Source organism: Coregonus lavaretus (assembly GCF_964263955.1).
Source record: "Coregonus lavaretus genome assembly, chromosome: 10".
Lineage (NCBI taxonomy): Eukaryota > Metazoa > Chordata > Actinopteri > Salmoniformes > Salmonidae > Coregonus > Coregonus lavaretus.
Window position 1 is genome coordinate 17,495,091 of NC_139997.1, and position 72,089 is coordinate 17,567,179.

Below are 72,089 nucleotides of genomic sequence, written 5' to 3' on the forward strand. Positions count from 1 at the left end.
GGAACGGGCAGTCCTTCCCCGGGAGGAAGAGCAGCTCCGTCTTGCCAGGGTTCAGCTTGAGGTGGTGATCCGTCATCCATACTGATATGTCGGCCAGACATGCAGAGATGCGATTCGCCACCTGGTTATCAGAAGGGGGAAAGTGCCACGCTGATCTTCAACACGGGGGCCCCTCAGGGGTGCGCACTCAGTCCCCTCCTGTACTCCCTGTTCACTCATGACTGCATGGCCAGGCACGACTCCAATACCATCATGCAGTTTGCCGATGACACAACAGTGGTGGCCTGATCACCGACAACGATGAGACAGCCTATAGGGAGGAGGTCAGAGACCTGGCCGTGTGGTGCCAGGACAACAACCTTTCCCTCAACGTGATCAAGACAAAGGAGATGATTGTGGACTACAGGAAAAAGAAGAACGACCCCATGCTCATCGACGGGGCTGTAGTGGAGCAGGTTGAGCACTTCAAGTTCCTTGGTGTCCACATCGCCAACAAATTAACATGGTCCGAGCACACCAAGACAGTGGTGAAGAGGGCACGACAAAACCTATTCCCCCTAAGGAGACTGAAAAGATTTGGCATGGGTCCTCAGATCCTCAAAAGGTTCTACAGCTGCACCATCGAGAGCATCCTGACTGGTTGCATCACTGCCTGGTATGGCAACTGCTCAGCCTCCGACCGCAAGGCACTACAGAGGGTAGTACGTACGGCCCAGTACATCACTGGGGCCAAGCTTCCTGCCATCCAGGACCTCTATACCAGGCAGTGTCAGAAGAAGGCCCTAAAAATTGACACAGACTCCAGCCACCCTAGTCATAGACTGTTCACTCTGCTACCGCACGGCAAGTGGTACCGAATCGCCAAGTCTAGGTCCAAGAGGCTTCTAAACAGCTTCTACCCCCAAGCCATAAGACTCCTGAACATCTAATCAAATGGCTACCGAGACTATTTGCATTGCCCCCCCCCCCCCCCCCCCCTACCGAGACTAAAATTGCATTGTTGGTTAAGGGCTTGTAAGTAAGCATTTCACTGTAAGGTCTACACCTTTTGTATTCGGTGCATGTGACAAATAAAATTTGATTTGATTTCATTCCATGATTGGAGGGAAATAAGGTTTGGTTTCAATATTTTGCCTTTGCTTGTGTAGTCTTTCCTCCCTCATTTCCAGGATACCTCATTTGCTCTCTCCCTCACTTTCCCTCTCCCTTTCTGTGCCCACTCAAAGTCCCCCTCACCTCCCACCTACTACTTTACCCAAACACTGATCTCAGATTAAGTTGAACACTATCCCCGGTAAAGTTTGCACCTGCCTCTTTTAGTATTGTTCCTTCCAGAGCTTTGGCAGGGGCTTACACTTTCTCTGCTCCTCTCATCCAAGGAATCTCTTTCTCCCTGCTCCTTTCGATATCCACTGGATGCCCTAGGCAAGGATTTTGGCTGTTTTCTAGGACTCCCGTCATAACAGTACCGATAATCCTGCTGGAAGTGAACGAGAAGCGCCCCTCTGTTTGGACGTCCACCCCCCCTCCTCCCCTCCCATCATCACCACAACAACCGCCACCCCTCCGTCTTTCTCCAGTCCTCTCTTCACTTCTTTTAAACTGGATGGTTCCCAGTTGGATGGAACACATCTGTGTACTGGAGGAAACTTGGTTAGAGTGGTGAGGAGTTACATGTCAGTCTTCTGAAGGCAGGTGAGTGGTCCATCTATCTACCTCTTCCTCTAGCTCTCTCTTGCTCTCTTTCCCTCCAACACGTGCATCACCAATTGGTGGACAGGTGAGCTGCACCTGAATTTGACTCCTGGACAGGTGTGTGTTCATACTTGTTTATCCTTGGCATCTCATAGTTTTTTGAAGATCATACAGAATGGCCTAACATGGTGGAGAATCCCTGTTACTGGTAGCCATGGTGTATTTAAGGTTTCATGACAGTTTATAGCCTCACCCATTACAGCTCTTAGGAAATCAGGACATGAGAGCATTGAGGACTTCATACTGCTTTATGAACATGTGTATGGTGATGTCTCATAGGGAAGATGACAGTGCCATCCTTGGCATTTGGTTTTAGAAAAATGAAATCTCTGTGTTATTAGTTAATACTGTATTAGGATTATATGTTCCATGTTATAACAATGCCTACTGCTGAGCATCTGGCACTGTAGTTTTTGACTTGACAACATATATGTGCTAATGAAGATGTTGTGATTTAGAAGTGAATCAGTTTGTCATTTAGTATTTCAGTAGCATTAGCCAACAGTCCCTAATCTATTTATGTCTTGAGATACATGGCAATAATTATGCATTATTTGAATGTTCTGCTAGCTGTAATTGGCATGAATTGGATACTTTTCTACAATTGTTTTCTGTTCTTTTAGTTGTAGCTAGAGTAGACTCCTCTTGATACAGTCAGAGGTTTAGGGCACTGGAGTGTGACCCCAGAGGGGTTGTGTTTACACCATTAGAAGAGCCCTTTTTTGTTACAACCCTGAGTGCAGTCCCCAGGCGTTATCTCAATTGTTCTGTTGAAACATTATGGAGTAAATGCTTGTCAGATAACGTGTTGGGGAACTGAAGGAGTGAAAATAGGGGTTGTGGTAATCTCTGTGTTGACAAAGCATGATGACAGGGCGATGACTGAACAATGATCCCCTCTCACCAGGGTCCACTAACCTTGGCACACCTGAACACAATTTACCAACAGGCTGAATACTGTACACGCATTAAAGAGATGACAGTGTAGATTTGGGAGAGATACTTAATTCACATCACATTCCTCAGAGATCACTTTGAGGATAATGTTACACTATCTCCTAACGCTAAACCTAATTCTAACCCTAACACTAATTATATCTAAACCCTAAACCCCCTAGAAATAGCATTTGACCTTGCGGGGACTAACAAAATGTCCCCACAAGGTCACATTTTTATTAGATTACTATTCTTGTGGGGACTTCTGGTCCCCACAAGTATAGTTAAACTTGTCCACACACACACACACACACACAGACAGACAGACAGATTATTATAATAAATTACAACCATCACAAGAAATGTAGTAAGCTATCATACTGAAATTCACTCTTGCTGAAGGACCCTAGTCTCTCCTGTGAAATACATCTTTCTTGTCATTTAGAATATAACCGTGTTTGGTGTCCTTTTAACACAAATGTCTCCGGTTACAAATAAAATAACAATGATTGGCATAATTTAAATTCACATAATAAAACAACATTTTAAACTTAAAAAAGGTTTCTGAACAGACCACAACCCACCCATCAAACCGGTTATACCATGGCCCACCACCCCTCCTAACCAATCCACAAAACGAATCAAAGTCACAATAGGTATTTTGTACCCCAAATTGCAATGGCCATTTCCCCCAAGTCTCACAGACACACACACACACACACACACACACACACACACACACACACACACACACACACACACACACACACACACACACTTACAGATCAAAGTACTCAGATCAAAGGTGTTTACATACATCTCGCTTAAACGATTTAAGCTATAAACACAAAACCAACTTTACAAAATACAGACTGCCCCAACTCGGATTGCTTGTGAAAATATTTTTGAAAGCATTTTGAACTATAGCAATATTTAAATGAGCTCCCAATGCATTTCAATGGCAAAGAAAGGCCCATAGACTCGAATGGTAAAGAAAATACAAATTCCTTCTACACCGTTTAAGCTATCAACACCAAACCAACGTTGAGATGTTCAGACTAGCCCAACTTAGATTGCTTGTCAAAGGATGTTTGATTCTATGTATACTTTTTGAACTATAACCATTTTAATTAACATTAAATTAATATGGGTTTGAATGAGAACCATTGGATTACAGTGGTTATGTCACGACTTCCTCCGAAGCTGCCTCCTCTCCTGGTTCGGGTAGGCTTCGGCGTTCGTCGTCACCGGCCTTCTAGCCACTGCCGCTCCTCATCTCATCATTCCATTTGTTTTGTCTTGTTTATTACACACACGTGGTTCATATCCCCTCATCAGTACCTGTATAAGTGTTCCCTCTGCCCCCTTGTCTTTGTGTGTGATTGTTTATTGTGAGAAGAGTGAAGCTCGGTTGAGCTCCTTGTATTGCCGGGTTATTTTCCCTGTGTGCCTTGTTGGTTCCAGTGCGCCTGTTTTGCGCACTGGACTGTTTTGACGCATTACTGTGTAACTCTGTATTCCGGAATAAATCCTGTTATTCTGTGAATTACCGTCCTGCGCCTGACTCCTTCAAATCACCTATCACAGAATCACACACCCGAAATGGAGTCAGCGATCCGGAAGAGCGGAGGACGACAGCGCCAGTGTCACTCTAGTGGCACGAGAGGACATTTCACTGCACAATGTTGTCAGTGTTCTTTTGGGTCTGGAGGCGGCAGGCAGGGCACTCTCGCGTCACCCCAGGTATCGAACACCCACACTCGTTCGAGGCCTCTGCTGCGCACTGTACCCTATCCATCCACTTTCCTGATTACATTGTAGTTCCCCAGTGTAAGGCACTGGTCGATTCAGGCGCAGCAGGGAACTTTATGGACAGGTCATTTTCACATAGTCTAGGCATTACATTGGTTCCCCCATCCATTCCACTCCCCATCAGAGCAGTTGACAGTCGACCATAAGGGTCCGGGTTCGTTAGGGAGAGTACAGCACCAGTCACTATGGTTACACACGAGACTCATCGAGAGCAAGTCACTTTTTTTTATTATTGTGTCTCCTGATTTCCCTGTTGTGTTAGGTCTTCCCTGGTTAGCACTCCACAACCCCACCTTTTCATGGCCACAGAGGGTTCTCACGGGGTGGTCGCGAGAGTGTCAGGGAAGGTGTTTAGGTGTTTCCGTTGGTGCAACCATGGTGGAAAGACCAGACAGTACCTCCACCTTGCGCATTCCCCCCGAATACCTCGATTTGGCGCACGTGTTTTCCAAAACGCAGGCGACCAAATTACCACCTCAGCGGGCGGGGGATTGCGTGATAAACCTCCGGGTAGATGCTGTGCCTCCCATGAGTCATGTGTATCCCCTGTCACAGGCTGAAACATACGTCTCCAAGTCCCTGCGCCAGGGGTTTATACGTCCCTCCACTTCGCCCGCCTCCTCAAGTTTATTTTTTGTAAAGAAGAAAGACAAAGGTCTGTGCCCTTGCATTGATTACCGACCACTGAACAAGGGGACGATACGATTTAGTTATCCTCTACCCCTCGTTCCATCTGTGATCGAGTCAATGCATTGGGCGCGCTTCTTCACAAAATTAGCTCTCCGGAGTGCGTACAACCTGGTGCGTGTCCGAGAGGGGGACGAGTGGAAGACAGCATTCAGCACAACCACAGGGCATTACGAATACCTGGTGATGCCTTACGGTTTGATGAACGCTCCATTCGTCTTCCAGTCCTTTGTGAACAAGATGTTTCGGGTGTAGTGGTCTACATCGATGACATTCTGGTGTATTCTGCTACGCGCGCCGAGCATGTGCCCCTGGTTCGCAAAGTGCTGGCCCGACTGTTGGAAAATGACCTTTATGCCAAGGCAGAGAAGTGTCTGTTTTTCCAGCAGTCCGTCTCCTTCCTCGGATACCGCATTACCACCTCAGGTGTGGAGATGGAGGGAGATCGCATTTCAGCTGTGCGTAATTGGCCGACTCCAACCACGGTAAAGGAGGTGCAGCCCTTTATTGGCTTTGCCAACTACCATCGGAGGTTTATCCGGGGCTTTGGCAAGGTCGCAGCTCCCATCACATCTCTGTTGAAGGGTGGGCCGTCCCGGCTCCGCTGGTCTGCTGAAGATGACAGGGCCTTTAGTAACCTGAGGGGTCTGTTCACCTCAGCCCCGGTACTGGCCCACCCCAATCCATCACTACCGTTCGTAGTGGAGGTGGATGCGTCCGAGGTAGGGATAGGCGCGGTCCTATCTCAACGCTCGGGCACGCCACCCAAGCAGAACTACGACGTTGGTGATCGGGAGCTGTTGGCTGTTGTCCGAGCCCTGACCGTGTGGAGGCACTGGCTTGAGGGGGCGAAACACCCTTTCCTCGTCTGGACGGACCACCGTAACCTGGAGTACAGCCGAGCAGCGAGGAGGCTGAACCCTCGCCAGGCCAGGTGGGCCCTATTCTTCACCCAGTTTGATTTTACACTGTCTTACATCCCGGGTACGAAGAACGTGAAGGCAGACGCACTGTCACGGCTGTCCGACACAGAGGAGAGGCCCAGAGACAACACTCCCATACTCCCAGGCCTCCTGCAATGTGGCGGCGGTAGTATGGGTGATGGACACGGATATAGAACAGGCGTTTCGCACAGAGCCATCTCCACCTCATTGTCCAGCTGGGCTGCAGTACGTTCCTGCTCTTGTCCGTGACCATCTGATCTATTGGGCACACACGTCCCCCTCCTCTGGTCACCCAGGTATCAGTCGTACAGTGCGCTGCCTGACCGGAAAGTACTGGTGGCCTACCTTGGCTAAGGACGTGAGGGTATATGTCTCCTCCTGCTCGGTGTGCGCCCAGAGTAAGGCACCTAGGCACCTCCCAGCGGGTAAGTTACAGCCTTTACCAGTTCCACAATGGCCATGGTCCCACTTGAGTATTGATGTCCTTACTGATCTTCCCCTCTCTCAAGGTAACACCACCATCCTGGTCGTTGTGGACCGCTTTTCCAAAGCCTGCCGCCTCCTTCCTCTGCCCGGTCTCCCCACGGCCCTGCAGACTGCGGAGGCCCTGTTTACACATGTCTTCAGGCACTACAGGGTACCAGAGGACATGGTGTCTGACCGGGGTCCCCAGTTCACATCCAAGGTCTGGAAGGCGTTCATGGAACGTCTGGGGGTCTCGGTCAGCCTGACCTCTGGTTTTCACCCCGAGTCTAATGGGCAGGTGGAACGGGTGAATCAGGATGTGGGTAGGTTCCTGCGGTCCTACTGCCAGGACTGGCCGGGGCAGTGGTCGGTGTTCTTGCCATGGGCCGAATATGCCCAGAACTCTCTCCGTCACTCCTCCACTAACCTAACGCCATTCCAATGTGTTTTAGGTTATCAACTGGTTCTGGCACCGTGGCATCAGAGCCAGACCGAGGCTCCTGCGGTACCGGCCTTCTAGCCACTGCCGCTCCTCATCTCATCATTCCATTTGTTTTGTCTTGTTTATTACACACACCTGGTTCATATCCCCTCATCAGTACCTGTATAAGTGTTCCCTCTGCCCCCTTGTCTTTGTGTGTGGTTGTTTATTGTGAGGAGAGTGAAGCTTGGTTGAGCTCCTTGTATTGCCGGGTTATTTTGTGAATAACCCTCCTGCGCCTGACTCCTTCAATTCACCTATCACAGGTTCCTATTCAAAATGGTCCTGTTCCTTAGTCTATTAAGCTACAAGACCAACTTTAAAACGTTCAGGCTATCCTAACTTCAAATTCTCTAAAACCTTTATAAACTATTTTAATTAGCACACATTAGCATAAAACAACTCACCAACAGCAACTCTTGAACCGTTCAAGCTAAGAGACACCAAACTAACATTCACATGTTCAGGCTATCCTAACAACCCAACCCCCCCCCCCACCCCAAAAAAGTGTATTAATTATAACTATATAAATGTGTATAAATTAGCATAGATGAACTCACCAACAGTAACTTTTGAACTGTTCAAGCTAGAGGCACCAAACCAACTTTCTTATGTTCAGGCTCAACTAACTTCAAATTCTTAAAAACTTTTATCAACTATAACAAGCAATTTGGATAAAGTAGCATAATGAAACCCACTTACAGTAACTTTTGAACTGTTCAAGCTAGAGACACCAAACCAACTTTTACATGTTCAGGCTATCCTATCCAATCAATCAATCAGCCAATCAATCAATCAATAAATGTTTACATCTACCACATTTTTCAACTATAACCAGTCACTACCACTACTATAACTTATTTCAAAAACCATAAATACTTTAAAATACGCTAGAAAGCACACCGCCTTTCCTTCAGGAAATGTGCTTTTCTAGTTATAAATGTATGTGTAAGCCATCACAAGAAATGTGGTTGTTTATTTAAGTTTTTACAAGTAAGCTATCATCCTGAAATTCACTCATGCTGAAGGCCTAAAACTAGCTGTCTGATACAAGAGGTCAAGAGCCACATGAACTAATACTCACTGATGACTAATCTACATACATCTAGTTTTATAAATGAATGTCTTTTAAACTATATCTACAAACTTTTCATTTGGATTATGTAGAATAATGGGCATGGATATCAACTTACATTGTCCATTATGAATAAAAAATTACATTCTCTGTGATTATGCAAAGAAAATACCTTGAGTTTCAGTTCTCCAAATCAGTAATGGAGTAATCCCTTAACCATTGAAACCCTTTGGGACTCTCTCCAAGCATCTTACATACACAAATCAGAGAGGACCAGGGCTCTAAAGTGTGACCATTTTGGTGACATATGCTGCAACATATTTTGCAGTGCGACCTGACATTTTATTTTGGGAGCACCAGTGCGTTCAGGAAAAAGATCACCAGATAATAATTGTTGTGATGATAGGCTTCCCTGTGCAGTTGTTTCCGAGTGCCTTAGAGGAAAAAGTGAGCGCATGTAAAGAATATTAAAGAATGCATCAGTGATTTGTATTTCTTGCAACTTTCTGAAGACATAATGCATGGGAATGCCTTAGCCCAAGATGTGCTCTTATGGAGCCTAACGTTACTGTTACTCCTTATATGCTATTTTCATAGGTAGATTGGCTCTGGCAAACAAAACAGCCAAATACTCCATCTAAACGTGAATCGATTCTCAATTGCGTTACAGTTCTAGAAACATAAAGCCCTCTACTTTCATATCACAATCAAAATAATTTCACAAATGCAAAATACACACTTAATGTACACTGTTTTAACCGGCTTTATCACAGTTGCTGCCGATAGTATTTTTCAGTGACAACACCTTTCTGGCAGCCTTCTTCCGTTACACACAGGTGTTCGGAGCATGCTAGATAGCTAATTAGCAAAGGTGGTCCATCTGTCTCCCGTAAACACGCGCTGTAATATGGAAATATGGCCATGTGATGCCATGATGACTTGTATCAATCGGGTGAACTCTGCTATTGCGCATGCAGTACATAAACACCACCAGCCATACACCAGTCTCTTGAGGTGCACAATTGAAATTAAAGGGCAACTTATACCCTCCAAAATGAATTCACAGCCCTTTGCTATGACGCTCCAAATTGAGCTCATGTGTATCCAATTTTCTTTGATCATCATTGAGATGTCACTACAACTTGATTGGTGACCAATTCAATTGTTTGGACATGATTTAGAAAGAAACACACCTGTCTATATAAGGTCCCACATTTGACAGTGCATGTCAGAGCAGAAGGTATACCATGAAGTCCAAGGAACTGTCCGTAGATCTCCGAGATAGGATTGTGATGAGGCATACAGTACCACTAAAAAGTTTGGACACACCTACTCATTCAAGGGTTTTTCTTGATTTTTACTATTTTCTACATTGTAGAATAATAGTGAAGACATCAAAACTATTAAATAACACTTATGGAATCATGTAGTAAGCAAAAACAAATCAAAATATTATTACAGAAGGGGGTCGCAGTTCCGGAGCGACCCACTAGGTGTCCTCCTCCAACAACCTTAGGCACCTCCTCACTCACAGTCTGGACTAATCATGATCCTATTGGTGTCACCTGTGTCTACCTGTTCACCTGTGTATTTATGCCCTCACTTCCCTGTGTTCCCTTGCTTAATTTACTCTGCTAGTTTCTCGATGCCAAGCAGTACGAATCAGTGTCTGATTGTGAGACGTATGTAGAGGTACTTGAGAAGTGTTCTCCCTGTTTCATTGTTGTTTCAGTCGTAGTTAGTATTTCGTATTTTTGCTGTCAGCCTGTTTTTGGAGACCAATTTGCTCCTCCTTTATTTTATTGTGAGAAGTCCGTTATTTTGTATCCTGGCTTTGGGACCACCAGTAAAGATCCTTGTTTCACCATCTCTGCCTACTGCCTACTGTCTATCCCGCACCGCACCTGGGTTCCAGCTCACACCAACCCTTACAGAAAACTGAGCCAATATGGAACCAGCGGAGGCAGCACAGTATCGTAGCGCAATGGCAACGCAGGGAGCTACGCTGAACCAGCACGCCCGCAGCCTGCAGCAGATCACCGAGAATCTCTGCCAGCTGACAATCGCCATGCAGAGCCGGGTGGACACCTGACCAGCCCCAGCAGCCGGCTGAGCGGAATCTGCGGCAGCGGTGTTTCCAGTCTCGCCTGCGACATCGCGGGAACCCAGCCTACCACCTCCGGGGAGGCACGACAGACATCCAGAGGGCTGCAGGGAATTCCTCACCCAGTGTTCCCTGTTATTCAGCCTACAACCCTCTTCCTTCCCGAAGGAGCAGGGCCGGGTGGCCTACATTATCACTTTGTTGATGGGTCGGGCCCTTTCCTAGGCTACCGCAGAGTGGGAGAGCCAAACTCCAGCGTGCTCCGACTCCTACCAATTCACCCGGGAGCTACGCAAGGTGTTCGACACCTCTCAGCCTGTCGGCAGGGTGACCGTTCGGTGGCGGACTACTCCGTGGAGTTCCGGACCCGGGCTCGAGAGGCAGGATGGGAGGAGACCGCCCTGGTCGTCCTTTACGCGCAGGGGCTATCGGAGGGGATGAAGGACGAACTCTCCTACAGGGAGATGCCTGAGTGACTGGACGGCCTCGATGACCTCTCAGTGCGGGTAGACAATTGGCGTCGTGAAAGGGCGCAGGAAAGAGGGATGACGCAAGGCGCGCCTCTGCGTCCCCCTATCAGCCCGGAGACATTCCGCTGATTCAGGGAGGAGACGCCTCAGGAGGAGTCTATGCAGCTGGGTGTGGCGCGCTTGTCCAGGATGGAGAAGCAGAGGCGTCTGCGCCAGGGACATTGCCTGTATTGCGGCCAAGCAGGCCACCACTGCGACTCATGCCCGGAGTAGCCGGGAAACGGGAGGGCTCGCTAATATCGGGAGGGATGCGAAAACACATGCTTAAAGTACTTTGCTTCCTCCTTCAAAATATAATTTGGTGAATCATGGGTGACTCCGTCATTTGTAACCAGTTTCAGTAAATTATTTTTGGTCGCATTTCTATGTTGAAGATAAAAAAATTGCAAAAAAAGCTGCATTTTTCCCCATATTCCATTCAGTTTGTTTATTTTTATAATATATTACACTTGATCTTTCTTGACATTTCTTTTTGTTTTTCCTGTAATTTATTGACGTGTCTGTTACTTGAACTCTGTGAAGCATTTATTTGGGCTGCAATTTCTGAGGCTGGTAACTCTAATTAACTTATCCACTGCAGCAGAGGTAACTCTGGGTCTTCCATTCCTGTGGCGGTCCTCATGAGAGAAAGTTTCATCATAGCGCTTGATGAATTTTGCGACTGCACTTGAAGAAACTTTCAAAGTTCTTGAAATGTTCCATATTGACTGACCTTCATGTCATAAAGTAATGATGGACTGTTGTTTCTCTTTGCTTATTTGAGCTGTTCTTGCCATAATATGGACTTGGTCTTTTACCAAATAGGGCTATCTTATGTATACCCCCCCTACCTTGTCACAACACAACTGATTGGCTCAAACACATTAAGAAGGAAAGAAATTCCACAAATTAACTTTTAACAAGGCACACCTGTTAATTGAAATGCATTCCAGGCGACTATCTCATGAAGCTGGTTGAGAGAATGCCAAGAGTATGCAAAGGTGTCATCAAGGCGAGGGTGGCTATTTGAATAATTTGTTGAACACTTTTTTGGTTGCTACATGATTCCATATGTGTTTTTTCATAGTTTTGATGTCTTCCCTATTATTCTACAATGTAAAAAATAGTCAAAAATAAAGAAAAACCCTTGAATGAGTAGGTGTGTCCAAACTTTTGACTGGTAGTGTATATTTGGGGAAGGCTATAAAATAATTTCTAAAGTGTTGAAATGTTTCCAAGAGTGCAGTGGTCTCCATCATTGGGAAATGGAAAAAATATGGAACTACCCAGACTCTGCCTAGAGCTGGCCATCTAACCAAACTGAGCAACCGAGCAAGAAGGACCTTGGTCAGGGAGGTGACCCAATGACCACTCTGACAGAACTGCAGAGTTAATTGGCTGAGATGGGAGAACCTGCCAGAAGGACAACAGTCTCTACAGCACTTCACCAATCTGGGCTTTATGGGGGAGTGGCCAGATGGAAGCCACTCCTGAGAAAAAGGCACATGACAGCACACCTGGATTTTGCAAAAAGGCACGTGAAAGACTCTGAGAGCATAAGGCAAAAGATTCTGTCGTCTGATGAGACAAAAATTGAACCTCTTTGGCCTGAATGCAAAGCGCTATGTCAGGAGAAAACCAGGCACAGCTCATCACCCGTCTAACACCATCTCTACCGTGAAGCATGGTGGTGGCAGCATCATGCTACGGGGATGCTTTTCAGCGGCAGGGACTGGGAGACTGCTAAGGATAGAGGGAACAATGAATGAAGACAAATACAAGATGAGAACCTGCTTCAGAGTGCAAACAACCTTAGATTGGGGCAAATATTTACGTTCCAACAGGACAATGATCCCAAGCATACAGCCAAAGCAATGCTGGAATGGCTTCAGAACAAGAATGTGAAAGTCCTTGAGTGGCCCAGCCAAAGCCCAGACTGGAATCCCATTGAAAATCTGTGGAAAGACTTGAAGATTGCTGTTCACCGCCACTCCCCATCTAATTTAACAGAGTTTGAGACAATCTGCAAGGAAGAATGGGAGAAAATCCCCAAATCCAGATGTGCAAAGCTGATACAGACATATCCAAGACGACCCAAAGCTGTAAAAGTATTGACTTAGGGGTGTGAATACTTATGTAAATTAGATATATCTGTATTTCATTTCCAATACATTTGCAAAAACATTTTACAAATATTTTCACTTTGTCATTATGTGTAGATGGGTGAGAAAAAAATCAATTTAATCCATTTTTAATTCAGGCTGTAACACAACAAAATGTTGAAAAAGTCACGGGGTATGAATACTTTCTGAAGGTACTGTATCTAAACATTTGGGGCACAGAAATAAAAGAAAAGAGATAGCTTCTTTAGAAGATCAATGATCATAGCAATGGATGAATGACTTATCTCTTGCATGTGGTCACTCACAACTTGATGCTCTTAAAGAGACCGTGTAGAATTTTCAATGTAATTAATCTCAATAGGGATTGCTTTTACACAATGTAGAAACCTAATATTACACAAATGACTTTGTAATTTCAATGACAGGTTTTTGTATCAACATTTTAGCTTTTTATAATAAATACATGTCTTTACAGGGTTAAATATTAGTTAGAGAGCACAACATGTGCTTCAAAAGTAGCTAGAATTCATATAGGCTCAATATGCTACATCTCAATCAATAAAACATTTAAATTATTCTGGTGTTCCTAGATTTTATGTTGTGCTCCTAACTTTTTAAAGTTGGGAGCACCAGTGCCATCAATGTTTTTATTTATTTTAGAGCCCTGGAGAGGACGCAAATTTAAACTTTATTTTTTACTTTCAATTTATGACAACCATTAATTTAACATTCTACTACCATTCAATCAAATGCTGCTTTGAATTAGGTCAGGTCTTGTCCCTTGGATCGACTTGGCTGTGCATTCTACACTGAACAAATACAAAAATGCAACATGTAAAGTGTTGGTCCCATTTTTCATGAGCTGAAATAAAAGATTGCAGAAATTTTCCATACGCACAAAAAGCTTCTTCCTCTCACATTTGTGCACACATTTGTTTACATCCCTGTTAGTGAGCATTTCTCATTTTCCAAGATAATCCATCCACCTGACAGGTGTGGCATATCAAGAAGCTGATTAAACAGCATGATCATTACACAGGTGCACCTTGTGCTGGGGACAATAAAAGGCCACTCTAAAATGTGCAGTTTTGTCACACAACACAATGCCACAGATATCTCAAGTTTTGAGGAAGCATTCAACTGGCATGTTGACTGCAGGAATGTCCACCAGAGATGATGCCAGAGAATTGAATGTTCATTTCTCTACCATAAGCTGCCTCCAATGTTGTTTTAGAGAATTTGGGAGTACATCCAACCGGCCTCACAACTGCAGACCACGTGTATGGCGTCGTGTGGGCAAACGGTTTGCTGATGTCAATGATGTGAACAGAGTGTCCCATGATGGCGGTGGGGTTATGGAATGGGCAGGCATAAGCTACGGACAACAAACACAATTGCATTTTATCGATGGCATTTTGAATGCACAGAGATACCGTGATGAGATCCTGATGCCCATTGTCATGCCATTCATCCGCCGCTGTCACCTCATGTTTCAGCATGATAATGCAAGGTCCCATGTCGCAAGGATCTGTACACAGTTCCTGGAAGCTGAAAATGTCCCAGTTCTTCCATGGCCTGCATACTCAGCAGACATGTCACCCATTTGTATTTGTATTTGTATTTATTAGGGATCCCCATTAGCTGCTGCCAAGGATTTGGGGATTGTGAAGATACCTCTGGTGGCATGTCTTGTTGGGTATGCATGGGTGTCCGAGCTGTGTGCTAGTAGTTTAAACAGACAGCTTGGTACATTCAGCTTGTCAACACTTCTTACAAAAACAAGTAGGTATGAAGTCAATCTCTCCTCTACTTTGAGCCATGAGAGATTGACATGCATATTATTAATGTTAGCTCTACATGTACATTTAAGGGCCAGCGGTGCTGCCCTGTTTTGAGCCAGTTGTAATTTTCCCAAGTCCCTCTTTGTGGCACCTGACCACACTACTGAACAGTAGTCCAGGTGCAACAAAACTAGGGCCTGTAGTACCTGCCTTGTTGATAGTGTTGTTAAGAAGGCAGAGCAGTACTTTATTATGGACAGACTTCTCCCCATCTTAGCTACTGTTGTATTAATATGTTTTGACCATGACAGTTTACAATCCAGGGTTACTCCAAGCAATTTAGTCACCTCAATTTGCTCAATTTCCACATTATTCATTACAAGATTTAGTTGAGGTGTAGGGTTTAGTGAATGATTTGTCCCAAATACAATGCTTTTACTTTTTGAAATATTTAGGACTAACTTATTCCTTGCCACCCATTCTGAAACTAACTGCAGCTCTTTGTTAAGTGTTGCAGTCATTTCAGTCGCTGTAGTAGCTGACGTGTATAGTATTGAGTCATCCTCATACATAGACACACTGGCCAGTGGCATGTTGTTAGTAAAGATTGAAAAAAGTGAAGGGCCTAAACAGCTGCCCTGGGGAATTCCTGATTCTACCTAAATTATGTTGGAGAGGCTTCCATTAAAGAATACCCTCTGTGTTCTGTTAGACAGGTAACTCTTTATCCACAATATAGCAGGGGGTGTAAAGCCATGACACATAGGTTTTTCCAGCAGCAGACTATGATCGATAATGTCAAAAGCCGCACTGAAGTCTAACAGAACAGCCCCATTGAGCATGTTTGGGATGCTCTAGATCGAAGTGTACGACAGCGTGTTCCAGTTCCTGCCAATATCTAGGAACTTCACACAGCCATCGAAGAGGAGTGGGACAAAATTCCACAGGTCACAATCAACAGCCTGATCAACTCTATGCAAAGGAGATGTTGCGCTGCATGAGGAAAATGGTTGTCACATCAGATACTGACTTGTTTTCTGATCCACGCCCCTACCTTTTCTTTAAGGTATCTGTGACCAATAGATGCATATCTGTATTACCAGTCATGTGAAATCCATAGATTAGGGCCTAATGAATTTAAATTGACTGATTTCCTTATTTGTATTTGTATTTATTATGGATCCCCAAGGCAACAGCTACTCTTCCTGGGGTCCGGCAAAATTAAGGCAGTTGTACAATTTTAAAAACATTACAATACATTCATAACAGATTTCACGACACACTAAGTGTGTGCCCTCAGGACCCTACTCCACTACCACATATCTACAACACAAAATCCATGTGTACGTGTGTGTATAGTGCGTATTCTATCGTGTGTGTGTATGCATGTGTCTGTGCCTATGTTTGTATTGCTTCACAGTGCCCACTGTTCCATAAGGTGTATTTTTCTTATTTTTTAAAATCTGATTATTCTGCTTGCATCAGTTACCTGATGTGGAATAGAGTTCCATGTAGTCATTGCTCTATGTGGTACTGTGCATCTCCCATAGTCTGTGCTGGACTTGGGGACTGTGAAGAGACCTCTGGTGGCATGTCTTGTGGGGTATGCATGGGTGTCCGAGCTGTGTGCTAGTCGTTTAAACAGACAGCTCGGTGCTTTCAATATGTTAATACCTCTCACAAATACAAGTAGCGATGAAGTCAATATCTCCTCCACTTTGAGCCAGGAGAGATTGCCATGCATATTATTAATGTTTGCTCTCTGTGTTCACCTAAGGGCCAGTCCCTCTTTGTGGCACCTGACCACACGACTGAACAGTAGTCCAGGTGCGACAAAACTAGAGCCTGTAGGCCCTGCCTTGTTGACAGTGCTGTTTAGAAGGTAGAGCAGCGCTTTATTATGGACAGACTTCTCCCCATCTTAGCTACTGTTGTATCAATATGTTTTGACCATGACAGAGAATGTAACTCAGTAAAATCATAGAAATATTTGCACGTTACGTTTATATATTTTTCAGTATAGTTTGGCAGTAGAAAGCCTGCCAAGCCAGGCACCAACGCGACCGCCAACTCAATTAAAGCCATTAGTGCTCCACTGTTTACGCTCCCTTCTCTTTAGCCAACAAGGCATGGCTCCCAAACAGACGTGGTAATGAGGTCCCAGGCCTAGCTTCCTTACTCAGACAAGGAGACGCTGGAGCGGAGCAGGTCAGCTTGGGTTGGGCTGCAGGGTCCCTGGCTTGGTCCACTCACACGGGACCGCAAGGCGAACGTGATCCTGACACATTGTTCCTGAACCCATAATGGGGCCTTTTCAGGGCTCCTCTAATGGGCCACCGTGGCAGAGAGAAGGGGGCGGGGGGTACCCCCAAGGTAGACCTGGGAGACTGATCTTAAAGAAGTTACGTGTCATCGTCGACCGGCTGGCCGGTTGTCCCTTGCTCCCCAGTGCTCTTGTTAAATGCTTGTGTTTATGAGAAGGTGTCTCTATGAGTCACTCTTTACCCATCTTTGGTATCAGCCTCCTAAAAGTTTAATGGTTCAATTTGCTGGTGATGTGGTTCGTGAGGTTTTGGGGGTTATGGCTATGGAACAATCAGAAAACTTAATCAACACTGACTTCCTGAATCACTCTCATTAAATGCCTTGTCTCACTCTCATTGTCCCCAGTGGTCTTACTCCAATCCCTTCTCTGTCTATTTCCTCCATCTAGGATGATCAGACCAGGCACTCCAGTCATGCTCTTCCACCTCTTCAGCTTCTTTACTCAGAGAGAAGGTGAGTGACGTGGCTCCCATTCTGATTCACATGTTTTCTGTATCTTATCTAGAGATATCAGATCAGAGCAAATTACTCAAGGAACATTGTGTTATAGACCGTTACGAAAGAGGGAAAGTTGTGTATGTTTTCCCTTTCTTTCTGGTTAAATGCACAACTTTATTCTTATCTTGATTGAAATCACCAAAATGTCTCAGATTACATGAGTAGTCTCTCTATATGTCTATGAACAGTTGTTCCCCATTCTTTGCTAGATCTGTTACGACTATTGTCTCCACCCTTTTTCATTCAGCTCTTTCTGAGGAGATCATGTACCCCTATGGGCCTACCCACCAAGATCTGGAGACACCCAAGATGGATGATGGGAGTTCCACTGAAATAATTATACTCATGCCATTCATTTTTTTCAATAACCCCTACCGCTCCATCTATGTAAGCTCCCATTTACCCCTTATTTCCTTCAATACCAGCAAATATCCCCAACTCATAAGAGAGAAATGTTCACCATATCATCCATCTAACCATTAATTGTTCTATCAATCTGTTCATCAACAAATCAATTGGGACCGTGCCTCCCTTTCTCTCTCTATCTCTGCAGGTCAACAACAATGGTGTGATTTCCTTCAACGTACAAGTGAGCCAGTTCACCCCTGAGGCCTTCCCACTGAGTGATAGCAGATCCTTCATTGCCCCATTATGGGCAGACGTGCACAACGGCATCCGCGGAGACGTGTACTATCGTGAGAGCACAGACCCAGAGTTACTGGAGCAGGCCACACAAGACATCCGCAAGTACTTTAAGAACATGCCCACCTTCACAGCCACCTGGATCTTCATCACAACCTGGCACCAGGTCACCTTCTACGGAGGCAGTCAGACCACCCCGGTAAAATAACCACAATCACGAATCACAGGGATTACTATATGCTCCACACACAAAACACCTGAACGCACGCAGACGATGGCCACTGATGGTACCATTTATCCTACAATAAATTTTACAAATCATTTGTCTCTGTGTGATGCTTACGCAGAACTGAGAGTAACGTTTCATATGTAGTTGCCTCAAATTGAAATATCTTTGAACTTCTGGGTAAGTATTTGTTTAGTCTAATAGGGGTTGTTTGTTTAGGTTCAAAGGTCGATTCTGCCAGGTGGTGAATTTTGATTTTTTCTCACTCAGTGTTTTTCTTTTCTCTCTCTTTGATCTGTCTTTGATTTCATATTGAACTTAACATATGCTTGCACATTCTCACCTCTCTATAGGTGAACACATTTCAGGTTGTGTTGATATCAGATGGTCTGTCATGCTTTTCCATGTTCAACTATGGAGAGATCAACTGGAGCACAGGCACAGCCAGTGGAGGAGACCCTCTGACTGGTTTGGGTGGTACCACAGCACAGGTAGTCCAATCATGATAGCCTACATATAACGAACCCCTGGCACACACCAAACCAATGAAGGGATTTGATTAATGCCTCTGGCATGCCCCGGGTGAACCGGGTTAGCGTTGATTACATTTGATTTGGAACCGGACTGCCTCCCGGGCGTGAGCCAGGTGCCCCGTTCACAAAACAAAAGTGATGTAGGTTAAGCATGTGGAGTAATGAGTAGGATTCTGTGTTTTCACATGCAAAAGTGATTGCTTTTGATAAAAATGGTTTATCTACCTTCCCAATGATAACTAGTTTGAAAATTCAAATCTATATTTTATGCGAAATAGATGTTGGACAATGCACCATTCTCCATTGTTGACAGAGCGGCACCGGCCTCACCCCTAAAACACATCAGACCAATCACAACCTCCCAGATAAAGCTAAAATACAGCAGACCAATCTTGACGCCTCCCACCTCTATGAAAGTGATAACCTCCTCATTTGCCGTTTCCCCATCTCTCCCCTCTCCAGTCAGGTTTTAATGGAGGAGAAATCGGTAACTTCCTCAACCTGCCTGGGTCCCGTTCCAATGCCGTGGTTGAAATCGAGCAGACGACCAACGTAAACCTGCCTGGCCGCTGGGTCTTCCATATAGACACTGCCCTGATAGACCCTGCCAATGGCTGCAGTTACAATGGTGGGTAAAAGGTAGAACATAACAAAGACTTGGCACATTGGTCAAATGTCTAGGTTCGATACTAGTCAAGTACATGTAGACAGTTTCTGTAAACTTGAATTACTCTCCTCATAACACAGCATGAGTCCCCTTAATAAAAACATCATGGCTGAGGAGACCCATAGACATGAATGTCCATATCTTCTCCTAGGGCGGTTCTATCGGCGTGGTGAGATCTTCTGGCTGTCCAACCAGTGCTCCCAGCGGTGCCGCTGCCTGGACATGGACAATGAGGTGCTCTGCCAGGAGGCGCCTTGTAGCCAGCTGGAAACGTGTGAGCAGAAGGAGGGTGCCTTCTACTGCCAGTCCACGCGCACCAGCACCTGCGTGGTTTTCGGCGACCCTCACTACCACACCTTTGATGGCTTCCTCTACCACTTCCAAGGCACCTGCTCCTACCTGTTAGCCCGGCCCTGCTGGGAGGTGGCTGGCCTGCCCTTCTTCAGAGTGGAGGCCAAGAATGAGAACCGCGGCGTGGCCTCTGTGTCCTGGCTGAGGGATGTCACTGTGGAGGTGTACGACCACCGAGTCACCCTGCCTAAGGGCAGCCAGGGCAAAATACAGGTGAGCAGAGCAGCACTTCCAAGGAAGACAAATATGTAGGGATGTCTAGGTTTTAGCTCAGCGGGCTAACACAGTCTTGTCAATTTGCCATAGGTCAGATGGTTATCAGTCAGATGTCGTACCTTTGGGAGGCTAGGTACATAACAGTAGTCTGATCATGTAGTTTGACAGGTAAGACCAGCAGATGCTGTGTACCGCTCTCCCAGAGACTAATTAGGTCATTACCTAACGTTTTCATAGGAATATTCCATCAACGTCCCACCAAACATACACAGAACATGGTTGCCATGTTCTCAGAATATAAGACATTAATGTTCTAGACACTTTTCATGAACATTCCTGTGTATCAGTCGTCAGGACGTTGCTTGATGGTCCCAAAGAAACCCAATTGTTTCATTATTACACTGCACCCTTTGTTACTGTGGCCGAGCCAATCAAGGCTCTGATTGGTGAACCACTGATCCATTCAAAGCTCTTTGTCTGTTGACAATGTTCGGGACACACACAGTGCTTTCAACTTACATATTTGACACACTTTGAAAAACATGATTACATTGTGCATGTTCATTTATACATTAATGTTGTGACAAGGTAGGGGGGTATACAGAAGATTGCCCTATTTGGTAAAAGACCAAGTCCATATTATGACAAGAACAGCTCAAATAAGCAAAGAGAAACGACAGTCCATCATTACTTTAAGACATGAAGGTCAGTCAATCCAGAACATTTCAAGAACTTTGAAAGTTTCTTCAAGTGCAGTCGCAAAAACCATCAAGCGCTATGATGACACTGGCTCCCATAAGTTAATTAGAGTTACCAGCCTCAGAAATTGCAGCCCCAATAAAGACTTCACAGAGTTCAAGTAACAGACACATCTCAACATCAACTGTTCAGAGGGGACTATGTGAATCAGGCCTTCATGGTCGAATTGCTGCAAAGAAACCACTACTTAAGGACACTAATAATAAGAAGAGACCTGTTTGGGCCAACAAACACGAGCAATGGACATTAGACAGGTGGAAATGTGTCCTTCTGTCTGGAGTCCAAATTTGAGATTTTTGGTTCCAACCGCTGTGTCTTTGTGAGACGCGGTGTGGGTGGACGGATGATCTCTGCATGTGTAGTTCCCACTGCATGTGTAGTTCCCACTGGAGGAGGAGGTGTTATGGTGTGGGGGTGATTTGCTGGTGACACTGTCTGTGATGTATTTAGAATTCAAGGCACACTTAACCAGCATGGCAACCACAGCATTCTGCAGCGATACGCCATCCCATCTGGTATGGGCTTAGTGGGAATATCATTTGTTTTTCAACAGGACAATGACCCAACACACCTCCAGGCTGTGTAAGGTCCTTTTTACCAAGAAGGAGAGTGACGGAGTTCTGCATCAGATGACCTGGCCTCCACAATCCCCCAACCTCAACCCAATTGAGATGGTTTGGGATGAGTCGGACGGCAGAGTGAAGGAAAAGCAGCCAACAAGTGCTCAGCATATGTGGGAACTCCATCAAGACTGTTGGAAAAGCATTCCATGTGAAGCTGGTTGAGAGAATGCCAAGAGTGTGCAATGCTGTCATCAAGGCAAAGGGTGGCTATTTGAAGAATCTCAAATATAAAATATATTTATATTTGTTTAACACTTATTTGGTTACTACATGATTACATTTGTATTATTTCATAGTTTTGATATCTTCACTATTATTCTACAATGTAGAAAATAGTTAAAATAAAGAAAAACTCTTGAATGAGTAGGTGTGTCGAAACCTTTGACTGGTACTGTATTTCAGAAATGTTAGGGCTTTTTGTATAGTTTTCTAATGTTGGTGGGGCATATAACCTTGTTTTAATGTTACTCTTGAATCACAATTATCAATAAAATTGTTTTTCTTGAGTGTACCTTTAACAGAGCTGAGATTTACCTCAAAGTGCATTCACCCTATTGCTTGCACCTATCCAGTTGTTTCAGATCTACACAAGTGCCTAGGAAGACCATGTTAGGATTTGCTTCTGGCCCAATAAGCACCTGGGATATCCCTTATTGGGACGGTGGTTAGGGCATTCGTCATTGGTGCTTGTGGCCTGGGTTCGTGACCTGCTAGGGGAGTCACACTACTCTCACATTATTAACAATATATGTTAATGTCATTATTTGGCAACATTTACAACACCCGTAACTGATCTAATAAAAATGTGTTTCTCAATGAAAGATAGGAATCTGTAGGATTACCCCTTGACCACAAATTATGACCACATTTCTATTACCTCTCATAAATTATCAGTATTTATTAATTCTATATAGCTGAGTGAAACTTTCTTCTTGAAATGCACTTTGAAGTAAATCTCAGCTCTATTTAAAGTGCACTCAAGAAAAACTGTTTCATCGATCATAGTGATTCAGGAGTAACATTAAATGCCCCACCAACATTAGACCACTATATAGAAAGCCCTAACATTGCTGAAATAAGTACATCAAATCAATTATGAGAGAATTTTCAGATTAACTGATAACTGACACAGACATGGTGGCGTAGCAGAAACATCAGAATGCCGTGAACCAAGAGGTTGGGAGTTCAAATCCGAGGTGAGGACATGCTGAATAATAATGACTGTATAATTGAAAATGCTCAATATAATCAGTATGTCAAATAAGTAAGTTGAAAGCACTGTGTGTCCCGAACATTGTCTACAGTCGTGGTCAAAAGTTTTGAGAATGACACAAGTATTGGTCTTCACAAAGTTTGCTGCTTCAGTGTTTTTAGATATTTTTGTCAGATGTTGTATAATTACAAGCATTCCATAAGTGTCTTTTATTAAGGCTTTTATTGACAATTACATTAAGTTTATGCAAAGAGTCAATATTTGCAGTGTTCACCCTTCTTTTTCAAGACCTCTGCAATCCGCCCTGGCATGCTGTCAATTAACTTCTGGGCCACATCCTGACTGATGGCAGCCCATTCTTGCATAATCAATGCTTGGAGTTTGTCAGAATTTGTGGGTTTTTGTTTGTCCACCCGCCTCTTGAGGATTGACCACAAGTTCTCAATGGGATTAAGGTCTGGGGAGTTTCCTGGCCATGGACCCAAAATGTCAATGTTTTGTTCCCTGAGCCACTTAGTTATCACTTTTGCCTTATGGCAAGGTGCTCCATCATGCTGGAAAAGGCATTGTTCGTCACCAAACTGTTTTTGGATGTTTGGGAGAAGTTGCTCTCGGAGGATGTGTTGGTACCATTCTTTATTCATTGCTGTGTTCTTAGGCAAAACTGTGAGTGAGCCCACTCCCTTGTCTGAGAAGCAACCCCACACATGAATGGTCTCAGGATGCTTTACTGTTGGCATGACACAGGACTGATGGTAGCGTTCACCTTGTCCTCTCCGGACTAACTTTTTTCCGGATGCCCCAAACAATCGGAAAGGGGATTCATCAGAGAAAATGACTTTACCCCAGTCCTCAGCTGTCCAATCCCTGTACCTACTGCAGAATATTAGTCTGTCCCTGATGTTTTTCCTGGAGAGAAGTGGCTTCCTCGCTGCCCTTCTTGACACCAGGCCATCCTCCAAAAGTATTCGCCTCACTGCGCTTGCAGATGCACTCACACCTGCCTGCTACCATTCCTGAGCAAGCTCTGCACTGGTGGTGCCCCAATCCCGCAGCTGAATCAACATTAGGAGAGAGTCCTGGCGCTTGTTGGACTTTCTTGGGCGCCCTGAAGCCTTCTTCACATCAACTGAACCTCTCTCCTTGAAGTTCTTGATGATCCGATAAATGGTTGATTGAGGTGCAATCATACTAGCAGCAATATCCTTGCCTGTGAAGCCCTTTTTGTGCAACGCAATGATGACGGCACGTGTTTCCTTGCAGGTAACCATGGTTAACAGAGGAAGAACAATGATTTCAAGCACCACCCTCCTTTTAAAGCTTCCAGTCTGTTATTCTAACTCAATCAGCATGACAGAGAGATCTCTAGCCTTGTCCTCGTCAACACTCTCACCTGTGTTAATGAAAGAATCACTGACATGATGTCAGCTGGTCCTTTTGTGGCAGGGCTGAAATGCAGTGGAAATGTTTTATTGGGGATTAAGTTAATTTTCATGGCAAAGAGGGACTTTGCAATTAATTGCAATTCATCTGATCACTCTTCATAACATTCTGGAGTATATGCAAATTGCCATCATAAAAACTGAGGCAGCAGACTTCGTGAAAATTTATATTTGTGTCATTCTCAAAACGTTTGACCACGACTATACAGAAAAATAGCTGTGAATGGATCAGTGGTTCACCAATCAGGGCCTTGATGGGCTCAGCAACAGTAACAAGGCGAGTTGTGTAATAAAACATTTTTGGGTGGTGAATGTTTCTTTTGGGATCATCAGGTGATGTCCTGACAACTGACAACTGTTCCCATGAAACGTGTCTAGAACATTAATATAATATGTTCTGAGAACATTGCATCCATGTTCTGTGTAAATTATGTTTGACATGTAGGGAATGTTCGCCAAAACATGCTAAATAGGTTCTCAGGAGGTTTTTGCTAACATACATAACATTTTCCCCTAACTAACGGAAAACTGGACACTCAAACATCTGGGGAATATTACAGGTAACATTACAAAAAAGTTATCTTTCTCTAGAATTTTAGCTGGGCTATCTCATCTAATATGGTGTTTACGTGGTACTGTACTCCATAATCCGCCCTGAATCTCCTACCTCTCCTTTTCCAGGTGGATGGACTGATGAAGACACTGCCAGTCCAACTCCAGCTAGGTGCAGTCAGGGTGTACCAGTCGGGCATGGCCGTCGCCCTGGAGACTGACTTCGGCCTCCTGGTGACCTATGATGGGCAGCACTACGCCTCCATTTCCCTGCCCAGCTCCTACTTCAACAACACATGCGGCCTGTGCGGTAACTATAACGACGACCCTGCCGATGACCCTGTGCTGCCCGACGGCTCGCTGGCCGAGAGCGTGGTGGAGCTGGGTGGCAGCTGGCGGGCGGAGGACGCTGACTGGCGCTGCACAGACGGCTGCGCCCAGAACTGCAGTATCTGTGACCCGTTGACCGAGGCATTCTACTTCCGCCCGGACTACTGTGGACTCATCAACAAGACGGACGGGCCTTTCAGGGACTGCAGGGCAGTGGTGGACCCAACGGCCTTCGTCTATAGTTGTGTCTACGACATGTGCAGCAACAGGGACAACAATACCACCCTCTGTCAGGCCATCCAGGCCTACGCCTTAGCCTGCCAAGCCCTGGGGGTCACCATACGAACCTGGAGGTCACGCACCTTCTGTGGTGGGTGTTCTTCTGTCCCGATATGTATCTACAGTGGGGGAAAAAAGTATTTAGTCAGCCACTAATTGTGCAAGTTCTCCCACTTAAAAAGATGAGAGAGGCCTGTAATTTTCATCATAGGTACACGTCAACTATGACAGACAAATTGAGATTTTTTTTCCCAGAAAATCACATTGTAGGATTTTTTATGAATTTATTTGCAAATTATGGTGGAAAATAAGTATTTGGTCACCTACAAACAAGCAAGATTTCTGGCTCTCACAGACCTGTAACTTCTTCTTTAAGAGGCTCCTCTGTCCTCCACTCGTTACCTGTATTAATGGCACCTGTTTGAACTTGTTATCAGTATAAAAGACACCTGTCCACAACCTCAAACAGTCACACTCCAAACTCCACTATGGCCAAGACCAAAGAGCTGTCAAAGGACACCAGAAACACAATTGTAGACCTGCACCAGGCTGGGAAGACTGAATCTGCAATAGGTAAGCAGCTTGGTTTGAAGAAATCAACTGTGGGAGCAATTATTAGGAAATGGAAGACATACAAGACCACTGATAATCTCCCTCGATCTGGGGCTCCACGCAAGATCTCACCCCGTGGGGTCAAAATGATCACAAGAACGGTGAGCAAAAATCCCAGAACCACACGGGGGGACCTAGTGAATGACCTGCAGAGAGTTGGGACCAAAGTAACAAAGCCTACCATCAGTAACACACTACGCCGCCAGGGACTCAAATCCTGCAGTGCCAGACGTGTCCCCCTGCTTGAGCCAGTACATGTCCAGGCCCGTCTGAAGTTTGCTAGAGTGCATTTGGATGATCCAGAAAAGGATTGGGAGAATGTCATATGGTCAGATGAAACCAAAATAGAACTTTTTGGTAAAAACTCAACTCGTCGTGTTTGGAGGACAAAGAATGCTGAGTTGCATCCAAAGAACACCATACCTACTGTGAAGCATGGGGGTGGAAACATCATGCTTTGTGGCTGTTTTTCTGCAAAGGGACCAGGACGACTGATCCGTGTAAAGGAAAGAATGAATGGGGCCATGTATCGTGAGATTTTGAGTGAAAACCTCCTTCCATCAGCAAGGGCATTGAAGTTGAAATGTGTCTGGGTCTTTCAGCATGACAATAATCCCAAACGCACCGCCCGGGCAACGAAGGAGTGGCTTCGTAAGAAGCATTTCAAGGTCCTGGAGTGGCCTAGCCAGTCTCCAGATCTCAACCCCATAGAAAATCTTTGGAGGGAGTTGAAAGTCCGTGTTGCCCAGCGACAGCCCCAAAACATCACTGCTCTAGAGGAGATCTGCATGGAGGAATGGGCCAAGATACCAGCAACAGTGTGTGAAAACCTTGTGAAGACTTACAGAAAATGTTTGACCTGTGTCGTTGCCAACAAAGGGTATATAACAAAGTATTGAGAAACTTTTGTTATTGACCAAATACTTATTTTCCACCATAATTTGCAAATAAATTCATAAAAAATCCTAAAATGTGATTTTCTGGAGAAAAAAATTCTCGTTTTGTCTGTCATAGTTGACGTGTACCTATGATGAAAATTACAGGCCTCTCTCATCTTTTTAAGTCGGAGAACTTGCACAATTGGTGGCTGACTAAATACTTTTTTCCCCCACTGTATATGTCGGGTAGAAATTGTTTTGTTTGGACATTTAAAGGGACTCATAGCTACCTATTCTTAAAATATATATGTTACTTACTGTTTCTGTTAGGGATAGATCTAAATGTACCGGGGGGGAAGGGCTGGTCCAACTCAATGTGTCATAAAAATAAAATGCACCCCCCTCCCCAAAGTTGCAAATATTTTCACATGACCCTCCCCTTTTACCGTAAAATAAATTGAACACTCCCTCATAGAATTAACTCAAAATAATGTTTATGACCACAAAAACAATAACTTTGTTTATTAAAGTGGATATCAACTTTGCCACTTCAGCATGCTTTTGTGGCACAGTCGATGCCACGCAGGGCTACGGGCCAGAAAGTTGAGGGTTGGCCAACCACCACAGACGAGCTCACTCTCCCTGCCTGTTTCATTACACTACGATCAGAGCCGGCTGCAGACACTAATCAGCTAGGGGGAAATCTAATTTTCAACATTTTTATGCCATATTTATAGTTATATAAAATATATGCAATGAATTTTCCACCAACAGGCTTCTGTGCCAATGCACCACACAACCAATAAACAAAGCATACCGACTTTGGGCACTTCAATATCATGGTTTGCGTTTTTAACACCACAATAAATAGACTATGTCAATCTCGACAAACAGAAAATATATCCCTCCCTACCTTGTAGGCTTACCCAGTATTGAAGGCTTGGCTTGACAATCTCCGGATGCCATTAAACTTTTTGGTGTTTTGTAACAGATGTCTCTTTCCATTCATCAATTGGCCACTGCATTGATTGATTGATTTTATTTGTCAGTTAAAAAAATACATATATATGTAACAGTGTTGCTTCCGTCACTCTCCTCGCCCCTACCTGGGCTTGAACCAGGGACCCTCTGCACACATCGACAACAGTCACCCTCGAAGCACCGTTACCCGTCGCTCCACAAAAGCCGCAGCCCTTGCAGAGCAAGGGAAACAACTACTTCAAGGTCTCAGAGCGAGTGACGTCACCGATTGAAACGCTACTAGTGCGCACCGCTAACTAGCTAGCCATTTCACACCGGTTACATATACACAAAGATTTTTTTAAGTGACCGGGATTGCACAATAAAGTCAGGGACTTATTTCCATTGCGGTACCTATTTTTTACATAATAACATTTACAATTATACATAAATACAGAGATAGAGATGAATAAATACTCAACCTCCAGATGAGTATGACGGGGGATTTTAAGGACAATTCTTACAACTTTGTTTGGCTGGTACCTTATTCTTTAGATGTTTGGGGCTGCTGGTGAACCATGATGTGCAGGCATAATCAAAGTGACACTGGACTAGCAAACTTGCCAGAGTCTTTAGGGTGTCTATTGCTAGGTTTCCATCCAATTGGCGACAGATTTTCATGCGAATATTCAAAAATCTTCATTTAAAAAAATGCCATTTCAGAGTTAGGAAAATTTGGCACCGGACAATATGACAGGGACGATTTTAATATACTGTCACGCTCGTCGACAGATGTGGACCAAGGCGCAGCGTGATAGGCGTACATACTTTATTAAGGTTACACAACAAGAACCAAAACAACAAAACGATACGTGAAGTCCTAGGTCATAACACAAACCTTACGTGACAGAAGATCCCACCACGACTGGATCAAGCAGTGTGAAGAGGAGAGAGGATGGACTTGGGAGGAGAGGAGAGAGAGTCTAGCGAGAGGCATGGAGGCCATGTTCACGGGGGAGAGACAAGCCCCCCAAAAAATTAGGGGGGGGGGCTCACGCCGTGGACGACGAGGCAGCAGGAGGCCGCGATAGAGCGGTTCAGCCGGTTAGCAGAGGAGGCCGCCAGGTTACGGGGGCTATTGGTCACAAGGGAGAAGGAGAGTGTGGAGGCACGGCGAGAGGAACTGGTTAGGCAGCAGAGGGAGCGGAGGTTTATGAGGAAACCCAGTCCCGCTCCTCGCACCAAGCAAGTGGTGTGTGTCACCAGTTCGGTCCGGCCCGTTCCTGATTCCCGCACAAGGCCAGTGGTGTGTGTTCCCAGTACAGTCAGGCCCGTTCCTGATTCCCGCACAAGGCCAGTGGTGTGTGTTCCCAGTACAGTCAGGCCCGTTCCTGCTCCCCGCACTAAGCCTGTGGTGCGTGTCGCCAGCCCGGTCCGGCCTGTTCCTGCTCCCCGCACCAAGCCAATGGTGCGCGTCGTCAGCCCGGTCCGGCCCGTTCCTGCTCCCCGCACCAAGACAGTGGTGCGCGTCGTCAGCCCAGTCCGGCCCGTTTCTGCCTCCCGCACCAAGCCAGTGGTGCGCGTCGTCAGCCCGGTCCGGCCCGTTCCTGCTCCCCGCACCAAGCCAGTGATGCGCGTCGTCAGCCCGGTCCGGCCCGTTCCTGCTCCCCGCACCAAGCCAGTGGTGCACGTCGCCAGCCCGGTCCGGCCTGTTCCTGCTCCCCGCACCAAGCCAATGGTGCGCGTCGTCAGCCCGGTCCGGCCCGTTCCTGCTCCCCGCACCAAGCCAGTGGTGCGCGTCGTCAGTCCGGCACGGTCCGTGCCTGTTCCACCGGTGCCTGGTCCGGCACCGGTCAGCTGCTCCACGCCGGAGCCAGAGCAATCCGCTCCACCGGTGTTCAGTCCAGCTCTGGCCAGCGGGACCAGACCAGGGGCGCAACGGGGGGGTAGAGAGAGTGTGGTGGTCACGCCCGGAGCCGGATCCGCCTCCGAGGCGGAATGCCCACCCGGCCCCTACCCTCTTGTGTTTGGTTGGCGCGGTCGCAGTCCGTGCCTTTGGGGGGGGGGGGTACTGTCATGCCCTGGCTCTGGGGACTCTTAATTGTTGAGCCAGGGTGTGGATTTTCTATGTTTTGTTTGCTATGGTTTTCGTTCTAGATCGGTTAGATCTATGTTGGCCAGGGTGGTTCCCAATCAGAGGCAGCTGTAGCTCGTTGTCTCTGATTGGGAACCATACTTAGGCAGCCTGTTTTCACTAGTCATTGTGGGATCTTGTTCCGAAAGGTTTGTGTTAACCTAGGACTTCACGTTTCGTTTGTTGTTTTGTTCGTGTGGTGTACTTCAATAAAAGATGTACGTTTATCACGCTGCGCCTTGGTCCGCTTCATCTTATAACGATTGTGACATATACCTGACTGTTATGGACATCCATATACATTCAGAGCCAACCTGGTGCAGCCAGCGCCATCAATAAACAAGGGATGTTGGCCAAATAAGCCACATTTACGTGTCCTTAAAAACAGCCTATAACAAATTACAAAAACACTATTCCTTGTGTTTCGATGTGTAGCATATGCAAAACCTTTATAGCTACTTTCCTAAAACAATAATTGTCCACCTCATGGTTCAGCTGTCAGAGATCTTAGGACTAAATATATCAGGGCATTGCATGCAAAGGCCTATAGGCTTAGGTGTCCACTGTATGATAGTCATATTTTAATAAATATACATATATACAGTACCAGTGAAAAGTTTGGACACACCTACTCATTCAATAGTTTTTTCTTTATTTTTACTATTTTCTACATTGTAGAATAATAGTGAAGACATCAAAACTAGGAAATAACACATATGGAAACATGTAGTAACCAAAAAAGTGTTAAACAAATCAAAATATATTTTATATTTGAGATTCTTCAAATAGCCACCCTTTGCCTCGATGACAGCTTTGCACACTCTTGGCATTCTCTCAGTTTCACCTGGAATGCTTTCCCAACAGTCTTGAAGGAGTTCCCACATATGCTGAGCACTTGTTGGCTGCTTTTCCTTCACTCTGCCATCTGACTCATCCCAAACCATCTCAATTGGGTTGAGGTCGGGGGATTGTGGAGGCCAGGTCATCTGATGCAGTACTCTATCACTCTCCTTCTTGGTAAAATAGCCCTTACACAGCCTCGAGGTGTGTTGGGTCATTGTCCTGTTGAAAAACATATGATAGTCCCACTAAGCCCAAACCAGATGAGATGGAGTATCGCTGCAGAATGCTGTGGTAGCCATGCTGGTTAAGTGTGCCTTGAATTCTAAATAAATCACAGACAGTGTCACCAGCAAAGCACCCCCACACCATAACACCTCCTCCTCCATGCTTTACGGTGGGAAATACACATGCAGAGATCATCCGTTCACCCACACCGCGTCTCACAAAGCCACGGCGGTTGGAACCAAAAATCTCAAATTTGGACTCCAGACCAAAGGACAGATTTCCACCAGTCTAATGTCCATTGCTCGTGTTTCTTGGCCCAAGCAAGTGTCTTCTTCTTATTGGTGTCCTTTAGTAATGGTTTGTTTGCAGAAATTTGACCATGAAGACCTGATTCACACAGTCTCCTCTGAACAGTTGATGTTGAGATGTGTCTGTTACTTGAACTCTGTGAATCATTTATTTGGGCTACAATTTCTGCAGCAGCGGTAACTCTGGGTCTTCCATTCCTGTGAAGGTCCTCATGAAGGAGGGTCATTTGTAAATTTTCGATCCAAATATTTTATACAAAGATAAGCACTATATTGTTAGATTATAGGAATAACTCTGGTAGGCCTGAAACAGTCTTCCTCACCTCAAGTTCAATTGTCAGTTGGAGCGCCGGGGCGTACTGCCTTCATAGTATAGGCCTGCAGCAGCTAAAGCTTAATAATAGCCACACCATACCAAATCTTCACAAACATTTCTAAACTTTATTAGGGTAATATCAAAAATAAGTCAAGCCATTGTTTATAGGGAAAAAACGAGCAGAAGAGGGGAAAAACGCACTACCCCCCCCCCACTACCCCACCCCCCCCCCCCCCCCCGCACTACCCCCCCCCTAAGATGTGGTTAATATTGCTTATTCCAAAAGCTGTTTTTATCTCTCGCCCCCCCCCCCCCACTACTATATCATAATGTAATAGCTATCCTAAGTTGAATGCACCAATTTGTAAGTCGCTCTGGATAAGAGCATCTTCTAAATGACTTAAATGTAAATTTATTATGATTTGTTATATACTGTAACATCCTCTTTCTCCTTTGATTGGCTGCCAGCCCTGACATGCCCTGAGTCCAGCCACTACCAGGTGTGCACCAGTGCCTGCGCCGCCTCGTGCTCGGACCTCACCTCCCACCTGTACTGCACCCACCCCTGCACAGAAGGCTGCCAGTGCGAACCGGGCTACGTGCTGAGTGGCAACCGCTGCGTCCGGCGCCAGGACTGCGGCTGCGAGCGTGAAGGCCTCTACTACCCACTCAACGACACTTTCTGGGCGGGCACCACTGGCGAGGACGGAGAGTGCACCCTGCGCTGCGTCTGTGGGCCCAACGGCAAAGTCTCCTGCTTCAACGATTCATGTAGAGAAGGCGAGGTGTGTGTGGCAGAGTTCGGCCTGTTGGGCTGTTACCCCCGCAGGGAGGGGGTGTGTTCTCTGGGCCAGAATGTTGTGACGGCCTCTTTCGACGGGGCCTCCATGCCCTTCCCGGACGACAGCTCCTACTACCTGCTGAGGTCATGTGGGCCAGCGCCGGCCAACGTGTCGGCTGTGGAGGTGAAGATGGGCCGGCGGCTGGTAAACAAGGGTCCGTCCTGGATGCGGCCCGTGGTGGTCAGGGTGGCCAACCTGGAGGTCCAGATGGGTGGATCGGACTTTGACATAGTGAAGGTCAGTATTATAGCCTGGTGCTCCAGGCACAGGAGGTTGGTGGCACCTTAATTGGGGAGGACGGGCTCATGGTAATGGCTGTAGTGGAATAAGTGGAATAGTATCAAACGCATGGTTTCCATTTTGTGTATGCCATTCCATTCGCTCCGTTACAGCCATTATTATGAGCAGTCCTCCCCTCAGCAGCCTCCACTGGACCCAGGGTAACTTCTGGACTAATAATCACTTTCAGTGGAGAAATTTCATTTAGCATTCTTTTACACCAGGAGTAGGCTAAATATGAGTCTGGGAAACTGGCCCTGAAAGTCTGTCATCATGAGATGAATACCTTTCTCATTGGGGGAAAGGAGTTCCAATGATGGGTCTTAAGGTTATTATGCTGGTGGTGGTGGGGAGATAGAAGGTCATTGGACAACTGTTGCTGCAAAACAACAAGTGGAAGACACAAGATTTGAGTTGACATATAAATACTCCCCTAGATTCATGCCAATTGGTTGATAGGAAGGCTAGTGATTATTGTAGGTTAATCAGCAACAGTGGTGGAATTGCCTTAGTGTGCCATGCTCATAGGCTGAACTTAATAGGTGAATGACATTCCACATGCTTGCTAATGGGAAAGGAGGAAGAGACGTGATGCTAAACTGATGAGGTAACATTACAACACTACCCTATAAATACCTGCTATGCTGACAAGGTATCATTATAACTACTACCATTTAAATACCTGCTATGCTGATGAGTGAGATAGGAAGCAATGTGAATTATGAGTTTACTAGATGAATGAAAAGATCCATTCAGACCAGCCTTACTTATTGAACTTTCGTAACTACATAACAGAGATAGCACTGCACTACATTACAGTGATTGAATGTTGCTGCTACTACCTCTCTATGAGATAATGTTACGATGTGTCTAAATCCCAGCTGAACGGTGAGCTGGTACTGTTGCCTTATGTCCACCCACTGGAGACCCTTATGATCTACCACGCCCCGGGCAACGCTACCATTGTGGAGTCCAGCGGATTGGTCTCAGTCCGCTACACCCGCCAGGGCCTCCTCAACATCTCTCTCTCTACCCTCTTTTACAACGCCACCTGCGGCCTGTGTGGCCTCTTCAACGGAAACGCCAGCGATGATCTCCGTCTGCCTGACGGCCGGCTGGCCGAATCTCCCGAACTTTTCACTGACGGCTGGCGGGCCATCGCCGACGACCTGACGTGCAATGGCGATTGCGACAACCTGTACCGCATGTGCGCGGACCTGCGGCTCTACCAGAGCCCGTGGATGTGCGGCAACATCAACGACCCGGGGAACAGCTCCTTCCTGGCGTGCCATGGCGCCGTCAACCCCTCGCCGTTCTTCCGGAACTGCCTGTACAACATGTGCGTGTGGGATGGAAACCGCTCAGTGCTCTGCTCTTCGCTGCAGGCGTATGCCTCGGCCTGTCAAGATGCCCAGATGGGCCTTGCTGCCTGGAGGAGTGCTACCAATTGCTGTGAGTTAGTCCACCGCCACCACCTAGGAGTGATGTTGAGTGATGGACTGATTATGTATTTTTCCTTTATGAACCAAACCTTGGCTCTGCTAATTCTGAATATCCCTTTCTCTTGTTTCTGTCTCTGTCTGTCCCGACCTCTCTCTCTGTCTCTCTCCTTTTCTCTCACTCTCTTTTGTTTTCTGTCACTGTCCCACTCTCTCTCTCTATATATTTGTATTTTACCCCAATCTCATCTCTCTCCCCCACCCCTCTCTCTCCTTCTCGCAGCCTTGCCCTGTCCGGAGAACAGTCACTTCAACGAGTGCACCAGCGCTTGCCCGCTGACCTGCGCTGGCCTGGACGAGCCCAACGAGCTGTGCCCACTGCCCTGCCAGGAGGGCTGCCAGTGTGTGGAGGGCTTTGCGCTGCGTGACGGCCAGTGCGTGGCACGCAGCGACTGCGGCTGCATCAGCTCTGCAGGCCGGCAGCTGGCCACCAACCAGACCTTCTGGACCGACTGGGAGTGCCAGGAGCGCTGCTACTGCAACGGCTCAGACAACAGCATCTCCTGCACGCTGGCGCCGTGCCCGAAGGATGAGTACTGCCAGGAGGGCCTTAAGGGCCTCTACTTCTGCCAGCCGCGCACCGAGGCGCTGTGCATTGCCGCTGGTTACAGCCACTTCCTGCCATTCGGCGGTGTGCCCTTCGAGCTGCAGAGTAGCTGTACCTTGAGGCTGGCTACAACGAGGTGCAACGGCGGGGTGGCGGGAGAGGAGGATATGGACCAGAGTGCCGCCACCCGACCCAGGATGAGCACCAGCGCCGACCTCCCTCTCTTCAAGCTGTCAGCCCGGAACGAGGAGCGGGACACGGGGCAAGCCATCTGGGTGAGGGGGTTCATCTTGGAAGTCTATGGCTATGAGATTGAGGTGTCTCGGAGCTACAAACACACCATCACGGTGAGTGTATTATGCACTTTTCACCTTTCCATCCTGAATTATACTGTACTGGCTCTGATATTTTCATCTCCCATTGTCCTTTTTAAGCACGATTCCAGAAACTATGGTGGATGCGCAACTAGGACAGCTCAGTAAAGTTTGGTTTGACTCGGCTCAGTTTGACTCAGTAGGGTGTAAAGGCTGGGGCACAGTCAGTCTTGTTAGACTTTATTAGGAAGAAACACCTGTGGTAACTAATGAAAACAGGCCAAGAATCTTACCAATGCTTTTCAGAGATTCCAATTGAAAAATGACAGGAGAAATGTGTTTTTACTATGTCTTGACACTTTTCATTTCAATGCATATTCATCCTTCCAGTGTGACTGATGTGTTGTGAATGTCACACAGACGTGTGAGGGAGAGTTTTTTGTTAATCAAGCCAATAGAATAGCGGAGCAAAGAGTAAATTCCTCTTTGATTGTCTCAGGGCGGATCTTATTTCAATCGGCAACTTTTATCAGGCTGGATTGGGCTCAGAGGAACGGCTGACCTGAGCGACATTTGGAAAAGAATCATAAACCAACCCAAAGATCTGAGGAGAACCATAATACACACACTCGATCCTATACACTCACACTCGCTAGATATCACACACACACACACACACACACACACAAACAGCCAAGACTCACTCTCCCATGCTCTCTCCCAGGTGAATAAGGAGCGTCTGTACCTGCCTCTGAAGCTGGGGCCGGGGAAGGTCCACATCTTCACCTTCGGCATGCAGCTGGTGGTGGAGACGGACTTTGGCCTGAAGGTTGCCTTCGACTGGAACACGCTGCTCCTGCTCACGCTGCCTCGACACCTCTACAACGCCACCTGCGGCCTGTGCCAGGGCATGCCACTTTCCTCTCCACCTGCCCTTACCACCAGCAACTGGGGCATGGCCTGGGCTGAGCGGGACACCTTCTGCCAGGTGGGCTGCGGCGACTCGTGCCCACGTTGCGGGTTGGTAGAGAGAGGCCTCGGTGCCATCGACGCCCCTCTACTCGTCACAGACGCCTACGTGGAAGGCGGGGCCCACGATGGTGAGGGAGGAGGCATCAATGTTGATGGCGGGGGTTACACAGGAATCCGATTCCACCTGGGCGATGGGCTGTTTGTGGAGCCCGAGGCGGTGCGTCTGTGCGGGCTGATCAAGGACCGCGGCAGTGTGTTTGCGAGCTGCCACAGCAAGGTGGCGCCGGTGTTCTTCTACCAGAGCTGCCTGCAGGACACGTGCCTGGACAAGGGTGCCCCGGAGACCATTTGCAACTGGCTGCAGATCTACACCAGCACATGCCAGACCCAGGGGGTGCGCATGTTAGGCTGGAGGAGTGACACACCCTGTGGTGAGTACAATAATAATTGAGGCATGAATCAAGTTGATTGAGTAGAGTAGAGTTGAGTTGAGTTTAATTCTCTCCAGCCCAGCTGGAGACTTATCTTACATGGGACTGCTCCTCAATAGTAATAATCTATTAGATAATAACAACTGATACTTTCACCAAGTTCTCAGTCATATTAGTAAAGGAGAGATGAATCACAAAGCAGCAGCTTTATGTTACACTCCTACACAATGACATACACTTTCACATGAATAACTAACTGATATTTTCATGTTTGTTCTTATCTATTCTGCATCTATTATTCCACTTTGCACCCAAACTGTAATCTGTCCAGAGAACCAATGCCAGGTAAATGAAAACATGTAATCATCATGTCTGTGTCTCAATCAAAGGCATCATATTCCCTATATAATGCTAGTGCACTACATAAGGAATAGGGTGCCATTTTAGACGCAACCCATATTTTCGTTACCCATTTTCTCCTTCACCAGTGCTGACGTGCCCAGCCAACAGCCACTACTCTGGCTGCATGTCAGTGTGCCAGCCGCAGTGCACCCCAGCCCACGGCCAGAGGGAGTGCACCCAGGACTGTGTGGAGGGCTGCCAGTGTGACCAGGGCTACGTCCTCAATGGCAAAGGTTGCATCCTGCCCCAGAACTGTGGCTGCTACAACGACGGCAAGTACTATGAGGTGAGTCAGTCACACAGACAGTAGTCTCTCTCCACAGACATTCATATACACGTGACAAGCTAGTTAGCTCGAGATTTCAATTATGTCTTGTGAAAGTACACAGACAGTTAAAGACGCACCACAGCTATTTTAGAACTTTTTCAGTTGAAAAGTAGGCCATTCAAGGAGTTGGTCTGATGGTGCCCTCTGATGTCATGCCCCCCCTTGCTTGTGGGAACAATAGAGGAGCAATAGAGAACAAAATAGGAAATCAGGTGATATATGAGGTGAAAAGGAGACTGGAGTGCAACTAAACTAATAAATTGTCTGTTGGGTGAACTAAACACTATGGAGTAATATTCGGCATTTGAAATCCTCTCCTAGAGGTTTAAATATTGTAACATTGAACCGGCACACACTGTATATTTGAGTTAAGTGTAATAATTTTTTGTGGCAGTTGTTGCATCATATGCCATTCCAGTTAGCACAACGTTCTGAGAACCATATGTTTCTTAGAGCTTGTGAGAGCGTGGTTGTCCTATGGTTATTTTGCATACATCCTTCCCATAACTTTCTGGGAATGGTTCAGGATAGTTCCTTGGCTTTTAAACATTCTCAGCGCATTTAAGGAACTTGACAAAAAAACATTATTGCCGTTTCATTACTTTAACAGAACGTTTCCTAAAAGTTCAAACATTGTCACATTTTGACATTGGGAATAGTTGACATTGGGAATGTTCTCAAATTCTTCCAAGAACGTTAACAAAACAATGTTCTTCTGTGGGAATTTCAGTACTTCAGTGTAGAGTTTCCTACAGGTTTCCTCATGGTTCTATTTAAAGTAATGTTCTCAAATTGTTCCCGAGAACATTAAGAAAACTTTCCATAAAAACCACAAGAAAACCTTTGTAACGTTCAGAGAACGTTGAAAGAACATATACATTCCGTTCTCAGCATGTCCAGGCCCGTCTGAAGTTTGCCAATGACCATCTGGATGTAACTTAATGATGGTGTTGGAATCGTGCTTGGCCATGCAGTCATGGGTGAACAGGGAGTACAGGAGGGGACTGAGCACGCACCCCTGAGGGGCCCCCGTGTTGAGGATCAGCGTGGCAGATGTGTTGTTACCGACCCTTACCACCTGAGGGCGGCCCGTCAGGAAGTCCAGGATCCAGTTGCAGAGGGAGGTGTTTAGTCCCAGGGTCCTTAGCTTAGTGATGAGCATTGAGGGCACTATGGTGTTGAATGCTAAACTGTAGTCAATGAATAGCATTCTCACTTACGTGTTCCTTTTGTCCAGGTGGGAAAGGGCAGTGTGGAGTGCAATAGAGATTGCATAATCTGTGGATCTGTTGGGGCGGAATGCAAATTGGAGTGGGTCTAGGGTTTCTGGGATAATGGTGTTGATGTGAGCCATGACCAGCCTTTCAAAGCACTTCATGGCTACAGACGTGAGTGATATGGGTCTGTAGTCATTTAGGCAGGTTACCTTCGTGTTCTTGGGCACAGGGACTATGGTGGTCTGCTGGAAACATGTTGGTATTACAGACTCAGTCAGGGACAGGTTTAAAATGTCAGTGAAGACATTTGCCAGTTGGTCAGCGCATGCTCGGAAGAATCCCGGGAACATATTCCAGTCTGTGCTAGCAAAACAGTCCTGTAGCTTAGCATCTGCGTCATCTGACCACTTCTGTATTGAGCGAGTCACTGGTACTTCATGCTTTAGTTTTTCCCTTGTAAGCAGGAATCAGGAGGATAGAATTATGGTCAGATTTGCCAAATGGAGGGCAAGGGAGAGCTTTGTACGTGTCTCTGTGTATTGTTTTGTTTTTATTATTATTATAATATATTATTTTTTTACTTAACACTTATTTTTCTTAAAACTGCATTGTTGGCTAAGGGCTTGTAAGTTACAATTTTACTGTTGTATTCGGCGCATGTGACAAATACAATTGATTTGATAATTTCCATTCTCAGAGGGTTAATAAAACCTCCCGGGAAACATAGCCACAGGATGTAGGGGTGCTGAGGGTGCTACAGCACCCCCTGAATAATCGTAATAAAAAAAAAAAGAATAATAGCGAAGACATCAAAACTATGAAATAACACATATGGAATCATGTAGTAACCAAAAAAGTGTTAAACAAATCAACATATTTGAGATTCTTCAAATAGCCAACCTTTGCCTTGATGACAGCTTTGCACACTCTTGATTTGTTTAACACCTTTTTGGTTACTACATGATTCCATATGTGTTATTTCATAGTTTTGATGTCTTCACTATTATTCTACAATGTAGAAAATAGTAAAAATAAAGAAAAACCCTTGAATGAGTTGGTGTTCTAAAAATTTTGATAGGTAGTGTATGTTGTGGAAAAAATATATTTTCACTAAAGTAGTGCCCTGGGCCTTTACTGGTCCTGTATTATCGGAGCAATATAGCCATCTGTAGCACAGGTTTATACAGGTAAAATCCCATTGTGATTGTAATCTATTTTGTGATCAAGGTAAGGCATTTAAAAAATATATTCTCAAAGGAGTTCATTAAGTTTGTTTCCTTCCCCTCCCCCTCACTCTCCCTCCTCCAGCCCAAACAACTGTTCTGGAACAGCGACTGCACCAAGCGCTGCCAGTGCATCGGCCGTAATCTCATCCAGTGTGACCCGCGCCGCTGCAAGGCCGAGGAGGAGTGCGCCCTGCGCCATGGTGTGCGCGGCTGCTTTGCCCGGCGCTCGCAGCACTGTGTGGCGTCTGGCGGCGGTGTCTTCAGGACCTTTGACGGTGCGTCCCTCCGCCTGCCTGCCTCCTGCTCCTTTGTGCTGTCCACCAACTGCCACAAGCTACCTGACCTCTCCTTTCAGCTCATCGCAAACTTCGACAAGTGGAGCACGCCCAACCTCACCACCATCTCCCATGCGTACCTCTATATTAACGAGGAGAATATCCTGATCTCCAGGAGCACCGTGAAGGTGATGGGGAGGGAGATTAATGGATGAATTAAAGGGTGGTTCGATGGATGGATGGATGGATGGATGGATGGATGAGTGCATGGCCGCAGGAAGATATTTTGGGGTGGGGGTGCTGTCAATGGGGGAATTGTATGTTTGCATCACTTTAGCATCTGTTTATTTTGGAGAAAATACATTTGAAATGTGGGTGTTTTAATTAGTTTGAGGTTAGATGGTGAGTCATGTGTGTAGTTATATCATACAATTATTTGTGTGTGTACTTAAAAAGTCTGACCATGTGTGCATGAATCTCACAGCCTGTCCTCCCCCCAACCAGGTGAACGGCACGCCCGTGTCAGTGCCTTTCGTCACGGGCCTGACGCACGTCTCCACGTCGGAGGGCTTCCTGGTCATCGACACGCTGCAGGACATCCAGGTGCGCTACAACCGCTTCAACACGCTCAGCATCACTATGGGCCAGCGGCTGCAAGACAAGGTTTGTTGTTGTTTTCCCTTATGGTTGGAGAGCATTATGTAAGCATTATGTAGCACATTATATGGTTACTGTAAAGCATCTTTGGGTTTTAGAAAATAACTATGAGAGCTATAAAAGAGCACGTATTATTATTATTATTAAGGTGTGCGGCCTTTGCGGCAACTTCAACGGAGACCCCACTGACGACTACATCACCTCCCGCGGGAAGCCAGCTGTCAGCGCCCTGGAGCTGGCCCAGAGCTGGAAGACCAATGGCATGCAGAACAGGTGAGGGGGAGAGGAGCCATGGGGAAGGGGGGGCATGGGAGAGATAGACAGTTAGTGGATAAAGTGACAGTTCTATTTATATATATATATATATATATATATATATATATATATATATATACAGTGAAGGAAAAAAGTATTTGATCCCCTGCTGATTTTGTACGTTTGCCCACTGACAAAGACATGATCAGTCTATAATTTTAATGGTAGGTTTATTTGAACAGTGAGAGACAGAATAACAACAAAAAAATCCAGAAGAACGCATGTAAAAATGTTATAAATTGATTTGCATTTTAATGAGGGAAATAAGTATTTGACCCCCTCTCAATCAGAAAGATTTTTGGCTCCCAGGTGTCTTTTATACAGGTAACGAGCTGAGATTAGGAGCACACTCTTAAAGGGAGTGCTCCTAATCTCAGCTTGTTACCTGTATAAAGAACACCTGTCCACAGAAGCAATCTATCAATCAGATTCCAAACTCTCCATCATGGCCAAGACCAAAGAGCTCTCCACAGATGTCAGGGACAAGATTGTAGACCTACACAAGGGCTGGAATGGGCTACAAGACCATCGGCAGGGGATCAAATACTTTTTTCCCTCACTGTACATATATATATATACCAGTCAAAAGTTTGGACACACCTACTCATTCAAGGGTTTTTCTTTATTTTTCACTATTTTCTACATTGTAGAATAATAGTGAAGACATCAAAACTATGAAATAACACATATGGAATCATGTAGTAACCAACATTTTTTAAAACAAATCAAAATATATGTTATATTTGAGATTCTTCAAATAGCCACTCTTTGCACTGATGACAGCTTTGCACACTCTTGGCATTCTCTCAACCAGCTTCACCTGGAATGCTTTTCCAACAGTGTTGAAGGAGTTCCCACATATGCTGAGCACTTGTTGGCTGCTTTTCCTTCACTATGCTGTCTGACTCATTCCAAACCATCTCAATTGGGTTGAGGTTGTGGGATTTTGGAGGCCAGGTCATCTGATGCAGCACTCCATCACTCTCCTTCTTGGTAAAATAGCCCTTACACAGCCTAGAGGTGTGTTGAGTCATTGTCCTATTGAAAAACAAATGATAGTCCCACTAAGCCCAAACCAGATGCGATGGCGTATCACTGCAGAATGCTGTGGTAGCCATGCTGGTTAAGGTTGCCTTGAATTCTAAATTAATCACAGACAGTGTCAACAGCAAAGCACCCCCGCACCATAACACCTACTCCTCCATGCTTTACGGTGGGAAATACACATGCGGAGATCATCCGTTCACCCACACCGTGTCTAACAAATGTCCATTGCTCGTGTTTCTTGGCCCAAGCAAGTCTCTTCTTCTTATTGGTGTCCTTTAGTAGTGGTTTCTTTGCAGCAATTTAACCATGAAGGCCTGATTCACACGGTCTCCTCTGAACAGTTGATAGTGGGATGTGTCTGTTACTTGAACTCTGTGAAGCATTTATTTGGGCCGCAAATTCTGAGGCTGGTAACTCTAATGAACTTATCCTCTGCAGCAGAGGTAACTCTGGGTCTTCCATTCCTGTGGCGGTCCTCATGAGAGCCAGTTTCATCATAGCGCTTGATGGTTTTTGCGACTGCACTTGAAGAAACTTTAAAAGTTCTTGACATTTTCCAAATTGACTCACCTTCATGTTTTAATGTAATGATGGACTGTCGTTTCTCTTTGCTTATTTGAGCTGTTCTTGCCATAATATGGACTTGGTATTTTATCAAATAGGTCTATCTTCTGTATACCCCCCTTACCTTGTCACAACACAACGGATTGGCTCAAATGCATTAAGAAGGAAAGAAATAACACAAATGTACTTTTAAGAAGGCAAACCTGTTAATTGAAATGCATTCCAGGTGACTACCTCATGAAGCTGGTTGAGAGAATGCCAAGAGTGTGCAAAGCTGTCATCAAGGCAAAGGATGGCTATTTGAAGAATCTCAAATATAAAATATATTTTGATTTGTTTGACACTTTTTTGGTTACTACATGATTACATATGTGTTATTTCATAGTTTTGATATCTTCACTATTATTTCTACAATGTTGAAAATAGTAAAAATAAAGAAAATCCCTTGAATGAGCAGGTGTTCTAAAACTTTTGACCAGTAGTGTATATATATTTTTACAAATATGGTGGTGTTGCTTCCTCCAAGCCATTAAAAAATGTGTTTGCTGGTTATTTAGTAACGTCCAGAATCTCCTAGGATTAATGGAGAATGTAGTGGTGCTAGTTGAAACATATTGTATCGTTGGTGCACTCAAAGCATGGATTGATCTGGCCAACTCTACCTCTACCTCCCATCTCTTCGCCCTCCCACAGCTGTGATGAGACCCAGTATGTGGCACTGGCCCAGTCGTGTGAGAACACAGCCGTAATGGGCCTCCAGGTCGAGGAGGGGTGCCAGAAGCTCACCCAGATGAAGGGCTTCTTCCAGCCCTGCCACGGCCTGCTGGACCCTAGGCCCTTCTACCAGTCCTGCTACCTGGACGGTTGCTACAATCACCACAAGGCCCAGGTGTGCGGCTCGCTGGCTGCCTACGCCGAAGCCTGCCGCTCCCTGGGCAGGCTCACCACCAAGTGGATTGCCCAGGAGAATTGCTGTAAGGGCACGGTCATTGGGACAGTCATGGGGGCATGGCACCACTGGCAGGAGATAATTAATATTGAATATTCTGAGAACATGGTAACCACGTTCTGGGCAAGTTCTGTTTGAGGGAATGGTCTCTTGGAAACAGTCCTTACACATCACTGGAACATTCGTATGAAAAGATTAGGTAATGACCTAATGAGACTATAAATGGAACGTTCTCCAAAGTTGTGGGAATGTTTTTTTGTTAGCTGGGAGGTTTATGCAATTAAATTATCAGGTAGGACAGAAAACCAGCAGTACTCTGGATCTTGTAGGGTACGATTTGAAAACCCCTACTTTAAGGTAACATACAGTGGTCTGCAGGGGTAGGTCCTTGGACCATTATTGTTCTTACTACACATGCTACCAATGGGGGATGTAAAACACAAAACACTTTGTGCAATGGTTATGGCTTTCATTGTTACGCAGATGATACACAGTTAACTGAGGTGTAGCTGAGGGGTCAATTAATTACTTGGGTGTAGAGCCAAACTTGAGATACGTATGGGTAACTTGAGCTTAGAGGGAATTTTTCAGGAAAATGTGAGTTACATTTCTCTAAAACATAGCATCAGGCTATTCAAGAATGACAGTTAGTTCAGTTGGGTTCTCATGGGTGAGTGTTAGTGGTGTGACAGCTAACATTGTTCCTGGATCTGTTTTTAGCAGAATGGATCCATGACCCCTGCGCAGGAGAGATCTGCACCAACAACACGTGTGAGCAGGAGAACGGGGGAGACATGTGTGGCTGCCCCGAGCTGCCCAACAACGCTGGTGGTGAGTGCGAGGGGGTGTGGAGTGGGGGAGTTGAGGGAAGGGGGATGAGCGAGGGGGGGAAGGTGTTGATTGTTAGGGCTAGACAAGCATAGAGAAAAATGTGTCCATCTCTACTGTATGTAGAAATGTTAATTTTTTTATCTCAATCATTTATTTATCCTGCTCAGTCTCATTTTGATCAAACCTCTTACAAGAAATAACTGTGTTGTGTTCACTAGGCATGAAATGGGAGTAAACCGTTTGAACACACACGACTTAAGCCCAAGTCTAGCAACTGTATACAAGGTAGCTACCGTATTCTTATGATTCTCAAGGTCTGTGTTTCCCCGCTAGGCGAGGATGACATCATCCAGGCGGAGGTGACGTGTAAGCACGCCCAGATGGAGGTGTCCATCTCCAAGTGTAAGCTCTTCCAGCTGGGTTTCGAGCGTGAGGACGTGAGGATCAACGACCAGTACTGCCCTGGCATTGAGGGAGAGGACTTCATCTCTTTTCACATCAACAACACCAAGGGCCATTGCGGCTCCATTGTACAGGTAATTAACCACAGATCTAAGGTCAGTGAATCATTTTTCAATTCGAACATTAATCATCAGCGCTGTGATAATATATCTGTCCCTGAATGAGTGGTCTCCTTCTCATAACGGACAGTGTGGCTCAATCGGATAGGTAGCCACAGATCTATAGTCAGATTATTATACCGTTAATCATAACACTAATCATTAAGGGATGGAAAAATATCTGATCCTGGATCAGTGGTTAGAGTGCTACTTCCACCTACGGGTGGCGAACACATGCCTTAGGCTTGTGACTCATCCCCAAGGGCTGATAGGGCTCCATTTTCCTGGTGAGAAACTGCTATAATCCGTATAGCCAATAGGGTAGACCTGTCCTCCTACACTGCAAAAAGTGAAATCTAAGAAAGCCTAAATACACTACCGGTCAAAAGTTATAGAAAACCAACCTATTTTGTAAAATAATAGCGAAGACATCAAAACTATGAAATAACACATTTGGAATCATGTAGTAACCAAAAAAGTGCCAAACAAATCAAACTATATTTTATATTTGAGATTCTTCAAATAGCCACCCTTTGCCTTGATGACAGCTTTGCACACTCTTGGCATTCTCTCATCCAGCTTCATGAGGTAGTCACTTGGAATGCATTTCAATTAACAGGTGTGCCTTCTTAAAATAAAATTTGTGGAATTTCTTTCCTTCTTAATGCGTTTGAGCCAATCAGTTGTGTTGTGACAAGGTAGGGGGGTACACAGAAGATAGCCCTATTTGGTAAAAGACCAGGTCCATATTATGGCAAGAACAGCTCAAATAAGCAAAGAAAAACGACAGTCCATCATTACTTTAAGACATGAAGTTCAGTCAATACGGAACATTTCAAGAACTTTGAAAGTTTCTTAAAGTGCAGTCGCATGAGGCTGGTTCTCATTAGGACCGCCACAGGAATGGAAGACCCAGTTACCTCTGCTGCAGAGGATAAGTTCATTAGAGTTACCAGCCTCAGAAATTGCAGCCCAAATAAATGCTTCACAGTGTTCAAGTAACACATCTCAACATCAAATGTTCAGAGGAGATTGTGTGAATCAGGACTTCGTGGTCGAATTGCTGCAAAGAAACCACTACTAAAGGACACCAATAAGAAGAAGAGACCTGCTTGGGCCAAGAAACACGAGCCATGGACATTCGACCGGTGGAAATGTGTCCTTTGGTCTGGAGTCCAAATTTGAGATTTTTGGTTCCAACCACCATGTCTTTGTAAGACGGACAATGACCCAACACACCTCCAGGCTGTGTAAGGGCTATTTTACCAAGAAGGAGAGTGATGGAGTGCTGCATCAGATGACCTGGCCTCCACAATCCCCCGACCTCAACCCAATTGAGATGATTTGGGATGAGTCGGACAGCAGAGTAAAAGAAAAGCAGCCAACAAGTGTTCAGCATATGTGGGAACTCCTTCAAGACTGTTGGAAAAGCATTCCTGGTGAAGCTGGTTGAGAGCATGCCAAGAGTGTGCAAAGCTGTCATCAAGGCTAAGGGTGGCTAAGGGTAAATATTAAGAAAAACCCTTGAATGAGTAGGTGTTCTAAAACCTTTATAATGAGTGATAATTCTCTTAAAATTAGTGGTTTTTTTCTAGTTTTTTCATACAAAGCTAAATTATCTTAACGTCATACGCAGATAGTTTTGCTTATTTTAACCTAAAAAAGTCTTAATACAGGTAATGTATCTTATTTCAAAATATTTTACCTTAATACGAGGTAAAATATTGTGAAAAATATATTGAAATAAGATAAATGACTTGTATTAAGCCTTTAGTTTAAAATAGGCAAAATTACCTGCCAATGACATTAGATAATTTACTTGATAAAATTTAAAAAACGATATATATTTTTATCAGTCAATATAAGATACGCTACATGACCAAAAGTATGCGGACACCTTCTCGTTGAACATCTCATTCCAAAATCATGGGCATTAATATGGAGTCCCCCCTTTCCTGCTATAACAGCCTCCACTCTTCTGGGAAGGCTTTCCACTAGATGTTGGAACATTGCTGTGTGGACTTGCTTCCATTCAGCCACTAATTTGAAGGGGTGTCCACATGCTTACGTATATATCGTTTATTTAGGTTTGCTTAGATTTAACTTTTTGCGGTGTATCCAAATGGCCAGTAGGGCTCCATGTTACTGGTGAAATCTCTTCCCAGATCAATAGGCATACTATACCTACTGTAATGACGGTTATTGTCTGGCATTTCTATCTTCAAAATGTGACAATTTTATTTTCTACCAGTCCAACGGCACACACATCATGTACAAGAACACGGTGTGGATCGAGAGCTTGAATAACACGGGCAACATCATCACCAGGGACAAGACAATCAACATGGAGTTTTCCTGCGCCTACGAGCTAGACCTCAAGATATCCTTGGAGACCGTGCTCAAGCCCATGCTCAGGTTAGAGGACCTACTTTTTCTCAACAGTAGAGCTGTAAACTTTCCCAAAATTACCAGGTTTTCCAGAAATCTCAATTGTAAGATTCCCGGAATCAGAAGAGAATAAGCAGGAAATCTGGAATCCTTGAATCAGAATTTATGGAAAACCTGGGAAATTTGGGAAAGTTAAGAGAATTTTGCAACTCTACATGATGAAATGTAGTCTGAAATATGCATTTATTTTGGTTTTATATCTATACATTTATGTGAATGATAGAGATACAGTATGTGCCATGTCACATTGGACAAGAGATTGCACACAAGACCAATGTTTTCCATCGCCTGACTTCCCTCTCTCTATTCCCCCCCCCCCCCCTTATCTCTCTCTCTCTCCCAAACTCCCTCTCGCTCTCTCTCTCTCCCCCTCTCTCCAGTGTTATCAACCTCACCCTTCCCACCCAGGAAGGTAACTTCATCACCAAGATGGCGCTGTACAAGAACTCCTCGTACCGCCAGCCTTACCACGAGCGTGAGGTGGTGCTGAGCACGCGGGACGTCCTCTACGTGGGGGTGTTTGTGGAGGGGGCCGATGAGGACCAGCTCATCCTCATCGTCAATATGTGCTGGGCCACGCCGTCCCGCTACAGCAGCGACCGGCTCCGCTACATCATCATAGAGAGAGGGTAGGCGCAACATATATAAAGTACAAAATGTCTACGGCCAAAATAGCAAAATAGCACCCTATCCATTATTAGGACCACACCAACTTCTCCTTCTCTGTTTCCTAAGTTGTCCCAACATCAAGGACAACACCGTCGGCATGGCTGAGAACGGGGTGTCCCTCACCTGCCGCTTCCACGTCACCGTCTTCAAGTTCATCGGGGACTACGACGAGGTCCACCTCCACTGTGACGTGTCGCTGTGTGACCACGAGACCAATGCCTGCAAAGTGGTGAGGAGACCCTGAACACTGCACACTGAGCATGGTGGTGACCACTGAACACAGGTTCATATTACATCCGGAACCAGTTTAATCTGTCCAGGAAACCATCCCAAAGTGTTAATATGCGGCAAATGATAACAAATCTAACATATTGTGAAGCATGCTTACAATGGCTAAGCTTACAATGGCTACGTTATGCCACCTTATCACAAGTGTGTATGTCTGTGTGTGTGTGTGTGTGTGTGTGTAGAACTGTCCCCACAACAGGAGAATGTACTCAGACTACAGCGATCACAAGGAGAAGATTCTCACTGTAGGACCCATCAGAAGGAGAGGTACACATCAGTGTTGCCCTAGTGTGTGTGCGTGTACTGTATGCGTGTATGTAATACAGACACGTCGCCTTAGTGTGTGAGTGTGTGTGTGTGAATAGTCTGTGTCTGTTGTCCAAGTGCTACATCTGCATGCATTATGTGTGAGTTTGTGTAAATACCAGTATGTGTGTGATTCACAATTTTGTGTTTATATCAGAGTCGGACTGGTGTGAGGTGGGTAACGGAGGCTGTGAGCAGATCTGCACCAGTAAAAGGATGGGAGCTATGTGTAGCTGTGTGACTGGGATGCTGCAGCGGGACGGCAAGAGCTGTCAAGGTATACACACATCATCCTCTCACATCTATACAGTGCTAATAAATAATATGGGTCATTCTACGAATAGAGTGCCTTTAAGGTAGTGTAATTTTGTTAAAAATACATTTATTTCACCTAATTTTAACATTCTGTCATAAAGAGCAACTTCATAAAAACATGTTTCCCATCTCAAGAGGTTCAATTAAGAAAAATGACTATAAAAGTGACTAGGGTTGCACATTTCCAGAAATCCCGGTTGGAATATTCTCGGAATCAGAAGGGAATAAGCAAGAAAAATGGAATCCTCAAATCAGGATTTCTGCATAACCTGGGAATTTTGCAAAAGAAAAAGGAAGTACACTGTACCAGAGTTGGGGTCAATTCCATTTCAATTGACTGAGGTGAAAAGGAATTGATCCCACGCACTGTATAGTAGGCACATACTGTGTCTTAATTTTGAAGGTACTTAAAGTTCCTTCAGAAAGTATTCACAGCCCTTGACTTTTTCCTAATTTTGTTGTGTTACAGCCTTAATTTTACATGTGTTAAATTGAGAGTTTGTGTCATTGAGCATGGTGAAGTTATTAATTACATTTTGGATGGTGTATCAATACACCCAGTCACTACAAAGATGCAGGCGTCCTTCCTAACCTGGTTGCCGGAGAGGAAGGGAACCAACCACTCTGGGAGTTCACCATGAGGCCATTGGTGACTTTAAAACAGTTTAATGTCTGTGATAGGAGAAAACTGACTGAACAACATTGTAGTTACTCCACAATACTAACCTAATTGACAGAGTGAAAAGAAGGAAGCCTGTACAGAATAAAATATTCCAAAACAACCATCCTGTTTGCAACAAGGCACTAAAGTAATACTGCAAAAAATGTGGCAAAGTAATTAACTTTTTGTCCTGAATACAAAGTGTTATGTTTGGGGCAAATCCAATACAACACATTACTGAGTACCATTCTCCATATTTTCAAGCATAGTGGTGGCTGCATCATGTTATGGGTGTGCTTGTAATCGTTAAGGACTGGGGAGTTTTTTCAGGATTAAAAAGAAACGGAATGGAGCTAAGCACAGGCAAAATCCTACAGGAAAACCTGGTTCAGTCTGCTTTGGTATTTGGTATATTTTGTTATTTTATTAGCTGCATCTACTCTTCCTGGGGTCCACACAGAACATGAAACATGACATAATATAGAACATTAATAGACAAGAACAGCTCCCCAACAGTGGGAGATGAATTCACCTTTCAGCAGGACAATAGCCTAAAACACAAGGCCAAATATACACTGGAGTTGCTTACCAAGACGACATTGAATGTTCCTGAGTGGCCTAGTTGCAGTTTTGACTTAAAACAGCTTGAAAATCTATGGCAAAACTTGAAAATGGCTGTCTAGCAATGATTAAAAACCAACTTGAAGAATTTAAAAGAATAATGTGCAAATATTGTACAATCCAGGTGTGCAAAGCTCTTAGAGACTTACCCAGAAAAGCTCACAGCTGTAATCGCTGCCAAAGGTGATTCTAACATGTATTGATTCAGGGGTGTGAATACTTATGTAAATGAGATATTTCTGTATTTAATTTCCAAAACATTTGCAAAACATATTTTCACTTTGTCATTGTGGGGTATTGGGTGAGATTCCCTTTTGAATTCAGGCTGTAACACAACAAAATGTAAAATAAGTCAAGGGGTGTGAATACTTTCAGAAGGCACTGTACAAGTAAGTGATGTGTGGCGCGTGACAAGCACAACACAGTTTGCATGTGACTTCCTCCTCGTTGCACCTCAGTGCTCCCCTTTTGTGAAACCCTAAACCGTCATGATGCACACGTATAGTCTTCATGTGGCCCATGCTGCCCATCTCACGGTTTACAACTCAGTAAACCCTAGCTGCAAGGCAAGTAGGGGACAGTATTACCTCCTAACTATAGCATAGAGATGCCCTGTTACAAAGACAACCAGATCACGACTTGGAGGAGTATTCCCATTCTGATCAGAGATGCGCTAGAAAGTTACATTTTACAGTATTTTACAATATTGTTTTACAGTATTTACAGTACTTTTCCCACTGGTATTAACTTGGTATTTACTAGGAAATTATGTGGTATCAATGGTACTTTCTTGTTCTTGTGTCATTCCACAAAATGATTGCCTTTTGCGTCCCTTTGATATTTTAAGTAGAACTTGCGCACCAATATTTAATTTTAAAAGCCTGTTATATTCAATTAAGTGTCCTTTTAATATAGACCACATGGAGAATTCAATAAATACATTTTTAATATGGATAAAGACTTCCTAAAGTGCCAAAATCCAGCATTTCCTCAGTGCACTCTCTGTGACATCCAGGAAGATTTTAACCCACCTAACCCTTACATTTCTCAAAATTGTCACCATGATTGTAAAGCCCTAGTTATTTTGTTGCTTTAGCAAAGTCATTTCTGAAAATGTGATTAGTAATTCATTTGAAGGTTAAAAAAAACCTGCCCCTTATTTTAAGGTCAACCCTGTTACATGAACTGTACTCTTGTTTTAATATAGTGAAACTATTCCTTCAAAGTGAACATCTAATAGTCAAATCATAGTATAAAAGCAGGTGAGATGGTTCTACTCTTTTTGGCCATTTTGTGGTAGAAAACCGAGTGGGTCGAGCATAACACATCAACCCTGTGGATAGATGGACAGGCTAGAAATGTTTTAACAATTCATTTTTTGAATGAAGCTTGCATTCAATTGCCCCTCTCTGTTGCACACAACAAGAGTCCACTTCCGCTGTCAGAAGGGGATTTATAGGGTTGATTAAATTGTCAACCCTGTTACGGTCAACCCTGTTACTTTATTTGGCACTTAATTGGCACTTACTGTACTATAGTATTTTTGTGTGTTTTTTATTAAGTTGAACATTTGCTCTTTATTAAAGAATGTTAAAATTTGGTGAAATCAAAAGTAATTTTTCACCAAGTTACAGAACTCAAAAGGCACCAAATTGGTGGAACCACCCACTTACAGTGGGGGAAAAAAGTATTTAGTCAGCCACCAATTGTGCAAGTTCTCCCACTTAAAAAGATGAGAGAGGCCTGTAATTTTCATCATAGGTACACGTCAACTATGACAGACAAAATGAGAAAATTCCAGAAAAAAATCCAGAAAATCACATTGTAGGATTTTTTATGAATTTATTTGCAAATTATGGTGGAAAATAAGTATTTGGTCAATAACAAAAGTTTCTCAATACTTTGTTATATACCCTTTGTTGGCAATGACACAGGTCAAATGTTTTCTGTAAGTCTTCGCAAGGTTTTCACACACTGTTGCTGGTATTTTGGCCCATTCCTCCATGCAGATCTCATCTAGAGCAGTGATGTTTTGGGGCTGTCACTGGGCAACACAGACTTTCAACTCCCTCCAAAGATTTTCTATGGGGTTGAGATCTGGAGACTGGCTAGGCCACTCCAGGACCTTGAAATGCTTCTTACGAAGCCACTCCTTCGTTGCCCGGGCGGTGTGTTTGGGATCATTGTCATGCTGAAAGACCCAGCCACGTTTCATCTTCAATGCCCTTGCTGATGGAAGGAGGTTTTCACTCAAAATCTCACGATACATGGCTCCATTCATTCTTTCCTTTACACGGATCAGTCGTCCTGGTCCCTTTGCAGAAAAACAGCCCCAAAGCATGATGTTTCCACCCCCATGCTTCACAGTAGGTATGGTGTTCTTTGGATGCAACTCAGCATTCTTTGTCCTCCAAACACGACGAGTTGAGTTTTTACCAAAAAGTTTTATTTTGGTTTCATCTGACCATATGACATTCTCCCAATCCTCTTCTGGATCATCCAAATGCACTCTAGCAAACTTCAGATGGGCCTGGACATGTACTGGCTTAAGCAGGGGGACACGTCTGGCACTGCAGGATTTGAGTCCCTGGCGGCGTAGTGTGTTACTGATGGTAGGCTTTGTTACTTTGGTCCCAGCTCTCTGCAGGTCATTCACTAGGTCCCCCCGTGTGGTTCTGGGATTTTTGCTCACCGTTCTTGTGATCATTTTGACCCCACGGGGTGAGATCTTGCGTGGAGCCCCAGATCGAGGGAGATTATCAGTGGTCTTGTATGTCTTCCATTTCCTAATAATTGCTCCCACAGTTGATTTCTTCAAACCAAGCTGCTTACCTATTGCAGATTCAGTCTTCCCAGCCTGGTGCAGGTCTACAATTTTGTTTCTGGTGTCCTTTGACAGCTCTTTGGTCTTTGCCATAGTGGAGTTTGGAGTGTGACTGTTTGAGGTTATGGACAGGTGTCTTTTATACTGATAACAAGTTAAAACAGGTGCCATTAATACAGGTAACGAGTGGAGGACAGAGGAGCCTCTTAAAGAAGAAGTTACAGGTCTGTGAGAGCCAGAAATCTTGCTTGTTTGTAGGTGACCAAATACTTATTTTCCACCATAATTTGCAAATAAATTCATAAAAAATCCTACAATGTGATTTTCTGGATTTTTCTTCCTCAATTTGTCTGTCATAGTTGATGTGTACCTATGATGAAAATTACAGGCCTCTCTCATCTTTTTAAGTGGGAGAACTTGCACAATTGGTGGCTGACTAAATACTTTTTTTCCCCCACTGTATACAACACAATTGGTAACTACTTGTTACCAAATCAATCTTCATGAAACAAGCACGTAAATCATTAATACTGTATTGTTACCAATTTACCGTCTACCTTTTAAGTAATGCCTGGTTATTTCGGTACCATAAAGTAAAATACTACCAAAAAATCATGTTTGCTCCCAAAACCACCGGGGTTCTCTTCTATCTCATCTGACCTTTTATTCTACCCTTCATAAGACATTCTATTTTTTTATTCCCGCCATGCAGCTGTCAGCTCCAGCGTTGACCTACGACCCCTTGTTCTCCCTCTGGCTCTTAGCACTGTGGTCTCCATGCTCCTCACTCACACACACAATTCCCTCTTCTCCTAATCCTGGGCGGACAGTCAGAGAGAGCGAGGAGGGAGAGAGAGACAGATAAAAAGAGAAGAGGAGAGCAGTATTACACGAAAAACAGCAAACCAGAGGAGAGCAGATATCTATACTTTCTACTCACTGTCACAGAGACTGCCACAGAAACCAATCACAGAGCAGAGAGGCACTTCCCTCCGAATGCACTAAACAAAAACAACAACAACTCACAAGACTGGGGCACTGGATCACAATGGAAAAAGCCCTCCAAACTACTCGTTCTATTCATGTAAACTTTAGCTAGACAGCAGAAAGTCGGTATATTTCATTTAACAAACAGTTTAGTGAGTTAGTACTAGATAGTGGGTTTTTTTTATGAGAGGTGATGGCATAGTTTGCCCTACATTTATCTTTGATGGCAAAGCTTGGTTGACAAAATGTTTTTAAAATAATTGTATCATTATTTATGTGTGAAGTCAGAGGCTGTGTATGTGAATCGATTACCTGTTCCCTTCTCAGCCCCTAATCCCCTAATCATAAATTACAGTATGAGTCTCAAAAACATACAAAGTAATGCTCTGGTGGATGTGCCTTGACTACCAAAGTGTTTGGTCATGTCCCACTGACATTTTACGTGCCTCCTTCATGGCCTACCTTAATCAGAAACAGTTCTAAAATTACTCATATGTTTCAAATGATACTCTCAGAAACATTTGATTGAAGAAAATGAATATTGTGAAGGTGAAATTAAGTCTCAAAAATGTATTTTTGCTTATTTTTTGCACAACATACATTTTGTAAAGACTGATGTAGAACCAGTTCTCCAGACCAATATCATTCTGTGCCTACCTATACTGTTCTCAGCATGTGAACAGGTAATTTTTTTGTACAATGAATGACACAGAAGGAAGCTCACCCCACTCCATATAGCTAGCAATAACAATTTCATTTTAGAAAATATTGGAGTATCTCATAACATTTTCATTATGTACAAATATACATATTGTTAATACAGGCTTTTTTATGTGATATTGTATGAATTTCAAATGAACTTTAAATATCAAGTTTGGATAATTAAGTGACCAAAAAAGGCAGTAAGACGAGAGGCAACCATCGCATTTTAGAGAAGTAATACAATTTCCAGAATAAACTGAATGGTTCTCATAATGACCATTTTGTCTCTGTTATGTGAATGTTTCTTAAGAAGTTGCACCTACATGCATTCATGCTTCAATGATTTTATAAAACCCATAAACTCAGTTAATTATATGGTAAACATTTGTAAAAGAGCTACAAATGTTAACATGCTTTCCGGTAATTTGACGTTGTACAGGTGTGTACAACCCATGGTGCTGGAGATCAGAAGTGACAGGTGAGTGAGAAAGGTAGGTCAATATTGCCAGGATCAGAGTACGGACCGGGCACGTCCCGGGCACCCTGACCTCCAGGTGGCCCTCATTGATTTTGTTAGTCACTCTCACTCAGATATAATTAACATGGCATAAGTCAGGCAAAGTGGGTAGAATGGCAGGAAATTAGCTTTACAACTGCAAACATTTATCTCTGCCCCATAGCAAAATGAATAGAATTGCACATTCGTTATAACATTGCAAAATGTTCTTTCCTCCCCATGGCAAAATGTGTACAATTACAGGAAATTAACTTTTAAACGTTTTCTTCCCCTTGGTGGGGGGGCCCCCAACCAAATCTCGCTTAGGGCCCCCAAAAGGCTAAAGACGGTTGTGCATATCATACTAATTTAAGTGTCCTGGATTTACGTTTACTATGTTAGGTCGAGTCTATGAGATCAGGCTGGAATAACATGTGTTTCAGTAAGGTTGGCTTCTTAGCGTTCATAGCCTGTACCGCAGAAATTGAGCATAAATCACAGAAAATAGATTTTGTGGTGGCAGCTGCAGAGAAGTACTTGGGTGTACAAGATTTTACTGCAGAGGGCTTATAAGGTGTGTTGAACAATAGTGTCCCGTCCTCCCAGACTGCCTGCCTGGTTTAGGATCAGATAGGACCAAGTAGTCGAATAGTGGTGAGGTTTTAATGGGTGTAGCGTTAGTTGGTAGGGCAATTTTTCTTCCCTTTTCCCCGTCCTTTTCCCCTTCCCTTTTGTGCCATAAAGTGTATTGAATTCACACTCCAGGTCCCGGTTTCCCAAAAGCATCTTAACACTAAGTTCATCGTTAGAACCTTCGTAGGAGCATCGTTAAATCTCTGAGCTGTTTCCCAAAACCATCGTCATTAATGTTGCAGTTAAAAACGCTAGTAGGCCTAAACTAACGCCTGCCTCCAGGGATGGGCAAAAATTACAAAATACAATTACAAAATACAGGCACAAAATACCATAAAGATCAATGTATCAAAAGTAACTAATGTATTTAATTAAAATACATGTATTTTGTATTGTAAAATTCAAAAATACATTTGCAAGTAGCCAGCACGAACATCAACAACATTCTCAGTAATGGTTAAGTCTCCTAAATGACCAAAATATAAATGTATATGTGAAAATGAACATACCAAAATAAACATCAAAGCACACTGGGTTATTGGCCTTGTTTTGGGTCAGAGCTCATTAGAGTAATACTCAGCATGCTTTGCAATTGCTCATTTTTACATTTACACTGAACAAAAATATCAATGCAACATGTAAAGTGTTGGTCCCATGTTTCATGAGCTGAAATAAAAGATCCCAGAAATCTTTCATAGGCACAAAAAGCTTATTTCTCTCAATTTGTTTGCAAAAATGTGTTTACATTCCTTTTAGTGAGCATTTCTCCTTTGTCAAGATAATCCATCCACCTGACAGGTGTGGCATATCAAGAAGCTGATTAAACAGCCTGATCATTACACAGTGCTGGGGCCAATAAAAGGCCACTCAAAAATGTGCAGTTTTGTCACACAACACAATGCCACAGATGTCTTAAGTTTTGAGGCAGCGTGCAATTGGCATGCTGACTGCAGGGATGTCCACCAGAGCTGTTGACAGATAATTAAATGTTAATTTTTCTACCATAAGCCGCCTCCAACGTCGTTTTAGAAAATTTGGCAGTACGTCCAACCGGCCTCACAACCACAGACCATGTGTATGGCGTTGTGTGGGTGAACGGTTTGCTGATGTCAACGTTGTGAACAGAGTGCCCCATGGTGGCAGTTGGGTTATGATATGGGCAAGCATAAGCTACAGACAATGAACACAATTGCATTTTATCGATGGCAATTTGAATGCACAGAGATACCGTGACATTCATCCGCCGCAATCACCTCGTGTTTCAGCATGATAATGCACGGCCCCGTGTCACAAGGATCTGTACACGATTCCTGGAAGCGGAAAATGTCCCAGTTCTTCCATGGCCTGCATACTCAACAGACATGTTACCCATTGAGCATATTTGGTATGCTCTGGATCAACGTGTACGACAGCGTGTTCCAGTTCCCGCCAATATCCAGAAACTTTGCACTGGCATTGAAGAGGAGTGGGACAACATTCCACAGGCAATAATCAACAGCCTGATCAACTCTATGCGAATTAGATTTTGTCGTGCTGCATGAGGCAAATGGTGGTCACATCAGATACTGACTGGTTTTCTGATCCACGCCCCTACCTTTTTTTCAAGGTATCTGTGACCAACAGACCAACAGATGCATAGCAGATGCTCTTATCACACCGTAGTGCTATCAGACTTCTGATACCAATGCAGGGTGAAAGGGGGGCCACAAAATGTGAACAGCTATAAAAAATAAAAATAAACTTGTATAGAAAAGTATTTTGTATTAAGAAAATACAAATTACAGTATTTTGAAAATACTAAATAAAGTGTAGTTCAACCCAGTGTCAAATTACAAAATGCTGCCCATCTCTGCCTGCCTCTGACCACTGGTGGAACAGCTAAGTGGGTCGTTAGATGCTTTTTTGCCCTCCTGCATAATTTTATAAACAGAAGATCTCCAATAAACAAAGAATCACATGGTTTATCCGCCTCTCTGTTACCACAGATAACTTCAGAACGATGTTGACTACAAACACAAAGATACAAACAAGAGACATATTAAAAAAATGCTTCAAATTAAAACCGAGATGACTGCATTAAAATATAAATACAGTAGGCGATAGGCCTATTTCAATCATATTGAAATACATTTAATGTTCAATCAATTGAGTTCCATTTTGCTACATGCATAGGTTACTGTCTGTAATTTGTCTCAATATATTTCATGTGTAGCCTAACAAGTGCGCAATGATGTGCCAAATCTTGATTTAGTGCATTATTACATGGGGTGTAAGCATTAGAATTAGCCGCCTCAATATTTGCAGCCATAGGTGATATCTTTCTAGGAGCTGATCCTTCGTCAGTTTTGTGGAATAATTATAATGTTAAGGTAAGATTTGAATGGAGAAAGCTGATACAAGAGCAGCTGTGTTTTGGGAAACGTATGTTACAGTGGCTTGTGAAAGAATTCACCCCCCTTGGCATTTTTTCTATTTTGTTGCCTTACAACCTGGAATTAAAATGGATTTTTTGGGGGGTTTGTATCATTTGATTTACACAACATGCCTACCACTTTGACGATGCAAAATATTTTTTTATTGTGAAACAAACAAGAAATAAGACCAAAAAACTGAACTTGAGCGTGCATAACTATTCACCCCCCCAAAGTCAAAACTTTGTAGAGCCACCTTTTGCAGCAATTACAGCTGCAAGTCTCTTGGGGTATGTCTATAAGCTTGGCACATCTAGCCACTGGGATTTTTGCCCATTCTTCAAGGCAAAACTGCTCCAGCTTCTTCAAGTTGGATGGGTTCCGCTGGTGTACAGCAATCTTTAAGTCATACCACAGATTCTCAATTGGATTGAGGTCTGGGCTTTGACTAGGCCATTCCAATACATTTAAATGTTTCCCCTTAAACCACTCAAGTGTTGCTTTAGCAGTATGCTTAGGGTCATTGTCCTGCTGGAAGGTGAACCTCCGTCCCAGTCTCAAATCTCTGGAAGACTGAAACAGGTTTCCCTTAGGAATTTCCCTGTATTTAGCGCCATCCATTATTCCTTCAATTCCCAGTTTCTGCCGATGAAAAACATCCCCACAGCATGATGCTGCCACCACCATGCTTCACTGTGGGGAAGGTGTTCTCGGGGTGATGAGAGGTGTTGGGTTTGCGCCAGACATAGCGTTTTCCTTGATGGCCATAAAGCTCAATTTTAGTCTAATCTGACCAGAGTACCTTCTTCCATATGTTTGGGGAGTCTCCCACATGCCTTTTGGCGAACACCAAACGTGTTTGCTTATTTTTTTCATTAAGCAATGGCTTTTTTCTGGCCACTCTTCCGTAAAGCCCAGCTCTGTGAAGTGTACGGCTTAAAGTGGTCATATGGACAGATACTCCAATCTCCGCTGTGGAGCTTTGCATCTCCTTCAGGGTTATCTTTGGTACCTTTGTTGCCTCTCTGATTAATGCCCTCCTTGACTGGTCTGTGAGTTTTGGTGGGCAGCCCTCTCTTGGCAGGTTTGTTGTGGTGCCATATTCTTTCCATTTTTTAATAATGGATTTAATGGTGCTCCGTGGGATGTTCAAAGTTTCTGATATTTTTTTTATAACCCAACCCTGATCTGTACTTCTCCAAAACTTTGACCCTGACCTGTTTGGAGAGCTCCTTGGTCTTCATGGTGCCGCTTACTTGGTGGTGCCCCTTGCTTAGCGGTGTTGCAGACTCTGGGGCCTTTCAGAACAGGTGTGTACATATACTGAGATCATGTGACAGATCATGTGACACTTAGATTGCACACAGGTGGACTTTATTAAACTAATTATGTGACTTCTGAAGGTAATTGGTTGCACCAGATCTTATTCAGGGGCTTCATAGCAAAGGGGGTGAATACATATGCACGCACCACTTTTCCGTTATTTATATTTTATAATTTTTTGAAACAAGTTATTATTTTAATTTCACTTCACCAATTTGGACTATTTTGTGTATGTCCATTACATGAAATCCAAATAAAAATCCATTTAAATTACAGGTTGTAATGCAACAAAATAGGAAAAACGCCAGGGGGATGAATACTTTTGCAAGGCACTGTACATCTTAGGCCGTTGTAGGAAAATAAGGTGCTTGCCACAGTGCTGCTGTAACACAGTGTCGCTAGCGGTAGCTTGTAAAGTGGCAAATGTTTTCCCTCCCAGGATTATATTTAAAGTAGGACAGCTGCCTACACAATAAATAACTAATATTGGTAGCCATCTAGATGTCACCGTGATACAGTCTACTCAATAGGGAGAGCATGAATGGCAACAAAACCGGGACACAGTGTCCTTCATAGCTGTCACACCCCTGTGTTAAAACACTCGTAAACCTAAATTCAATCGCTATCGGGAAACCGGGCCCAGAACAGTGTCAGAAACAGTAGGCTTGATAAGAGAAGTAAATGAATAGGGCCACACTGTACAGTAGGTGGCGATGTATGCAACTTAAAGGTTGGTTGCGATGTGCCAATACAAATTTGAAGAAGAAGAAGAAGAAGAAGAAGAAGAAGAAGAAGAAGAAATAGAAATAGACCTACCTGTTACATGCATGCATGCGCGGTACACAGCGCGCAAGGACATTGCAACTTTATCGCTATCTGGATTGAAAGTGGAGTACAGAATATATAATGTGCAGATATAGTTAAGGGCAAAATAAATGTTGCTTTGACATCGACACAGAACATAAATGTTTTGGACACTCCAGAAAAGTGCCTTCGAAGGTGAGAGATTACATAATTCGATGTAGCCTACTGTACAGTAATAGTTTATTGCAATGATGTAACTGGTTTAGAGTGAATCGAACGTTGGTTACCGACTGGATTTAATCCTGGTTCCATGTAAAAGGACATAGGTGGACAAGACAAAACTACTGTTGCTATGATACTTTTTACCCCCTCCAATTTAGTCTTTCTTCCTTGTCTTTCAGATTATGTTTATAGCAACGATATGACTATAGCAACATATGTTTGTTTGAGTGTATTTGATTTATGCATTAGCAACATTCACATTGGCTGTCAGTGGATTTCCTTGTCAGCCTTGTAGTTATGTAGCCAATCAACATTTGTGCCTCCCAACATGACAAGGTTCTCATACCATTGCATTGGTTGTCTTGAATATCATAACCAGAGGGGTGACACTGAGACTTTCATATAGTGTGTGTGTTTGCGCAATGCATGCATGCATCTGTAATGCATCAATGTGTGTGTGTGCCCGTGATCTGTACGACTTACAGTTAGTGAGTGCATACATTCACTAACTGTAAATAACACATATGGAATCATGTAGTAACTAAAAAAGTGTTAAACAAATCAAAATATATTTTATATTTGAGATTCTTCAAATAGCCACCCTTTGCCTTAATGACAGCTTTGCACACTCTTGGCATTCTCTCAACCAGCTTCATGAGGTAGTCACCTGGAATGCATTTCAATTAACAGGTGTGCCTTCTTAAAAGTTAATTTGTGGAATTTCTTTCCTTCTTAATGCGTTTGAGCCAATCAGTTATGTTGTGACAAGGTAGGGGTGGTATACAGAAGATAGCCCTATTTGGTAAAAGACCAGGTCCATATTATGGCAAGAACAGCTCAAATAAGCAAAGAGAAACGACAGTCCATCATTACTTTAACACATGAAGGTCAGTCAATACGGAACATTTCAAGAACTTTGAAAGTTTCTTCAAGTGCAGTCGCAAAAACCATCAAGCGCTATGATGACACTGGCTCTCATGAGGACCGCCACAGGAATGGAAGACCCAGAATTACCTCTGCTGCAGAGGATAAGTTCATTAGAGTTACCAGCCTCAGAAATTGCAGCCCAAATAAATGCTTCACGGAGTTCAAGTCACAGACACATCTCAACATCAACTGTTCAGTGGGGACTGTGTGAATCAGGCCTTCATGGTCGAATTGCTGCAAAGAAACCACTACTAAAGGACACCAATAAGAAGAAGAGACCTGCTTGGGGCAAGAAACACGAGCAATGGACATTAGACCGGTGGAAATGTGTCCTTTGGTCTGGAGTCCAAATTTGAGATTTTTGGTTCCAACCACCATGTCTTTGTAAGACGGACAATGACCCAACACACCTCCAGGCTGTGTAAGGGCTATTTTACCAAGAAGGAGAGTGATGGAGTGCTGCATCAGATGACCTGGCCTCCACAATCCCCCGACCTCAACCCAATTGAGATGATTTGGGATGAGTCGGACAGCACAGTAAAAGAAAAGCAGCCAACAAGTGCTCAGCATATGTGGGAACTCCTTCAAGACTGTTGGAAAAGCATTCCATGTGAAGCTGGTTGAGAGAATGTCAAGAGTGTGCAAAGCTATCATTAAGGCAAAGGGTGGCTATTTGAAGAATCTCAAATATAAAATATATTTTGATTAGTTCAAAAAAAAATCCATATGTGTTATTTCATAGTTTTGATGTCTTCACTATTATTCTACAATGTAGAAAATAGTAAAAATAAAGAAAAACCCTTGACCAATACTTGATGCTCTTCCTTCCTTGCTCTCTTCCAGTCTGCGTATCCATCCCTGCTGTATCATTCCCTGTGGCTGACCTCTCCGCTCCAGCATGTCTCGAGTGTCCTCCAACCCCAGGTACAGCAACAGCTCCAACCCCCTGGGCCACTACAGCGCTTACGAGCCCACCGTGAGCTACCCCCGATGGGGACCAGAGCTTCTCCAGCTCCCCTCCCCCTCTTCCTCAAGGTACTCCGTCTCCACCTCCAGGAACCTTTGCCTCACCAGCCCCAGCCACAACCACAGACGGCCAGAGAGGGGGAGAGCCCAGCTAGCCCTCCCCAGGATCGAGGTCCCCCAGGCAGGTCGGCGCAGTGAAAGCTTCAGCCGTGCCCTGGGGGCTACCAGTAAATGGCGGCCGGTGGGGGAGTGTGTTAACACCAACGGGGGTAGTAGGGGTCTCTCGCCGACTCGTCCGGCGTACCTCACGGTGTCCACCTCGCCCCTGTCCCGCCGGCATCGCTCGGTCAGCCAGTCGGCCCTCACCCAGGACCTGGCCTCCATGGGGCTGTCGGACCAGCAGCCCTCCCCTGACATCAGAGGACGGAGTCCAGCCAGAGCTGACCACTATAGCTTCCCCTACTGGGTCTCTGAGGTGAGTTAGTGGGGCGGAAGTACTGTATATGTTCTATGCATAGTAGCTAGGTGGGTGAAGTGGAGTGAGTGAAAGATACTGATACCATTATTCATAAAAAAAAAACGGTTATGTACTGTGAGAGGCTGAGCTGATCTGAGGTTGATTCATAGTGCCTTCAAAGGTAGACTCAGCGATATGACGTAGATGCAGAAAGTAAACAGCAATGACTACCACGCTGTAACAGCGTGAAGCGAACCCGTGACTACCACGCTGTAACAGCGTGAAGCGAACCCGTGCACATGCACAGATACTGTGTGTGACTGTGTGAGGGCGAAGTCTTGCATCTCGCCCAGCTCAATATCTGCGGTGCTGCTCGTGGCAACGTTATTTAGCTGAGTCTACATTTAAAGGTGCACATCAGCTGCAGGTAAAGATAGCTATACGACTTGGATGTTCTATGGTTACATAGGTTACTAGCTTTGCTTGCCAGGTCTCTAGGGCCGTGTCTAGACTTGACAGTATATGCAGCTTTAGTATTCTGATCATGGAGTTCTGTTAATGGAATTCCGCACGCATCATGCATCTACACCTACATTTAAATGTGTCTACTGTGTCCACAGTGTGTCCGGATTCCCAATTCCCACGCTATATTAAAATGCCAGTATGCATTTTACAAACGGTGGAATAGGCTAAATATGTTGATAACACAACAACAACTGATGGCAGTAGCTAACTAGCTAACCTCTGTAGCTAGTAAGGAATGCTAAAGTGATTGCAAATGGGTTAGCATAACTCTAGCCAAACAAACATTTAAAAAATAATGATAATAGCTAGCTGACTAGCATTTATGAGGCCAGCAAACACGTTCCTCACACGCTAGGAATGTATTTCCTCCAACGTTATAATGAAAAGGTGTCTCTCGTTCCCAAGTTTTCTGGAGACTTGTGGGAGGAGTCCTGATGACGTCACCCACTCTATGCGCTTTCGGTAGCCTGATTGCGTCCAGGCTGAGGAGAAATCTGCACACAGTGCATCCCTGACCACCCTTCTGAAGTGGTCAGCCAGATCTGAACACAATCAGACCACAAAGTGACTTTTGTGTGTCAAGACCCGTCTTTTCAATGCAATCTTAGTATTCTGATAGCAGAAGTCGCATGTAAGTGTCAAGTGTAGACATGACCTAGGCTCTCAAGACACTGGGCTGGTGGTGAAAGCGCACAAGGACACTGGGGTGAAATAATTGAGGTATTTGTTCAATACTCACTGTAGACCACTTGATGGCATCCTTGCCTATGTCCAACAGAGAGGGCAAAGAAATACTATCTTTGACAATATAGTACCAAAGTGGTAGAGACTAGAGAGCACTGAACAACTTGAAACCTTCACACAAAACTTCCATTTACACCAACATATGATTTCCGCAACACTTTGAGTTATGTGCAATTGTGCATGACTCAAGTTAGGATTCAACCCTGCATTCTAAGAATCTTGGCAGGTTTAGATGACTGTTCAGCCACACATTTAAAAATGTCCTGAAAATAATTAGTCAATTGCATTTTTATTCACCTCACTGTCAGCAATTGTACTCACAGTGTGACCTGGGGAGGGGCCACTACTTCAGAATGACAACAAGACTGAGATCCATATGTAGACATTCAGCCATAACCAAACGCACTTATTAGTCATAATAGATTGTATTTATTCAGGGTTTTGACCATTATGTCCCAAGTAAGTTTAGTTTGTTTCAAATAACTTTACATTTGGAAGGGAGGACTGGCCTTATTATAGTAGTGATGGGGGAAAAATCGATATTTACATATTGGGATATTATTTTTGATGATGTATCGTTTTGACAATATCGCAATATTTTTCCTCCATAGCTTGTTCTCCATCTTTTGAAAAATAGATAGCCAATTTGTTTTCAGCAATTTTATTTCCATGACTGATCAAAACTCAGCCTGGAATCGAACCAGGGTCTGTAGTGACGCCTCAAGCACTGAGATGCAGTGCCTTAGACCGCTGCCCCCCTCGGGAGCCCGGGAGCACGTATGTCCTGAATGGCACCCTACTCCCTATACAGCACACTACTTTTCACCAGGGCTCTGGTCAAAAGAAGTGCACTATAAAAGGAATAGGTTGCCATTTGGGACACAGACCATGTGATGTATGGAGTAATACCAGGAATATTATTCATGACTTTGGTGCTCTTTGGTCTCCCAAGTGGCGCAGTGGTCTAAGGCACTGCATCTCAGTGCTAGAGGCGTCACTACAGACCCTGGTTTGATTCCAGGCTGTATCACAATCTGGCCGTGATTGGGAGTCCCATAGGGCAGCGCACAATTGGTCCAGGTTTGGCCGGGGTAGGCAGTCATTGTAAATAAGGATTTGTTCTTAACTGACTTGCCTAGTTAAATAAAGGTTAAATAAAACTATATATATGTGAGCAGAGAGAGAGTGGGTGTGATATTTCAGATTGTGTGCCTGTGGGTGAGAATGACTTTTCAATTCTGTGAATGAATTCTAATGTATATACGTAGGTGTGCTTGTGTCAATATTATTGTGTGAGTGTGGAAGTTTGCATTTCAGTGTTATGGCTTTCATAACATGTATGTGTGGTCAGTTGAGTTGTTTTTAATGCATTTCTGTAATGTTTCTGATTTTACAACCATTCTTGGAAACCTTATTAGTAATAAGACCCATCCTAGTTTTACTGTTTCCAGAGAGACACAGCTCCTCTTCCTTTTCCTTCACAGAGAAGTACTGGTCATTAGGCACCAAATGGAAGAAACAGACTGAAACAAACGTTCATATTTTAAAAAGTTTTCCATTGTTTGCCCTAATGAATACGACCCAGGATTTGGTAGGTAATGTAATTGTCCCCAAAATAAATACAGTTTCCATGCTAACTTTTAACAGAAATCTATTCAGTTCCCACTGCTGGCTCTAAAATATCCTTGTTAAATTGATCTTGAATGGAACTCTGCCATTTGACTCTTTAGCCTTCCTTACCCAGAGAGCTCTTTCCTTGAGTGACACAGTGATTGTGGAATGCGGTCAGGCTTAAATTGTCCTGGTATAGTATATTTACAAGGTGAGGTGACACCAGAAGGGAGAGAACCAGCAGGTTCAATTTTGTGCCTTGAATCACATCCAGGTTTATCCGTGATTGTTGGTGTGACAAAGGGTGGGTGTGTGTGTGAGTGTGATCAAGGACCTCTCACTTACGACAGATATCATCTACCATCCACCCATCCAATCATACCTGATTCATCAGCAAAGTACATTATGGAGTTACGTGGCTGTGGCATTGGACTCTGCCCAGCGCACACTTAATGGCTCTGGGCCACCCAGCTATAAGCTGTAAACTTTACCTGTCTCCCTAATGGTTTGTACAGAGCTGTAAGGTTTACAAGGACACTATCAAATCAAGGCTACAATTGCTGCTGTCCTCTATGATTTTCTGTGTCACGCTAGCTACAGTGGGGAAAAAAAGTATTTAGTCAGCCACCAATTGTGCAAGTTCTCCCACTTAAAAAGATGAGAGAGGCCTGTAATTTTCATCATAGGTACACGTCAACTATGACAGACAAAATCAGAAAAAAAAATCCAGAAAATCACATTGTAGGATTTTTAATGAATTTATTGGCATATGATGGTGGAAAATAAGTATTTGGTCAATAACAAAAGTTTCTCAATACTTTGTTATATACCCTTTGTTGGCAATGACACAGGTCAAACGTTTTCTGTAAGTCTTCACAAGGTTTTCACACACTGTTTCTGGTATTTTGGCCCATTCCTCCATGCAGATCTCCTCTAGAGCAGTGATGTTTTGGGGCTGTCGCTGGGCAACACAGACTTTCAACTCCCTCCAAAGATTTTCTATGGGGTTGAGATCTGGAGACTGGCTAGGCCACTCCAGGACCTTGAAATGCTTCTTACGAAGCCACTCCTTCGTTGCCCGGGCGGTGTGTTTGGGATCATTGTCATGCTGAAAGACCCAGCCACGTTTCATCTTCAATGCCCTTGCTGATGGGAGGAGGGTTTCACTCAAAATCTCACGATACATGGCCCCATTCATTCTTTCCTTTACACGGATCAGTCGTCCTGGTCCCTTTGCAGAAAAACAGCCCCAAAGCATGATGTTTCCAACCCCATGCTTCACAGTAGGTATGGTGTTCTTTGGATGCAACTCAGCATTCTTTGTCCTCCAAACATGACGAGTTGAGTTTTTACCAAAAAGTTATATTTTGGTTTCATCTGACCATATGACATTCTCCCAATCCTCTTCTGGATCATCCAAATGCACTTCAGACGGGCCTGGACATGTACTGGCTTAAGCAGGGGGACACGTCTTGCACTGCAGGATTTGAGTCCCTGGCGGCGTAGTGTGTTACTGATGGTTGGCTTTGTTACTTTGGTCCCAGCTCTCTGCAGGTCATTCACTAGGTCCCCCCGTGTGGTTCTGGGATTTTTGCTCACCGTTCTTGTGATCATTTTGACCCCACGGGGTGAGATCTTGCGTGGAGCCCCAGATCGAGGGAGATTATCAGTGGTCTTGTATGTCTTCCATTTCCTAATAATTGCTCCCACAGTTGATTTCTTCAAACCAAGCTGCTTACCTATTGCAGATTCAGTCTTCCCAGCCTGGTGCAGGTCTACAATTTTGTTTTTGGTGTCCTTTGACAGCTCTTTGGTCTTGGCCATTGTGAAGTTTGGAGTGTGACTGTTTGAGGTTGTGGACAGGTGTCTTTTATACTGATAACAAGTTCAAACAGGTGCCATTAATACAGGTAACGAGTGGAGGACAGAGGAGCCTCTTAAAGAAGAAGTTACAGGTCTGTGAGAGCCAGAAATCTTGCTTGTTTGTAGGTGACCAAATACTTATTTTCCACCATAATTTGCAAATAAATTCATTAAAAATCCTACAATGGGATTTTCTGGAATTTTTTTTCTCAATTTGTCTGTCATAGTTGACGTGTACCTATGATGAAAATTACAGGCCTCTCTCATCTTTTTAAGTGGGAGAACTTGCACAATTGGTGGCTGACTAAATACTTTTTATCCCCACTGTATATAGATTGATGTCAGGGCCAATGAGTCCTCCTAGGATGACTGCTTCTAGTCTAACCAGCAGGGCTCATTCATTGTTCCTGTGTGAGTGTGTGTCCGTGTGTGTCCGAGTGTGCGTGCGCGTGACCATTTACCTGCTCTTTGATGTAAATGTCCACCTCTGACAGAACCCAGAGAGACCAGAGACTGGTGAGGTCCATGTGGGTTCTAGCACGTATACAAGGAACTGCCCAGACACCTCAGTCCTCTCGCTGTCTGTCTTTCCTTCTTACAAGGAACCATTTGTGTTTACCTGCACTCTTAGAAATAAGGGTACGGTTAGGGTACAAAATTGTTCCCGGTGTAGAAAAAGATAGATCAAAATACACAATGTACCTTCAGAGGGACAAATAATGATCTCACATGGTACTGTTCAGTACCTTTTTTATGTGTGGATAATCTTGTATAATGGTACATTTTTGTACCCAATATTTTTTATGTAAAAGGTACAGTCATGACATTCTACGGTGAAGGTACATTTCTGTTTTCCAGGGTACAAACATATTTTGTGAACCCTTAATACTCTCAATACCCACCATAAGGTACAATCATGCATTTTTGACACTTGAAATTAACTAACGGCTTTGTCACTGTGGTAGTATGCTAAAAATAAAATGTGTACTATAATCATGATCATATTTCCCAGCATGATTTTTAGAATTGTTTTGAATATCTGTGTTTTTGCATGTACATTGATTGATTGATTAATCTTATGCTACACAAAGATAAATAACATACATTTTTCTAAACTAATCCAATCAGTTAGTTGGATTTTTTGCACCCGTTACTGAAATGGTTGTTCCAGTTTAAATGGCTTAGGTAGTCTCCTCATAATGTTCCTAACTCTGGCAGTCATTCTGATTGCAGGTTGCGGGCGAATAAAAATTCTAACTGTTGGATATCCTAGATAGGGTTGCAACTTTCCCCAAATTCCCAGGTTTGCTAGAAATCCCGGTTGGAAGATTCTTGGAAATCAAATCAAATTAAATTTGATTTGTCACATGCGCCGAATACAAATGCTTACTTACAAGCCCTTAACCAACAATGCAGTTCAAGAAATAGAGTTAAGAAAATATTTATTAAATAAACTGAAGTAAAAAATAAAATAAAAAGTAACACAATAAAATAACAATACCGAGGGGTGGGAGGGAATAAGCAGGAAATCCGTAAAGTTACAGGAATTTTGCAACCCTACTTGCAGGCCTGATGTGGCCTGTAAACCATGAGTTTCATGGCTACTGTATTAGGGTAAAATTTGTCCTCAAAATAAGGCCTTATGAGATGTGTAATTTATTGTCATAAAGAGTTTAATTTTAATGATAGACCGAAAACCAACGAATTTAACAACCATGTCATGGGTGGTAACTCTACAATTTACTCAAAGGCAAGGCACACTGGGAAATTATATTGGCGGCGTGGCTTAGTGGGGGAGTTGCTTTCAGTTAGTTATTTTTGGACACCCGTGAGTGGAGGTGTTGTACCAGTTTTTAACTGGCCTATGGTAGAGGTAAATTTTTGCCACTTACAAGGAACAAATGGCTCTGTCACTGTGATGGTACTCTATAAAGGCTAAATGTACTTTATCTAAAGGCACGCTTTTGTACTTGTGGATTATACGTTAGAAATGTACTATCTGAGGTATGAACTGGGGTGCAATTATGTTCCTATAAATAAAGGTACAAAGGACATATCTTACAGGGTACCACTACAGTGACAAGCGTTTATACCCCTTTAAGAACACATTTAAACCTTTGTTTCTAAGAGTGTAGTGTTTACTTGGAAATTATTTGGTAACCGCTTTATTGCCTCATTATTACCTGCTTAAATTCCTCGTAAATTGCGGTGGGATTCAGTGAAACAAGTAGGAAATAAACCACTTGGTTTCAGGTAGTTCAACGTTTTCTCAATAAGCACCAGAAAGTCTTTCCCTCTATCGCCTCTCTCTGTTTCACACTCTCTCTCTCTCTTATCTCTCTCGCTCTCTCTCTCTCTATCTCTCTCTCTTTCTCTCTCTCTCTCTGTTACTCCATAAGAAATGATATGAAGCAGAAAGATCATATCAGCAGAGACTATGTATTGCCATGTTCTCTAAGTTGAACATTATGTCATAAAGTCAAAATGAATAGTTTCGATGCATGAGACGCCCTAAAGCCGCCCTATTGGCTGGTAGCAACAACACTGACACTCATCAACCAATCAGAACCCCAGGACCACAACTAGCTAGTTCCAACTTAAAGTGTGGTATTGTGGGAGATTACTTAGTAGCGATAGCAGTCATTGACAGCTGGCTGGGAGCGGAGAGCAGAGTGTGGGTGGTGGTGATGATGTCAGAAGACTAAAGACCTTGTCAGGAACTCTGGGGCTGCGTCTCAAATGGAACCGTATTCCATATATATATATTTTTTCAATGTTATTTTTATTTTCATTGTTGGACATATAAGACTGTAAAAACACCAGGAAATCAGCTCCAAGTGATTTTAATTTTGGAAATAGAGAGACATATAGTGCCTTTAGAAAGTATTTACACCCCTTGACATTTTCCACATTTTGTTGTGTTACAGCCTGAATTTAAAATGGATTACATTTAAATTTTTTGGGGGGGCTGGCCTACACACAATACCCAAAAATGTCAAAGTGGAATCATGTTTCTTTTTATTAATTAAAAATGAACATCTTATGGCAAGCCTAAATAAGTTCAGGAGTAAAAATGTACTTAACAAGTCACATAATAAACTGCATGGACTCACTCTGTGTGCAATAATAGTGTTATAGCCTCATAATAGCCTCAATAATAATAGCCTCATCTCTGTACTCTGTACTTCAACCACAAAGACCAGGGAGGTTTTCCAATGCCTCGCAAAGAAGGGCAGCTATTGGTAGATGGGTTAAAAAAAAAGCAGACATTGAATATTCCTTTGAGCATGGTGAAGTTAATCATTACACTTTGGATGGTGTATCAATACACCCAGTCACTACAAAGATACAGGCGTCCTTCCTAACTCAGTTGCCGGAGAAGAAGGAAACCGCTCAGGGATTTCACCATGAGGCCAATGGTGACTTTAAAACAGAGTTTAATGGCTGTGATAGGTGAACTGAAGATGGATCAACTTTGTAGTTACTCCACAGTACTAACCTAAATGACAGAGTGAAACGAAGGAAGTCTGTACAGAATGCAAATATTACAAAACATGCATCCTGTTTGCAATAAGGCACTAAAGTAATACTTCAAAAAAATTGGCAAAGCTGTTAACACTTTGTATTCAGGACAAATTATGTTTGGGGCAAATCCAACAAAACACATTACTGAGTACCACTCTCTTTATTTTCAAGCATAGTGGTGGCTGTATCATGTTATGGGTATGCTTGTAGTCGATAAGGACTGGGGAGTTTTTCAGGATAAAAAAGAAACGGAATGGAGCTAAGGACAGGCAAAATCCTAGAGGAAAACCTGGTTCAGTCTGCTTTCCACCAGACACTGCGAGATGAATTCACCTTTCAGCAGGACAATAACCTAAAACACAAGGCCACATCTACACTGGAATTGTTTACCAAGAAGACACTGAATATTCCTGAGTGGCTGAGTTAAAGCTTTGACTTAAATCTGCTTGAAAATCTATGGCGAGACCTGAAAATGGTTGTCTAGCAATGATCAATTTGAGAGAGCTTTAAGAATTTTGACAAGAATAATGGGCAAATGTTGAACAATCCAGGTGTAGAAAGCTCCTAGAGATTACCCAGGAAGACTCACAGCTGTAATTGCTGCCAAAGGTGATTCTACAAAGTATTGACTATGAAATAACACATATGGAATCACGTAGTAACCAAAAAAGTGTTAAACAAAACAAAATAAATACTATATTTTAGATTCTTTAGATTTTAGTAGCCACCCTTTGCCTTGATGACAGCTTTGCACAATCTTGGCATTCTCTCAACCAGCTTCATGAGGAATGCTTTTCCAACAGTCTTGAAGGAGTTCCCACATATGCTGAGCACTTGTTGGCTGCTTTTCCTTCACTCTGCTGTCCAACTCATCCCAAACCATCTCAATTTGGTTGAGGTCG

General features: G+C 44.0%; 1 protein-coding gene across 1 annotated transcript; it reads left to right on the forward strand.

The window, feature by feature from the left end:
* Window positions 1-17,386: 17,386 nt before the first annotated feature.
* Window positions 17,387-53,807, forward strand: tecta (tectorin alpha; the record flags this gene model as incomplete). The annotated part of the gene is made up of 24 exons (XM_084170007.1): window positions 17,387-17,450; window positions 17,743-17,882; window positions 18,049-18,336; window positions 18,717-18,854; window positions 19,359-19,524; window positions 19,715-20,127; window positions 24,849-25,419; window positions 32,073-32,683; window positions 33,607-34,177; window positions 34,448-35,118; window positions 35,810-36,488; window positions 36,977-37,176; window positions 39,744-40,124; window positions 40,441-40,599; window positions 40,742-40,866; window positions 43,213-43,493; window positions 44,189-44,299; window positions 44,633-44,835; window positions 47,111-47,274; window positions 47,688-47,936; window positions 48,043-48,205; window positions 48,447-48,531; window positions 48,728-48,847; window positions 53,704-53,807. The coding sequence occupies 24 exons, from the start codon at window positions 17,387-17,389 to the stop codon at window positions 53,805-53,807; spliced, it is 6,657 nt and encodes a 2,218-aa protein (XP_084026133.1).
* Between the last annotated feature and the right edge of the window lie 18,282 nt (window positions 53,808-72,089).